Here is a 72,089-nt window from a genome sequence, read left to right as displayed (position 1 = left end):
TAATGTAAGATATGGTGGAAATAATATTCTTGATTCCATCAGGAAACATGGAAGATGAATATGGAGGGTTGGGTTTTGGTAATTAAGCATCTTCAGGCAAAAAAAAATTCAAAGATCTTAGCTCTCTGGGGAAAAGTTAAATTCTTGTAGAGCTCTGTGAGAGAGTCTACTGACAGTGGCTTCGCTGACTTTGGGATTGTTACTAGGAGCATTTGGGCAATGGCTTCAACTATGATAGTTATCAAAACTTGACCATTTCAACTTACAACAACTCTCTGAGAGGGGACATAACTCAATTAACACTAAGAAACTAACTCAGGGAAAAAAATGAGATTGTGGGAACATGAAATGAGGTAGGGTAGACTCCCACAGATTAATTTCATCACTTTGGTCAAGGAATTTCTATTTTAACCAACTATAAAGTTCGAAAAAGTCGAATTCACAGTTGGTTTCATCAATTTTATGTTGTAGGTCCAATAAGGGTACATGATCTAAGTCTACAAGTGGGGGCAACATGGGGTTCTCTTCTGGTTTCTTTCCCTTTTCTTTGGGGAATTTCATTTTAGGTGGCATGATGAATTTGTTGAGACGAGAAAAAGGTCACGGATTACTTGGAGTAGGAAAATGATAGAGGAATGTCAAACTGGGTCCTTGATGACAGTTTGAAACAATAATGGCAGGGCAACTGAATCGGTCACTATTGTGGCTTAAGAATATATAACCTACTACTGATCATACGACATGGTGAAAGAAAGAAGTTTCACGGTTTCAAAGCGTTTATATAGAGAAATTTCCCAATTAACCATTAATCTGTTACCGTTAACAGGGAGCAGGTCTGTTGCGCAGGGAGCGGAAGGGAGTTAATAAAGTAACAACTTGCTGACATGGTGAGAGGGGCACCAGATGGAAGCATAATATTGGGAGGAAATGAGTGATCGAGATAAGTTTAATGGTCAGGAGTAGTCGTGGGAGTGGGGTCTGTGAGGGTGAGGTGGAAAAGTACATGCCGTGGGAAGGTAGGCTGAGGTGGTAAGTATGGTGGGGTTGGAGATATGTTGTGGCATGTAAGTGGTGATGCAAGGTGGAGACAAGACGTCCATGTGGTGGGCGGTGAGTGGAAGTGGAAGCGGCGGAAGTCAACAACAGAAGACTTTTCGAGGGAGGGGGGGCGCAATAAGAGGAAAGTGAGGAGGGGGGTGTGAAATGTCAAGAGGGTGCCACGTAGCAGGAGCTTTGGACCCTGCCCATGGAAAAAATAGAGTGGAGCTTAGGGGGGGCCCAAAAAAATTCCTCGCTGTTGATCCAAGCAGGGGATGATCTTAGCCGTCCATTTTATTCGAAAGTGCAAACTTAGGCTAAAATAAATATTGTAAAAATTATTACAATAGCATTAAAGTGTGATTAACCCTTACCTAAGGTAAAGTTAATAAAAAACTAATTTTTCCTAAAAACTATTTAGAAACAATTCAATGCTGCAATCAAACTAGCAAATCACATTTTTTACTGATTTTTTTGTATCGATTAATCAAGATTAAACCAAGTGATTAATTTATTCTCTAATCTAACCTATTGTATTGCTAGCCTAATCACAATTAAACAATGAGATTAGCCCAAATTACTTCTAATTTCCTATTTACCAACTGGCATTTAAACAAGCTGCACACTTTATTCAAAATTTCTAAATGTAAACTGATGCAATACTGATTTTTTTTGGTGGCAATTAGATTTTCTCACCTAGGGGGACATTTTCACACATATTTTTTTATTTTTTCTTTTTCTTTTCATTTCTTTCTTTATTCTATTTTTTCTATCCTCGACAATTTATTTTCTCTCTCTCTCTCTCTCTCTCTCTCTCTCGATATATATATATATATATATATATATATATTGAAACATTATTTACATTTTTCAAATATAAAATCATCACATAAAAGCAACTCCTCCTATGAAATATTGGACCCTAACATATATAACAATGAGGAAGTGATGCTTCACCTTCCTTATGACTCTTCATCTACCCTCATGACTGTTTGACTTCCTATGAATTTTCAACTTTACATGACTCTTCATATTCCATACATGCCCTTCGGACTTCCACTTTACAATACATTTTTTAAACATAATTTACATCATTAACCATAATGGTGTGGTATCTGACAACTCATGACATGACATGGCATGACACTGCTGACATGGACTTGCTTGATGATGTGGAAATGTCAAGCCACTACTGCCATTGTGTGTTGCAAGTCTTCTTCTTTTCACCTTTGCATGGCTTAGTGATAAGGGATCTTCAATGATCTCAAGTCTTGAATGACAATCACAAACTGGTGTCCCTTTCCTTTCTCTTGGTTGATCAGCTTGTGTATTCAGCTACAAGATGGTTTTTCATCATGTTGCACTCTTTCATCTCCTTCTTCTTCTTCTTACCATGGCATAATAAGGTACCTATTTTTGCAATTCACTCATGACAAGACGAATAAGGTACCTATTTTTGCAATTCACTCATGACAAGACGACATCAATCTGAAAACCCCCTAATCTAAGATTGAGCATGATGATCCATTCACTGAGCTGGAACTAGATGGAAGGATGGAAAAAGGGCTCAGTGAATATGAAATTGCATAGTTCAAGAAGGAAAGGGGAGTCTTGAGACTGTGTAGTGTGTATTTCAGGATGGGCTGTGGGGACAAACTATGCAATTCCTAGGGTTAGTGTGACAGGCTGAGGGGATGATCACTGGGTGAGAACATTGCGCAGTTCTGGGAGAAAAGGGAGGCTGGGCCATTACACAGCTGCGTAGTTTAGGAGCTCAAGGATGAGATTAAGGCTAGAGGCTGTGTAGTACGTAGCTAAGGCTAGGATGGGAGAAAATATTGCACAATTCTAATAGTTAAGGCCAGGGCTTAAGCACATAAAATTCATAGTGCAATAGTCCTGGGAGGCAGGAACTGAACATTGCGTAGTTTCAAGAGGCAAGTTCACATCAGAAGACTTATACTGCACAATGCGTAGTTTACGGAGGATGGGTGAAGCTAGGTTGCTTGGTCAGAAAGCTTTCCAGAAAATGACTTAAGTGTGGGAGCAGTGAGGCTGATGTGAACAGTGATAAAAATTCAACTGTGATAGCACACTTAGAATACTTTACAACAAAAAAACATAGATCATCCAAGACACATGACAATGCATTTCCATCCGTGTGACAACTTTGTGGCAACTTTACAAAAAGTGCGACACTTAAGATACACTTTGCGACGACCGTGATGACACTCGTGCGACAATGCTTAAAACTTTTGAAATGAGTGCGATGGGTGTTTACATGGTTAGAAAAACTCATTTACAGAAAGGTGACCTCTTGAAACCACAGAAAAATATTATATTCATGATGCAACAGTTGACATGCGAAAATATGACATTTTTCCTGTCTTGCAAAGGGGACAAAATCTCCTTAAGAAAACACATGGAATGAGTTTCAAAGTTTTTGACGATAATGTACAAGACCAAATAAGGCTTTGAAATTGAGTGTAAGCCAAAATTTTGGAGGGTGTTGTAGCAGCGACAACAGAACACCTTTTAGGAAATTTAGAGGAGAGCATCCAACATGAGTTGCATATCATTGAACCTAAATCTCTAAAGCGTTCTTTTAGTCTAGAAAGCAAATTTGAAAGTAAAAATATGGATACTAGAAAATTGGTCAATAGTAACTATAGACAACGTCATGCTCCCTCTCTAAAACCAATAAGGTCGACACCTCAACAAATGGATGAAAGAAGAGAAAATGTACTATGTTTAGATATAAAAACAAGTATAGTAAGGGGTACAAATTTGGTGAGAAGAAATTATTCTATGTAGACTATGAAAATGAAGAAGATCAAGAAGAGGAACCATCACAAGATGTAGAGCTAGAAGATACTTCTCCAAAAATCTCCTAGCATGCACTAATTGGCATCAATACTACACAAACCCTCAATATAGAAGGATATAGCAAAAATAAAAAGGTAATAATGTTGATTGATTCAAGTAGTACACATAACTTCATCAATTACAGATTGGAAAAACTTCTTAACTACTTGGAATATCTATCACTAGAATTTCAAGTAATGATTCCAAATGGAGGTACCATAAATTGTTCACGGAAGTGTCGTAGTCTTAAGCTAAATATGGGGGAGTATTTATTGTATACTTCCGTGATAGAAATCCAAATGGGTAGTGTCAATGTTGTATTAGGGGTCTAATGATTCTAATCATTGAGAATGTTGGTTCTTAATTTTCAACATATTTTCATGAGATTTTTCTCATAAGAAAAAAAATTAAACTTAGAGGTATCCAAGGAAAACCCTACCAAGTGGTAAACTCTAATGGAATAACAAAATTACTAAAAAAATGATACTATGGTGTAATTGTAGAATTGTGTTCATTACATGTTCAAACATCTATATCCTCTGCTCCAGTGGATGTCCAAAAAGTTATCAACAATCATTCTAAGATGTTTGGAAATATGCATAAGGGTCTTCCACCTACTCGATATTCCAATGGTGTTATTCATTTCCAAACTAGAATTCTACCATATAACATTAGGCCTTATAATGATTGATGCTCACAAAAGAGTGATATTGAGCATATTATTCAAGAAATGTTAGAGGTTGGCATCATTCAACCTAGCTAGAGTGCTTTCTCTTCATGAGTGGTGATGGTTATAAAAAAGGATGGTCCATGGAATATGTATCCATATTATAGACAGCTCAATAAAATTACAATCGAAGATAAGTTTCCTATTCCTATCATTCATGAATTATTAGATTAATTTCATAGAGCAATTTTGTTTACTAAATTATATCTCTATTCTATATATAATAAAATTACAATGAGGCAAGAAGAAATTCCAAAAATAGCATATAGAACACATGAAGATCATTATGAGATTTTGGTTATGCCATTTGGACTTACTAATGAATCTTTAACGTTTCAAAGCTTGATAAATTCTATTTTGAAACCCTTATAAAATTTGTGTTAGTATATTTTTATGAATCTACAACAAATATTGGGAAGAGCATGTATAATATATTGATAGGGTCTTAAAAATATTGGAAGAGAAACAACTATATGAAAATCCCTCCTAGTGTGCTTTTGGGGTTTAAGAAGTGGAATATTTGGATCATATTGTATCCCATGAAGTTTTCAAAATGGATCGTAAAAAAATCAAAACTACGAGGGAATGACCAATCCATGAGACTTTAAGAAATTCAGACAATTCTTAGGATTGACAGGATACCACCACAATTTTGTCAATAATTATGGAAAATATCAGCACCTCTACAAAACTATTGAAGGAAGCATCTTCTAGGAGTAAAGAAGAAACCAAAGCCCTTAAAAAACTGAAATCGACTACGTGTACAACTCTCATATTAACCACACTTAACTTCACAAAAACAACGACATTGGTGCAGTTTTTATGCAAGAAGGAAGCCCCTTTGCCTTTGAAAGTACAAATCTTAAAGGAAATAAGTTATTTAGACCCATATATGAAAAAGGAATGATGACCACACTACATGTAGTTAAGAAAATTGAATTCATACCTAATAGGAAGGCACTTCATTGTAAAAGAAATTATGATTGTTTGAAGTACTTCTAATGAAAATTAATATCTTAAGAAGAGAAATGAAAATGGGTTAGAAAGACGCTAGGCTATGATTTTGAAATTATCTACAAAAGGAAAAACAAAACATTGTGGAAGACACGCTCTCAATATAAGAGGAAGACATGGACTATTTGTTATTCCCATTTTACAATCTAATTGGGTGGAATAAGAAAGGATAGAATGGAAGCAAGATGAGAAGGTATGAAAGATCATTTAGCAACTATAGGAGGACCCTAATGTAGTATAAAAATTCATGTGGAAGAATGATTTTTTTATGGTATCAAGATTGCTTATAATGTAAGAATTCTTAACTCAGATAAAAGGTCCTTTGGAATTACACATTACTTCTATAGGAGAACATTTAGGGTTCTTGAAAACATACTATAGGATCAATAATTTTTTTTTTTTTTTTTTTGTGGGGTGGGGGGGGGGGGGGGGGGGGGGCGGAGGTTTAAAGAAAATGCACAAAAGTTTGTCGTCAAATGTATTGTATACTAATAGAATAAGGGAGAGACAATCAAGACCCCAGGGCTCCTACAACCATTAGCTATGCTGAGCCATAATTGGGAAGAAACATAAATGGATTTTATTATAGGGTTACCCAAATCTAATAGAAGGAATATCATTGTGGTATGATACGTTAAATGAAAAAATATCCTGATTTTTTTTCTCTTTATCATCCTTTAAAATAAATTATAGTGGTAGAAGAATTCATGGAAACAATCCAAAAGCTACATATAATACCAAAGATTATTATAAGTGAAAGAGATCCAATTTTCACTAGATTTTTTTGGACTAAATGATTTTGTTGTTTGGGTACTCAATTAGCTCACAATGCATCTTACTATCCTCAATCCGATGGGAAAAATAAGATTGTGAATACATTTTTAGAACGATATCCACGTTTCTTTGCATATGATAAACAAACTCAATGGGTTAAGTGGTTTCCCTTGGCAGAATGGTGGTACAACACATCCTTTCATTCTTCATAAAAAATGTACCCATTTATGGCTCTTTATGGATATCATCCTCCATCCATCATATTACCATTGAAAGAGACTATATAGGCTAAAGGAACAGAGGACCGCATAGAGTACCCACAAAAGGTTCTCAAACTATTGAAAGAAAATTTGGTTATATCACAAAATAGGATGAAGCAACAAGTATGTCAACATTACAGTGAAAACAATTATCAAGGTTTTTCCTCTAATAGGCCATGGTCTCCAATGGAAGGTAGGGAATGACACACAAGTTCTTAGCGGTAATGTTCCATGTATTGGAAGCTAGAAAAGTCACCTCCTTTTGAACCTTGTGGTACAAAAATTAAAAGAGTATGGATTTCATAATCTAAACAAAATCTCTGTTAGAGATTTTGTGAGACGAAAATGAGATTGACTCTCCCTAGAGGATATAAATTTAGAAGGATATCATGTGGAGGAATGGGGAAAATACACTAGAGCTATAAAAGAAATTAGTTTTCATCCTATCTACACATGAAGATATCCTCACCTAAACCCCAAGCCTTCACGGAGGTTACTCCCCAAAATTTAGATATTTTATTTGGCTCAAAGAAGTTGACCAAAGATAAAAATTTTATGTGGCTCCTCATTTATGCAAATTTCCCACTTGGGACAATCTTTAAAAAATATCTTTCCATGGTCCCAATAGATGCTCCTTGTTCCTAGCTAAATCATAATCAATTGAAAATATATTCATAGGTTGTATGTTCTCATAGATGGTTTCAAAGGAAATTTGGAGCCAAGAGGTTCCCACATATGACTGGCAGGGCCCTTCTATAGAGGAATGCTTCAAAGCACGACTCTTTGCAAATCAAAAAATCCAACACAAAGCACTCACCCTGGTTGTGGCATGGGGAATTTGGCTAGACATAAATCAAGCTATTTTTGAAAATATGAAGATCACTTTGAATAGTTTGGCTATAGTTAACTTAGTAGATATTAATAAATCCCATGCTCCATCTATCCTTTCTTTTAAGACGGAAATTAGGAAGGACAACCCTTGGTATTTTTTTGATGGTGGTACTCAAATCTTCCCATCTATGTGAGGTATTGGTGGAAGTATCTACTAAGAAAATCATACTATTTCTATTTCTTTGCAAACATAGGACCTGCCTCCAACTATTTCGTAGAGTTATTTTTCTCTCACAAACTTCTTATACAACTTGTTATTCATTAATGGATCTTTTATGTACATATTTATGGGGACTCACACATGAATATAAAATGGGTGAAAGGAACAACTAGACTGAGAAAATATACTCTTCTTCCCATATATTAGCAAATCATGGAAAATATCACTTATTTTTGTCACACATCTATTTCAATCATATTTATAGATCAAGAAATGTTGAAGCATACTCTCTCTCTCTAAAAAAAATAGATCAGAAATGGAAAGAGGCTTATGGAAAATCATAGAAGTTAAAAAATACCAATAATCATAAATTTTTTAGAACACTTAGTTTTGATTAAAGACATTTTATTTAAGTACATATGCACTATTGTGTGCAACAATATGAGAGTATACAGATGTTTTTAGAATTTTGTTTTTTTTTGTAATTGTTTCACCTAGTACAAGACTATCTAAAATATTATATAAGATCTTTCACTAGCTTATAAATGACCAAAAAAAAACATTTTACATAAAGACTATTTATTCTGCAAGCAAGTGCGTTTTTGAGGCCATAAGAATGCTTCATTTTTTAAAATCTTTTACTAGAATATAAAAAGACATGTAAAACATTGTATACGAAAGCTATGAAGGGAATTTATTTTGGGATTAAATAAATTTGTAAGAGTGTCTCATTGTAATTTTCTTTTTATAAATAAAATAAATATTTATATTTTTTTATTTTAAAAATAAATATTCGTATATTAATTAATATAAAAAATTACAATTTGATAAAATTATTCACATTTTATATTGTTTAAATATTATATTTAAAAATATTATTTTTTCCATATAAGGTTTATTTTGTTTTTTCACAGTTAGATTTATACATTTTAATTTCAAAGTATTCCATATAAAATAAGAAATCTAAAGTTTGGATTTTATATTATTCAAATATTATATTTAAAAATATAATTTTTTCCCATTTTATAAGGTTTAATTAATTTTTTTCATAGTTAGATTTATACATTTTAATTTCAAAGTATTCCGAATAAAATAAGGAATCTAAAGTTTCATTTAATATTCCTTCGTATGTATTTTGGATAGGGTTGTGGAATAATTTTTAAATTATTTTTCGCTTATTTACACCAAATTCGGTGACTCCTTTACATCAACCCATTATTATCTTAAATCATATAATAATATCCTTATCACTTTATCTAAACATGTTAAAACTTAATGTTCATTGTTATTTGTCAAACATAAAATTTATGAAAATAAATACTTTTTCCCATCTTCAATTTACATTTATATAGTTTTATAAAATATATCTAATACAATTAATAATTAAATATATAAAATATTATTAAATTTTTTATTTTCTATTTTTTATATTATTTTTTTCTATTTCTTTAATATTTTTGTTACCCGTACAATTTCAATTACTAAAATGGTTGTGTTAGTTGGCAATCAATTTGTGGGGTGGATTTGTTAATCATGGTTGATAATGGTTGAAGAGGGTTGATGAGTTTGATCATGGTTGACAAGATTAACCAAGGTTGAATATGGTTGACTGGGGCTGATTGTGTTTGACCATGGTCAACCATTTATGTGACAATGTATTAATTTTACATCAATTTAACAGCATTACAATAAAGTTGACCATTATTGATTGAGGGTGAGCATGTTTGACCATTTCAACCATGGTTTGTCATGCTCAGCATGAGTTGATTATCGTTATCCAACGTTGACTATAGTCAACCAGAGATGACCATGGTTGGTCATGGTTGATCATTGTTGACCATTGCTAACAATGGCTTATGATGGTTAGCTAAAGTTGATGGTTGACCATGGCTGACTATTGTCAACCATTGTGAATACAGTCAATTATGGTTGATGATTGTTGACTATGTTGACCATAGTTAATTACAAGCTATGATAGTTAACTATGGTTGACTATAGTACATGGTGACCATAGCTAACTATGGTCACCTTATATAGTCAACCTTAATATTATTATTATTAGTCAACTTTATTAAACCTTAGTCACAGACCCTAATATTAATATTATTGATAACCCTTAATAATGTTAATACTAATCATATTTATATTAATGCCATTAATATTAATAGTAATAATAATATTATTATTGTTAAGCCATGAGGGTTAGTTCAATTGGTTGATTCCTCGTTGTTAAAGTACCTTTTCTATTGAGAGGTCATGAGTCCAATTCTCTTGACGCACCCTTAGGGTCAAGCTTTGTGGTTGAGTCAACATGGTGTAATCCCTTTGATTGGATCTAACTGGTACAAATATTATGTGAATGTAGAAGTCACTGATCACTGGGATCGTGAACCACATAAGAAAAAAAAATTGTTATTGTTAATATTATTATAATATTTTCAATCATAGTCCATGATGGTAGCTTAATTAGCGATCATCGTGTTATGAAGAAATATGTGAAACATGAGATTCAAAGTCCAGATCCCTGTGGGTCAAGCCAACAAAAACATTATATATATATATATATATATATATCCCATGGGGATTTGAATTTTGAATCTCATGCTTTATATATTTCTTCATAACAAAGTGATCGCCAATTGAGCTACACCCCATGAGAAAAATAATAATATTTTCAATCATATAATAATAATAATAATAATATAGTCAACCTTATTATTATTATTATTATTATTATTAGTCAACTTTATTAATACTAATATTATTATTATTAAACATTTTAAAATCTTGACTTTGACCGACCAAGGTTGACCTTGGTTGACTAAGGTTGACAATGTTTGACTTTAGACAATCATGGTTGATTATAATTGAATATGGTTAATATAGTCAACCTTATTATTATTATTATTCAATTTTATTAATATTATTATTATTATTTATTAAACATTTTTAAATCTTGATTATGACCGACCAAGGATTACCTTAGTTGACTAAGGTTGATAATGTTTGACTTTGGTCAACCATGGTTGACTATAATTGAATATGATCGAGTTCATTGACTAAGGACAACTATGAGTGAACAAGGTTGACTATTGTTAAATATTGTAAACATAGGGTTGACCAAGTTTGATCATGGTCAACTATTTAAATATTGACTATAAAGGTTGACTTTGTTTGACTATGTTTGACTAATGTGGTTGACTATGTTTGATTATTAATATTAATCAATAATATTAAAAGGTGATTATGTTTGATCAAAGTTGAAGAGTGTTGAATGCCAACATAGTCAAACATAGTTGAACATAGTCAACCACATTAGTAAATGTGGTTGAATAATTTTGTAATGTCGCATTGTGACATTGGATAAATTGCAATGTAATGTAACATTGCGACAATGTTTGTCACATTGTGACGTTGGATAGATTTTTGTACCATTATGATGTCACAACATGTTTTATTATTAATATTAACTAATAATATTAATAAGTGATTATGTTTGACCAAAGTTGAAGAGTGTTTACTGTCAAACATAGTTGAACATAGTCAACCACATTATTAAATGTGGTTGACTAAAGTTTGTAATGTCGCATTATGATGTTGGATAAATTATAATGTAATGTAACATTGTGATAACATTGTGATATTGGTTATGATTGTGTACCCTTATGATGTCACAATATTAATATTATATTTATTTTTATATTATTATTAGTCAACTTTATTAATACTAATATTGTTACTAATAAACATTTTAAAATCTTGATTCTGACCAACCAAGGATGACCTTAATGGACTAAGGTTGATAACATTTGACTTTGGTCAACCATGGCTGACTATAATTGAATATGATTGAGTTACATTCACTAAGGATGACTATGAATGAAGGATGACCATTGTTAAATATGGTAAACGTAGGGTTGACCAAGTTTGATCATGGTTAACTATTTAGACATTGAATATAATAGTTTACCTTGTTTAACTATGTTTGGCTATTAACATTAATTAATAATAATAACAAGTGATTATGTTTGACCGAAGTTGAAGAGTATTAACTGTTAAACACAGTCAAACATAGTCAACTACATTAGTAAACCAATGTGTTTTAAACCATATTAATATTAATATTATTAAAAAAAATTAAACATTGACTATAGGTGAGCATGGTTTAACGATGGGTGAATATGGCTTGACCAATTTCACCATTGGTAAACACGATTTGACTCATTTGACCATGGTTTACCATAGTTTTCTATGATAGATTATGGTTGCCTATATTAATAATGAATGGCTATGGTTGACCAAGTTTTATCATGGTGACCTAGGTTGATCATGTTTGACCATATTAACCATTATTATCCATGTTGAGCATGGTTTGACCATGATTTTAAAACGTTGATTATGGTGACTATGGTTGACCAAAAATGACCATGATTAACCATGGTTGACTAAGGTCGCCACGATTGAACATGATTGATCATGGTTGATGATGGTAAACCATGCTAACTAAAGTCAACTATGGTTGACAATGGTTGACCACAATGACCATAGTTAACTATGGTCGATCATAGTTAACCACAGTAAACCATGATGACGATAGTTGATGACGGTTGACTGTAGTTAGACTATGGTTGATCATGTGTGACTATTGTTAAACATTGTTTACTATGTTTTGACTATTGTTAATGATTCTTTGACTATGATTGACCATGGTTGACTATGGTTTTCCAAGTTAACCTTATTTAATCATCACTAATTATGTTTTTGACTATGAATGGTTGTGTTTAATGATTGTTTGATTATGGTTAACTATAGTTGACTATAATTGACCATGTTCACCATGCTCAAACATCATTGACTATGTTTTGACTATGAATGACTATGGTTGACCATGGTTTTCCTATGGTTGATCATAATTGACTATGGTTGAACATGGTTTGACTATGAATGACCATCATTTGACCATAGTTAACTATGTTCAACCATAGTTGGATATGATTGACTACAACTGACCATGGTTTGAATATAATTTGACTATGGTTGACAATATTTTGACTATGATTTGTCTATAGTTGACCGTGATTTGATTACAGTTACCATTGCAATGGTGGTTGTTGATGGTTAACCATGGTTTGAGTATGGTTAACCCTAACCATCCACTATAGGCCTCCATGGCCAACCATGGCCATCCACTATGGTTCAATATAACTCACAATGGTGCACTACATGTCACCTTCATATACACCATGATGCCAGTGGTAAGTATGGTTCATCATTGTAGTCATGTTGAAAATTGTTGACTATCATTCCCATGTTGACTATAGTTGACTATGTCAACAATAGTCAACCATAGTTAACATGTGTTAATGTATAGATTAAGTTAAGACATTAGAAATGTGTAGATTAATATATTATTAATGTGTCATAGTGTTATATTAAACTCTTATTAATGTTATTTAAATATTATAGTAATGTTATTAATGTTATATTAATATGTATATATATATATATATATATATATATATATATATATAGATATATATATATATATATGCATTAATATTATGTTAATGTTATCATTAAATATTAATATATGAATTATGTATTAAGTGTTAATTTTTCCACTCTTCTATGCAGTTACAATCACTTATCCCAATATTTTCTTCAATTGGTAATCAAATTTAATCTTCCTATGATAAATAGAAAATATAGATAGAACAAAAAATGTAATGATAGAAGAAGACAATCAAGAGAAATAACAAGGGACACCAAATTTAGTCAAAGACTAGGGAAAAACCCCACAAGGAAAAAAACCATTTCAAATTCTTTGTCTTATTAGATTGTCATAAAATGATCAGCAGAGAGAGATTACAATGATCCAATTCATCAACAAAGAGTCAAAGTTCAACATCTTTAACTTTCCAACAAATCAATTTCCAACATCTAATAGATAAGCCCAAGAGTCAAATCTGCAATTCTGGTCAAAGTCAACAGCAGTCAAAGATGCCATAACCAATCCAAAAGTAATCTGTCAAACTATTCTGAAAGAGCTCAGTGAACTGCACAAGAATGAGACCTTAAATGTTTGTCAAAATGAAGTCAAAACAAGCCCAAACAACTTAGTCAAACCTAGTCAATGGAGAGAGAAACTCCATGGTCATGCCTACAGTCAAAGTTTGCACTCAACTATAGTCAAAGTGCCCAGAAAACCTTGATCTTTGTGCTAAAGAATACAACCTCCAAAAATATTCCAAAATGCTAAGTCAAACCAAGTCAAAGTGTGCTCACACTCCAAAAAGTCAACGTTAGTCAAAGACTAGTCAAAGGCATATTTATACCCTCCTGAAATTCTCTCTCTCCTACTTGAACGTGTGAAAATAATACATGAAATTTTAGATTGTACGAACCTCCAAAGAGAAGAGGAAGATGTGTGAGATGTGTCCAAACAAGGTGTCATTGAGCTGTATTTATAGGCGTTGGAGGAGACCTAATTTTGTATTCAAAGTCAACCTATACTTTTATGCAGATGTGGGTTTTCACATTAAAAATATATTTTTCCTTGACCAAATTAAATTCTTCTAAGGGAAATGAGGGTCTTCTCTAGATGAGGAAGGTTGTCCAAAGAAGGGAATTTTTCCGTGAGGTGCCAAATTAACATTAAGTAAATATTGTATTAATAAACATATTATTAATAAATTAATTCTTTAATTAATATATGAATCTATTGTTTAGTATTGCAATTGATTAAAAATTATATATAACTTTACCTAATAATTAAATTAAAATTCTAAAACCCTATTCACAACTAAACTCACAATGAAACCCTAATGTCCAAAATTTCTGCATTGTAACTAAGCTTATGATAGGATTATTATTTGGCACAATTATGACATGATTATTGTCTGGAATGATTCATTTTTAAAACCATATAATTGTTTGACACGTAAAATTAATAAATTTACAATATAATACAATAAAGAAAAATCATCATACTGCCTCTTAGAGATTTGATTTTCAATAACTAAAGCTTTATTTAGGCATCAAATTATGCAATTGAATGTTGATTTTCCAATTTGAAACGTTTAATATACCATATGAAATATTCATGATATTTACTCATGCAAGATAGTTTCATTCTTTTCTTGTGAATTTACTATCTGTATTTCATTATACTGTTAAACATATTCAAAAAATTGTAGCTTATTTTATTGCTTTGAAAGCACTAAAAAATCCATGACATATCTAAAATTGTTGTTATGTGAAATTGTGGATAACTCACTCATGAATTCTCTCCACCGTCTCTGTCTAGCATTTAAATCCCTCTGAGTGAAGAGGTGCTTTAGGCTCCAGTGGTCAGTTCTTAACTCAAATCTTATCCCAGTGAGGTAGTGCCTCCACAGTTTTAAAGCTAACATCATTGCTGCTAATTCAAATTCATGGGTAGCATACAACTATTCATGTTGCTTCAACTTTCTGGATGCATAAATTATTACTCCACCTTCTTGTACCAACATTGCTCCCAATCCTTGCTTTGAAGCATTTGTGTCGACAGTGAAGTCCTTTTCCATGTCAGATGCTCTAAGGATTGGTGCACTAGTTAGTAACCTCTTTAGTTTGGTGAATGTAGTGTCACATTCATGTGCCCATTCATAACTAGCCCCTTTTCACTATAATGTGGTGATGGGTTTTGAAATATTTGAAAACCCTTCAACAAATTTGCGATAATAACATGCTAGCCCCATGAAGCTACGCACCTCATGAGAATTTAATAACACTTGCTAATCCATTATGGCCTTTACCTTTTCTAGGTCAGCTGAAATCCCTTCTCTTGAAATGATGTGCCCAAGATAATGAAGTTTCTTCTAAAAGAAGGAACATTTTGACAATTTTCCATACAATTGTTTTTCCCTTAAGCAAGTCAATACAACCCTTAGGTGCTCCTCATGCCCCTTTCCATTCTTGGAATACACGATAATATCTTTTTTTTTTTTTTTTGATATCTCGCTGAATCAGCAATGGTGGTGGTATTGTACTCGCATTACATGGGGTCTAATCCCACTGGCTGCCACTATAACAGCTAGGAGGAACTACCCAGACTGCAAGGAACGACCGCTCAGGGTAAGACGAGACTTGAACTCGTGACCTACACAGCGGCACGAATGACTTAGCAGACCGTTCGCTGACCACGAGACCAAACCCCTGTGGGGAATACACGAGAATATCATCCAGAAAGACTTGCACAAATTGGTCTGAATAATTCTTGAACACACCATTCATGAGACTCATGAATATTGTTGGTGCATTGGTCAAACCAAATGGTACAACTACAAACTCGTAGTTCCCAAACCGAGTTAAAAATGTAGTTTTTGAGATGTCACTTTCTTTAATCCTTAATCGATGGTATCTAGATCATAGATCGAACTTTGAGAGAATCGTTGCTCCCTTCATTTGATCAAATAGGTCATCTATTCTAGGTATTGGGTACCTATTCTTTATTGTGGCTCGATCCAAGCCCTATCCTTAAGGAACCATCCTTCTTCTTGACGAAAATTACTAACGCACCCCAAGGTGAAATACTAGGTCTAATAAATCCCAAGTCTAAAATCTCTTTTAACTGCATTTGCAACTCACAAAGTTCTGGAGTTGTCATCATGTATGGTTTCTTGGTGATTAGTTATGCACTAGGTTTTATGTCAATTATGAAATCGATCTCCCTTAGAGGTGGTAGTCCAGGAAATTCCTTACGGAAAAGATCCTTGAATTCTGACAAAACTGGGTGTTTATCTAGGGAGGGTCCTTTCTAGTCACTTACATCCTCAACCACATATAGTTTACAACCTTGTCTGAGACATTGTTTTACCTTCATCATGGAGATGAATCATAGCGACACTCTTCTCTTGGTACCCCAAATCTCAATTGACCGACCTTCATCATCTAAACAAATCACCTTCTTTTTGAAACAGTCTACTAAACCTCGATGAGTTTCTAGATAATCCATTATGATGATTACACCTTATGTCCCCAATGTTGTGATGTATGCCTTCAACTTAGTTGTACACACCCCGAGTTTCACTTGACATTGGTCAACACTAAGTCCTACTACTTGTTTTATCCCATAAGCCATTTCGACTTGTTTAATGTCATCGTGCTCATAGGCTGCCAACCCACATTTTTCTAATGCAATTGGGGAAATGAAACTATATGTAGCACCAGAATCAAACAAAATTTTAACTTTTAGATTGTTTATCATACCTGAGGTTTCTACCATGACCGATTGGTGTTCAACTTGTTGGTTATAAATTGTTGCATAGATTCGACGGTGGATGCTTTCTCCTCCCATTGGTGATTTTCCTTCTCTTCGGTTATTACTAGTTCGTAACTCAAGGTAATCACGCTAGTCATGACGTCCCCCACATCCCCAACAAGTGATGTGAGGTAGAATTTGAAAAAAATGTTGTGGAGTTATTTAGAAAGAGATCCTTCCCCTCAGACCCCTGCCCCTACTTGTGGCTCCTCGTGCTTGACTGTGATTTGCATGAGTCCTCGAAGCTGTCGGTGAAGCTGCACTCACAACCATTGAAATCCACACTATCGGTGTTTTGTGTACAACGCTGTTTCCATAAGGTGGTTGCCTCAAAATTCCTCCCCTAGAGAAGGTATAAGGGACCTTCCCCATCAACCTTGGTTGTTGTGGAAAAATGGTTTTGTTTCCAACTATTAAGTCTAAGTGCTCTTCAATATAGCGAGCATGCTCAACAACTTCTACAAATGAGGATGGTTTCCACATTCGCACCATTTCCCTAATCTTAGGATTCAATCCATAAATGAAATGATCTGCTTGGCACTAATCAATATCGATGTAGGAGACATACTTAACCAATTCCATGAATCTAATTTCATATTCCTCTACTATGTGATTTACTTGTACTAAAGCATGGAAGGCTCCTACCTGTTGTTCTTCATAATATACTGATAGGTACGTTTTCCTGAATCTCTCCTCAAATAAATCCCAGGTAACCGTGTCAGGAGTGAAGTTTAGTTGATGATCTAAGTTACCCCACCAGTTTAGGGTATTATCTCTGAGTTGGAATATCGCTATTTTAGATTTTTAATTGGAAGTATAATCTCTTAGTGCAAAGCACCTTCTCCTTCCCTCTAACTAGGCTTTTGTTCGTTCACTAGCATGACCTACAGCAAACTCTGGGAGCTTAATCTTTTGGAGCTCCCTCATAATGTCCTTAATTGGAGGTCCTCTATTAGAAACTCTTGAACCCTCGAGATTTCCCAACCCTGATGGAGGGTAATCCACTTCCACCTCAGTTGTTTGGCACCCTCTTAAAGTCTCATTAATTGCTTCTAGGGAGCGCAAGATAAGAGCCAACTCCAGTGATGACAATGGGTTATTTGTACGAGGCCCTTGTGATGATCCTCCTTGACCTTGATTTCCATGCATCTTCACCATTATGAATTGTTCAATTATATGTTCCGTATGAGACTTATTAATGCAACTTAGGACTTTCCACTCTTAGTCGACTCACACACACATATAAAATGATAGACATAGTTTTTTTTGTTTTTACTATTCTCATAAATGAGTATTACTAATACTTAACATATCCCCAAGGATCTACTAAATCCTCTCATGTGTGAGCTCTACATAACCTACAAATTTTCTTTTGATACTCGCTAGGTTACTAGTATAATGTAACTATCAATCATGCTATGATGTTTTCTTAATACCAAATTATTCTCTTCAGTAACCTTAATTATTATTATTAAATGTATTTATATAATTAATATTAAAGTTAAACAATGAAATGGCTTAATATCTATATCTATATATATATATATATATATATATATATATATATATATATATATATATATATATATATATATATATATATATATCAATTAATTAAATTAAATACTAATGTGAATAATACACTTTTAATCAAGCCTTTCATGTATGGGAATTAGTTGCTCCTTCCCAACCTATATAATATGTTTTTAACATCATTTATGTCCATTATATGAATCTTAGGATCTCCTAGAGGACATATAAACAATTTGTCTCCCCTCTTGAAGAGGCAATGTCCTTGAAGCAAGGTTTAGAAAATAACCATGAATGCATGTTGTATTTTTATCCATCCATTGACATTATAGATCAACACCAAGTGGCCATTTCAAATTACACTATTATAACTCAGTCGCCCTTTCAAATCCCAATCATTCCTAAATGATGATAATATAAAAGAATATATATATATATATATATATCACATTCTAACTAAATTACTCTAGATGATATATGACTAGAAACAATTTTATGTTGGTTGCAATATTGTTTTCACAAATGATCTTCTCATATCAATATAAATTTATGTCAAAATTGAATATGTATCACAAAATAATATGTCTATTATAACATTTATATTCTTATGTTAAAAGCCTTGAATCATGGCTTCTATTCAACTAAGGTTAAAATATTATGTGTAATTCAAACCTAAATGAATATGCTTTGCCCTTAATATTTTACTCTCTCTTTCTATTTCTCTCTAGAGATGTAACTTAAATCTATAAATATATATGTATTTTTCAATTAAATTTATCTAGTTTATTGTATATATATATATATATATATATATATATATATATATATATATATATATATATATATATATATATATATATATATAATTTATATATGTGAATCCTATTTTTAAGTACAAGTGTGTGTATATATATATATATATATATATAATTCAAACTTAAAAGCATGAAATATTAAAGGATAAGCTAATAACTTATGATTAATAAATATACAAATTATCCTCTCAAAGAGTTAATATTATTAATTTTAAAATTATTTTACTTCTCTATAGAGATGTTATATTGAAAAAAGGTATTATTATTATTATTCTTATTATTATTATTATTATTATTATTATTATTATTATTATTATTTCTGAAACTTGGTATATAAGTTGTCAAATTTACTTTAAAATTCTAAATAAGTTATATTGTAAAAAGATTAAAATCCTTGTAAATAATTTATCAAATTTATTTTAGAATCAAACAACCTATATGTTATATTGTAAGAAGGTTAAAATCCTCGTAAATAATTTATCAAATTTATTTTAGAATCTAAAAATCTATATATGTTAATTCCAAGCATATTGTTCAACTGATATGACCCATGGGTTCTCATAAACATGGAGCTCAAAAACCACCAACAACTTCACCAAGTCAAGTTTACTTTATTTATTTTAATTCAAATTTATTTTTTTGTTTTAACGTAAAGAGATATATATAGAAAGGATTTGCCATATATGTGAGAATAGGAACATCGAGGATGAAAACCGCTTCCTCTTAGAGTGCCCTGCGTACAACCACAGATCTCAATTCCACAATCTTTGTTACAATACTGGTCTTCCTATCCTTTTACAATGTCAAAATTATAGTGAGCTCAGGAGCCTTCTCTCCAAGCTTTTTGAGTATATGAATAAAATCTTAAATCAAAATAAATAATTTGTTTCTTTAGGTCTGATAGACCAATGTTTGGTCTCAACGGACTTTAACCATCATCATCATCATTATATATAAACGTAAATGTATATATATATATATATATATATTATTAATTATTTTAATTATATGATTTCATAAAAAAAATTGATTAAATTATATAATTATTAATTTCAAGATGTGGATTTCAAATTTATGTAAGAGAGAACGAGACAAACTCATATGCAGTCAGTCCAATTCAAAATTATTAATATCATTGTAACAACATGTTTTTCATGTCACAACTCAATGTATTTTTCTATACACAAAAGTGGTTGGACTTCCTTTTTAGGTGTCTAATATCAATAATATTATCGAATCATTAGATTTAAAAAACTTGTCAAAGTTCTTCAAATTATCCATGGTTACGAATATAAATGAGTATATAATATAACCTGATATTATCGAACCATTAGATTTAGAAAACTTGTCAAAGTTCTTCAAATTATCCATGGTTAATGAGTATATAATATAGCCTAAAAGTTATTGAGGTCCCGAGATCTTGAGTGAAGGTAGGTGATACCTCAGTGAGGATTATCCTAAATAATTGAGGGAAATTACATAGATGATTTATGTAATTATAAAAGATAAAAACAATTATAATGCAAATTGTTTATTAATCTATACATAAACTCCCACCAAACATATATTTACTTCAAATAGTTGTGAAATTATTGAAACAATAATTTTGAAATCCTGAACTAATAAAATAGCATTTAATTGTAATGATAATTATAATAATTTATTATAATTGTAATTCTCCTTAGAATTGACACAGAAGAAGAATTGACCACGAGAGAGAGTGTAGTTATAGGTATGGTAATTTTTATATTAATTAAGTGAGTTATCTGGAAAGGGCAAAACACTTATAAGGAAAAAATATATTTCCAGTCGCGGGAGAAAGCTACGCATTCATTTTACAAACACAATATTCAAACTGATTTCATGAATAATAATCGCTTTGTCTTCGTAGGGTCCCCATTCGATAAAATATTCTAAAAATCCTGAAATGCATTCAAATTATGTTTTTAATGTCCTAGAAAACCCGAGTATCACTAACACCCTGATTAAAGTTACCAAAAGACACATTTGAAGATGGATTTGGTGTTTGCGTTGAATTGTTGTCAACCATTGTGATCCAATCCTTGAGCTGCCTTGTCCTCTTGGAATTCTCGAAACTGATGGGGTATATTTACGCCTTTGAATGCTAGGAGACTAAGTATACTATGCGTATGAATTCTATGATGGGCATCGACTGGTACATTCAGGAGTTTTATATGCCGGGTACATAACTTACTCTTTCCTCGCCACCAATCTGGTATGTATCTGGTCCCCATTTCCTATGATCTCGTTTTTTGGTTGGTGTTACATCTATTTTTGGTCTTGGTTATCAAGTGGATACTTCATATATATAGCTTACATATGGTTTTGAATTTTTCTGATGTGGTTTTTGTGGATGGGGGCTATGATAATGCCACCCATTATTAATATTTGCTATGTCAAAGATCTGAATATATATGTGAATATCAAAATATTGCTATTTTCTCATAATGAATTAATTGATATACAACTTTTTTCGTGCTGCAAAAAAAGAGTCAATGCTGAAATAACTGTGTTTAATGTGTTTTTATTTATTTAAAACCTATAGTTCCCAAAATTAATGTGCATTCAAAACAAAATTAATTTTAATTTTATTGGTTATTTTTTAAAATTAATGGACATTCAAAGCAAAATTAATTTTAAATTTATTTGGATTGTGGGGGTGAATTTCTTATAATCATTGAAGTCTAAATTCAGAAGAAGATTATTTTTAATTCTATTTGGATAGGAGGTGAATTGCTTATAATCACATAAACCTAACAAGGTGTTAGTATGGGTAGGTGGGTTTTAGTGTCCAGATTTTGAATTTGGGTCCTGATACCATATGTGAGGACCTAACCTAGGTCTTTTAACTAAAGCAAATTCATCATATAATTGAATTACAATAAGCAAAAATTATAGCATGTTTATAACTCTACATTTACTTGATAAAAACATACAAGTAAAATTTAATTAACAACACATTAAACATGTGAGAAATTTTAGTTGCAACCATTTACATAAATAAAACAACCAATGGAAGAATACATGTACTAATGGCTTAGTTGGAATACTCCTGACTCTATTGGGATGCTCCTCTTGGTTACCCGACTGAATTTACCTCCTAGCCAACTATGAATGATTTCCTAGCTCAGGGAACCTCCATAGGTTCCCTAGCCCTCTGAGCCCAAGTCCAAACAACTATAGTGTGTCTAAATTAGAACCAACACTCTCCAATAGATCCTAGTTTGAGTTGTCTCATTTTTCTCTCCATTCTCTCTGTTCTCTTTCCCCACATTCCACCATAAAATAAAAATTTTCAATGTCAAAACAAAAATCAAAGATCTCCCCCTCTGCTCTCATCCTCCTTCCCTTTTATGTCTCTTCGTCCAAAGCACATCAACCACCTATAATTAATGTCATGACTACCCTCTCATCCTTTTATTTTAATATCCTTAAATATCCTTACCATATCTTATCCAAAGTAGATTTGAGAAATCACCATGGGAATAGACTATGGATATTTAATTTAGAAATAAATTGGAAAATATCATATGTTATTCAAAAGTAGATTTGAGAAGACACTTTGGGAATAGAATAATAACAAATAATAAAAGTCATATTAGTAAAATAAAATTACAAATTCACAAGTGTATGGTTATATAAATATTACTTAATAATTGTATGTCAACATCTGCGGGTTAATTAAACACTAATTAAAATTAGCCTGATAGGATCAAGTAGAGCATTACAGAAACCATCAGATAGATTTTATTAGTGGGTTGTTTTCCATCCCAAAGCACATATTTCTTTAGACGTTTGCAAAGAAAATCCTTGTATTATCGTGCTTATCCTCTGGAATCTACAACCCACAAAACATGACAGTGTTAAATGGCCCCATGCACTCTACAAAAGAATTATTTCAAATCGTTTCAATGAGTTAAATGATGTAAAATCCATGGTAACAAAATTTATAGGTTCTGTAATTACCTTTGGGAGCCTCCAAAGTTGCCCAATCTCTGTAATTCATTGTGGTCTTCGTATCACTCAGGTGAGGGTAAGGGCCCTTCTTTGCCTAAACACATTTATTGTTTGCCTCTTTAAACTTAATTGCGTCACTCTATCCACAATATGAAACATTTATGGGAGTATAACAACAAACATACATTATTTAGTAAGAAGTGTTGCGCTATTACTTCTTTGATGTTGTTCCTTCTCATTTAGTTGTGGTCGTCCCTTTCTTCCTAGTTCGTTATAGCCATGTCTATTTTGCTAGCCATTAACAAATGGTCATAGAATATAAAAAACACCCATAATCTCATCGATCCTATTATTCTTTCTCATTTTTCCTCTTAGACAAAAAAATAAAACATCATGATAAGCTTTGTTGCATGGAATTTCTATTCCCTTCATCTCCTAGGTATCTGTGAATTGTTTTTTACATCTGTAATCACCAAATAATTTAGTGTAACCAAAAAAGAATAAGTTCTTGCAAGATGATTACTATAGTGAGTATTTATATAAAATTTATGTACCTCAAGGAGTGGTGCATTAAACCCTAAAGTCCATAAAATCTATATAGAGTTTTCATTTTAATGGGATACACAAGAAATGAATAACTATAGTTGGGTTGGATCAAAACTAAGCATTAAAAAATTTAGTAGAAGGAAGGATACACGAGTTATCTCTGTGTTTCTTTAAAGGACTGCATATGTCATTGCATAATGACAACTAGAAAATGGAAAATGTAAGTCTTTGTTCAAAAAGCATAATGTTAAACTTCATTAAATTCATTTTTAAAGTTATTACCCTCTTTCATTAAAGAATTTTTGAGGTTTAAAATGGGCTTCCTAAGGGATATTATAAAATAATAATGGAAATAATAAAATACTATTATATTACATCTTTAAAATTTAGAGGGAAAAAAGAAAAAAATATTTTTTCAACTCATATTTTCAACTTATCTTCCTATGGATTTACTTAAATTTTGAGTGGAAGCACTCGTTGAATGCAAAATTTAATTCTTCATTCAAGGAGTTCCCATGTTACATACTTTTGATGGATCATGCTACACGAAAAATGAGAAATACAAGAAAAAATGTGATTGCAATCATGTTTTTCATGTATTTCTCATTTTTCCTTTAGTAGGTCCATGCAAAGTATGCATCATGGTACTCCTTAGACAATGAATTAAATTTTGTATCCGACAAATGCTCTCACTCATAATTTGAGTAAAATTATATGAAGATAAGTGAAAAATACAAATTGGAAAAATAACTTTTTTTATTTTAATTTTTTAATCTTTTTACTTTTTTACTTTAAAAATAGAGAATCGTCCCTATATTTGAAATTATCATCTTAAATCTTATTAATTCTTATAAAGTAATTTTCGTTTGGAGACCTTTCAAATTTTCCTTACTAAAAACCATTGTTTAATTCCATAATACCAAAAACACTTACTCCTCTGTAATCATTTCTCTTTCGTTAAACGCTCATCATTCGTTCTCTACAGAGACCACCTAAGCATTTAAAATGAACATCACACGAGCTTACAAGGTCACCATTAACGTTTGGAAATCAAAGAAAAATACGTACGAGTAAACGTACTGCTCCATTACACTTCCATACGAATTCCTCTGTTAAAGTTGTAGTTTGATCCACATATTTGTATGGGAGTACAACGTTTCTTTAATCCTTCAACTTATTCCACATAGGGAATTAGCAAATGGTACGGTAATTTTTTAATCATGTTTTTATAAATTTCATAATTTAAACATGGTTTAAATACAAGGAATTTAGATAGGGAAGGAAGTTATCCTTGAGAACAATAGATTTAAAGATGTAAATTATTTGTGGGAATTTCATATATTGATATAAATGAGATGGTTGCCCACGGGGCTTTGGATTGACGGTGAATGGGTGCGTTGTTAAGGCACTCCTTGCGATAGGTCACTGGTTCAAATCCCCCGTGAGTACTTAGGTTAGTCTTAACTAGAAAAAAAAAGATATAAATGAGATGGTGAGAATACGTTGATATTTTTAATTCTGGTGTATCTTATCAAAATTTGTAATCAAGGAAAAAAATAATTTACTGAATTTGAATAAAAAATGTTTATCAATTTTATAAATTAAAATTTAATAATAAATATAAAAATATATATAATAAATTTTAAAATTATTTATATATTGTGCTAAGCCCTAGAGTCCAGTATGGTAGAGATGTTATAACATCTGTATTACTGCATAAAAAAAAATAAAAAACTATATGTTAAACATTTTTACACACTAAAAATAAAATATAAATAAAAATAACCTTATTTCAACTAAAATAATAACGTAAACATGACTTGGTCAAGTTCTTAATGGTTTTTGAGCTCAAGTTTATGAGAACTAATATGTTAAACATTTTTACACACTAAAAATAAAATAAAAATAAAAATAACCTTATTTCAACTAAAATAATAAAGTAAACTTGAGTTGGTCAAGTTCTTAATGGTTTTTGAGCTCTAAGTTTATGAGGACTAACAATATTAAAAGATGGTATTCATGTTGAATATAGTCTATCTAAAAGAGGAAATTAAACCAGCCTAGATCCATTTTAATTCCAGATCTACCAAACCCTGAGAAAGATTAAATCTCTTGACATATAAATCTTTTCTAGAGTGAAAAAAAAATTGATCCCTCTAAACCTTTCTCAAAAAATTTAGTCCCTCTCTACTTTTCATAATTCTAAAATTAAAATAAATTTTAACTACCTAAAAAACATTTATAATATTATAAAAACATCTCACACAAATATTTTCTTTCACATAAACGTTCACAATAATACCGTGCTGAACCAATCATTATAGAGAGACATAGTAGAGAAAGGGGCTAATTATAATTATAATTATAATCAATATTATAACAGAAAATTGTAACAGCTTTTTTTCGTTTACCATAACCGCATAAATCAATCATTTTAGAGAGGGGTAGGTGAGAAGGGGACAAATTGTAGTATATTATAACAAAAAGTTGTAATGGTATTTTTCCAAATTTAATTGGGGTAAAGATATATGTTGAAATTTGGTTTGCTATGCTAAAGTTTAAAAAGAATTATATCTTTGATTTGATTTATTTGAGTGATAATTTTTTATTATATATTAACTTATAAATTATCATAGAAATTTTATTAATTTAAAAATTATACAATACCAAATCAACTTTAAACCTGAGCATTTTAAAATTATTAGTCTAGAAGTTATACCGATAGCAAAGCAGCTCAAAACTTCGCATTATCCAAATCATTTCAGTTAATTGCCCATTCCCCATATCTCAACAGTCCTGTGAATCTAAAGAGACCCACTTTCAAACCAGCAAGGCATCTGGACGAAATGGCGTCCAGGTCCATTGCATCTCTAACCCGCCGCTCACATTTCTCGCAGCTCCATCGTCAGGAGAATCCTTTCGCTAGAAGATGAGGACGCATAAATCTTTGGAATAACCACTGTAGCCCCTCCGACCATTGCTATAAATGTTTTCATGCATAATCACGTCTCCCATCTACATTTCCAGGGTTTACACTCTCAATTCAATTCGGGGCCGAAGGATTAAAGGTAGTTTCGAAATCTCTGTTTGTCGTATCTAAGCTCAAGACTGTAAAAGAATTTTTAAAGCGTTAAAGTTTATATTCTTTTTTGTTTCAGTGTTCGGACAGTTGCCTTGAATGTCTTTGAATTTATGTTCTCTGGCCTGGAAATGAGAGCATAAGGTCATTGATTTCTTATGGTCACTGATACAAGATTGGTAAGGAGAACAGCGTCTACTGCGCGTACGTGCTTTGGCACCGGAAAAGTTTTGGACGTTGTTATTCAGCGGTTAAAATGACTGCAAAAGCAAAGGAAGTGACAGTTGGAGCCAAGGTCCCCTCTGCGGACACCCCCTACGGCAGAGCCAAACACCTTCAGGTTAACGGTTTCCTGTTTTTTTTTTCTATTTTGCTAATTTGCTTCGAGCAAATATTTTCTTCATGATTCTTTAGTGAAACTTTAATGTATTTGAAGAACGAGATATTTTCTTCATGATTCTTTAGTGAAACTTTAATGTATTTGAATTTTGCCGATACAGCTTGTTGAGAAGAACCCAGCCGGCGCCATCGCATTGTTCTGGGAAGCTATAAATGCTGGAGACCGAGTTGACAGTGCACTGAAGGACATAGCCCGCGTGATGAAGCAGCAGGACAGGCCACTGGAAGCCATAGAAGCCATTAAGTCCTTCAGGCACCTCTGCTCGCAGCAAGCGCAGGAGTCTCTTGATAATTTGCTCATTGATCTCTTTAAGGCATAATCTCAAACAAATTTTATATTCATAAGCACTCTATAGTTTGTACTCTCCTCCCTAAAATTTTATGTCTCGATTGCAGAAATGTGGAAAATTGGATGAGCAGATTAGTCTATTGAAACATAGGCTCCACTTACTTGAGCAAGGCACTGCATTCAATGGCAAGGCCACCAAAACTGCACGGTCACATGGAAGGAAGTTTCAGGTTTCCATAAAGCAAGAGACTGCTCGGCTTCTGGTACATAGCATCCACACCCTGCCCTGCTCTTTTTGTATTTTTGTGTGACTGGTTCAATGAGAATCCAATGGATGTTGACAGGGTAATTTGGGATGGGCGCATATGCAACAGCATGACTACTGTTCTGCAGAAGTCGTTTACAGGTGGGTTTCGATTGAAGATCAATGACCGAATTTCTATAATTCAATTACATTGCTAGGATTAGGAATGAGATATGTACTAAATGAATAATTGCATGCAGGAAAGCATGGGTATTTGAGCCAGATGACAACAAAGCCTGCAATCTAAGCGCGTGTCTGATAAAGCAAGGGAATGTGGAGGAAGCCATGCGTCTTCTACAAGGGATTCTGAACAACAATAATAATTCTACGAACTATAATCCAAATAATAGTAGAGGAAAACTGAAGTCGCCGGATCGTGTCGAAGCGTTGTGGAAGGAAATCCAAGATTCTAAAACAGAGGGAAGGACTGGAAAGGAATGCCAACCAGCAACATCCCATGTTGAAGATTTAGAATGGGATGGGTACTGTGAAGACGGAGGAGGAGGATCAGAAGGAGGAGAAGAATGAGGTGTGATGGGGTTGAAGGGGATCGGAAACGAAATTGACTGAGAAATTTTCAAGAGACGATTTCTTCTCACAAGAAGTGGTCTTTAGTGGAAGCAAGATGCAGCATAAGGACAGTATTGTTATGTATAAATAAAAGTATTTAACAGAGTATATCCGCATATACATTACCATTAATAGTGCGTATGGTGTTTGCCCATTTTAATGGTGGTAAGACTCGTAGGGTGCAGTGTCTCAGTTAAGGCCCAGTAAGTCAGTGGAGTTGGAGTTATCCTTGGGGTAGATAAATCAAAGCCATGTCTTTAAAGAGAAGGCAAAAGTCAGTCTTCAATATGGCTTTAATCATTAAGTTCCATGTAAGGGTATCTGATATTTCTGGAGTTAGGGTAGCTGATATTTCTGGAGTTATAATTCCAGTTCCATGTAAGGGTAACTGATATTTCTGGGTCAGTTGCTGACGGGGTTGGCATACTTCAAGTTATCGGCCAGTTTGAGTGCATCAACTCAAAGTGGCTGGAGCAGCGGTAAACACCAAATTAAATTTGATGTGAATGTGATGGATCAAAGCTTAATTAAGGGTGGATATCTTAACGACTATATATTTCCTTGCAATTTCGTGGATTTCTCGTTAGCCAAAAACAGCACATCTTTTGTTTTAAAAAACCATAATCCACTATAAGATACATGGAATGGAAACAAATACATATCTTGAAAGATACATGTAATGGAAACAAGATATAGGAGATTTAATGGAAAATATGGTAATTCACTTTAAAACAAGATATAGGAGATTTAATGGAAAATATGGTAACTTACTTAAAGATACATGTAATGGAAAATAAAAGGAAAAAGAAAATATGGTAATTATTTAAAGGAAAAGGAAAATATGGTAAAGAAGACTTAATGGAAAATATGGTAATCCACTGTAAGATACAAGTAATGGAAACAAGATACATATCTTGAAAGATACATGTAATGGAAACAAGATATAGGAGATTTAATGGAAAATATGGTAATTCACTTTAAAATACATGTAAGGGAAAACATGGTAGCTATTCAATAATATAAAAAAAGAAAAGGAAAAAAAAAAATCTTGAAAGATATACGTAATGGAAACAAGATACAGGGAGATTTAATGGAAAATATTGTAACTTACTTAAAGATACATGTAATGGAAAATAAAAGGAAAAAGAAAATATGGTAATTATTTAAAGGAAAAGGAAAATATGGTAAAGAAGACTTAATGGAAAATATGGTAATCCACTGTAAGATACAAGTAATGGAAACAAGATACATATCTTGAAAGATACATGTAATGGAAACAAGATATAGGAGATTTAATGGAAAATATGGTAATCCACTTTAAGATACATGTAAGGGAAAACATGGTAGCTATTCAACAATATAAAAAAGGAAAAGGAAAAAGAAAATATCTTGAAAGATATATGTAATGGAAACAAGATACAGGGAGATTTAATGGAAAATATGGTAATTTACTTTAAGATACACGTAATGGAAAATATGGTAGCTATTCAACAACATAAAAAAGAAAAGGAAAAAGAAAATATGGTAGTTATTTAAAGGAAAAGAAAAATATGGTAGTTATTTAATTCAATATATTATTATTATTATTATTAGTGTTTTTATATTTAAAAAGTAATTAAATGGTTTTTTCACCAGAATTTGGTGATACAATCTCAATTAAGTTTGTGATTTTTTGTTATTTAAAATACATTTTTAAATGCAAAAATGGATTCAAGACTCTGAAAAACCCTAGAGCACTCAATTTAAACTCAAGTTTATGAAATTAACGAGATGAATGTTATGAAAAAGGATATGCTCTCCGTAATTACGTAATATTATATTTAAAAATAATGAATTAATATATATATTAAAAATTAAAATAATAGTTATATTAATAAATTAAAATAATAATAAAAATAAAAAATAAAATCACTCATAAATAAAATATTTCTATTCAATTTTAATTTTATATAAATTTTATATATAAAAAAATAAAATAATTGAAAGTTTTAGTAGAAAAGAATGCAATTTCTATAATTTAATATGAAGTTGACAAATGACGTGTAAAAATAATATCATTGATATTGTATAATGTGTAATTCATTCTATGTCTAATTGACATGTAATATCTAAAACAAAAAAAATATTATAGCATCAATTATAAATAAAATATTATCAATGAGCATATTGAATAACATAATTTTATATCAACTTTAAATCATTTTTTGTTTTTTTTTTTTTTTTTTTTTTTTTTTGTATTTTCACCATCCATTCCAATATTTCATTTTTAATATGGAATTGATATATAACATTTAAATAATATTAATAAAATAAAAAGTTTAAAGTGGATTATAAATTAAATATTTCAATATGCATGTTAATTATAACATCAAATATATATATAGAATGAAATAGAGAGGAAATGTGTTATTATTCCATTAATAGGTACTTTCTAATTCAAGATAGAAAGGAGATTTGTAATTCCTTCAATTGTTTAATATGAAGTTGATATGTAACATTTGAAAGCAATTAATAATAAAAATAATTATATAAAATAAGTGAAAAGACAATATTACACCGAGAAACATATTCTGCAACTCAATATGAGGGATATGTTTATGACTTTTTAAAATAAAAATAAAATATTTTATAAATAAGAAAACAAGAATGAATATGTACTTTTTATTAGTTTTCTTAAAAGAATTATAAATTATCAATAATCTTGGTCACTTCTGGCTCAATTACAACCATGTGTAAAGGAGATGTGTTAAATATATTTCACTCTCAACCATAAATAAAATATTCAGATGTTCATGGAAATTAAAATAATTAAAAATAAAAATATTTTCACATGAATATGATGAAGATATATAATTATTATAATTTTTTAAAATATTTTAGTTCAATGTTTAAACAAATTATTTGAATATATATGTTAATTTATTTATTTTAATATCAACCTCTTGTATATATAGAAAGGGAAAATAAAAATATTGTAATGTTCGCCCAAACAAAATATTTCAATATTTAAAAAGAAACACTAATTGAAGCTTAAATATTGAATTACTTGTTTACAAAAATAATAAAGGGAAAATGTGTAATTCATTTAGTATTTAATATAAAATCAATATGTAGCATTTAGAAAAATAATAATAATAAATATCAATGTTGGTCATAAATAAAAAATTACAATGAATACATTGAGCTAAAGATTTAGATGCCAACTATATATATCAGAAAAAACAGTAATTTCATTGAAGTTTTAAAAATGAACAAAATTACATTTTGCAGATGCTTCAAGCATTCAATATAAGTAGCTTCTAGACTCAAAATTCTAAAAAACTAAATATAAAAGTACAAAAGAGAAAATTAAGTGTTATAATAGTCACTTAATTTCTCTTTCTTTCCTTTAATTTATCTTTCTTTCCTTTCTTCCTCTTGAGCTTTTGCCAAACCCCTGAAAGATGCCAAACCCCTAAAGGAGGTTTAACAGAAACCATACCCAGTCATTTACAGTCACCACAATTTGGGGTTCTTTGTCGGATTCTAAACTTTTTGAAACATGAACTCTCTTTGAATCGACCATTCCCTCCTCTTTTTGGCCATATCTTCATGTTGTTTTAATTTAAGGATTGGTGTGGCTTCTAAATTACTATGTATGTATGGCAGTTGTCCACTAGGTTCATAAGTACTCAAATAGTGCAAATTTTGTCTTTTGTACCTCAAAAAAACATCATTTGATGCCTCAAAATGCTTTGGGAAGGTTTGAGACCCCCATTTGCCAAACTAGGTCTTGCCAGTAAAATGGTCTTGTGAGTTGATTCCTCCATTTTTTCCACTCTAAAAGAATTGAGGTGGATGACCAATAATAAAATGATCCAATCTGAATCACACTTCCCCATTTTAGGAGGCTTTTGGTCCCCAAAAGATTCTATTGAATGAGATGAGGAAATTTTCCTCGACCTTCTCTCAGGTGTACCATTTAACTTTTCACTGAATTTGTCCTTTCAACCAAATATACCAAAGATCATGCTACCCCTATCTCGTAGTTCTAGACCTCTTTTGCAAAACTGTATCTTTTGTCAACTTTGGTTGAACATTTGGTGCCAAATCCTCCACAAAATGTAGGACATGTTCCTCTTCTAGATCTAGCATGGAAGGCTCATAGAGTTTCAGGTTCTCCACATTCACAACTAGGTAAATGCACATTGTATATGGGTAGACTAAGTCTATAGTAATGATCTTCCTCCCTTTCTAGTATCTCAAAGGGACCATATCACAAAGCCTTGATTTTCTTAACAAGACCCTATAGCCTCTCCTCATTCAATTGTAACAATAATCTATCTCCCACCTTAAATGACTTCTCTATTCTATGTTGATCATGCTTGGCCTTGTATTTTTTCTTTGACTTATGCAGTGTAACATGTACACTTATATGGATTTTCTTGATCTCCTTAATGAATTTTTCAGCACTCAATGCATCCCTTGTAAGATCCTCCCTCACTCCTCCTTGTTTCCCATATGTAATATCTAGAGGTGAAGGAAATAAATATCCAAAACACGTTTCAAATGGAGACTTACTGATACATGCGTGGACTTCTCTATTATGAGATTGCTATATACATACTAGATTTTCATCCCAGGTCTTTGGATGCTTCTGACTATAACACCTCAAAATTTGCACCAAATTCTTGTTGAATACTATTGTCTACCGATTTGTATGTGGATGGAATGTTCTAGACCTCTTCAACTTGGTGTCCATATTCTCCCATAATGCAGTCCAAAATGCACTAATAAATATTGTTTTCTTGTCTAAAACGATGCTCTTTGGTATCCAAAAGTGCACACAAACCTACCCAAAGAATAAGTTTGTTGTTTCTTTCCCATTGATGGTATTTTTACATGTGTTATATACCTAGGGGGGATAATATGGGGTACCAAGGGAGGTACCCAAGGTAATAATGTAATAATGGGATGGGCCATAGTAATAAATAAGGTGGTTAACCCATGTCATGTAAGGGACCACAAGTAGTTAATAATAATGTAATGGGCCCATGGTATTAGTTGATGGTATGAGGAAACCATGGTAATGATGCATGGTATTGTATGTATGAGGCCTATATAGAGGCTAGAGACTCCACATGGAGGGATATGAAGAGAAGTATTCTTGTATGAACAGGAATATGGCTTGTGGAGTGTTCTCCTTCCTTAAGGAGTGAATGTATGGTGTTGCCCTACTTTAAGGGTTTGATCAATAAAGAAGCTTTTCTATCTATTTCTCTCTTATTGTTTCTGGGTTTATTTCCATTATCATATATTTTTGGATCAGAGCTACAACAATTGGTATCAGAGCTCAAAAAATTTCTCCACGGTTTGCCCAAGAAAGTGCTCTGATACCAATTGGTGTAGCTCTGATACCAATTGTTGTAGATCTAACCCGGAAATACTATAGATCTGATATAAAAACATAAGATAATGCCAATAAACCCAGAAATAATATGAAATGATACTTTATTGATCAAACCCTTAAGGTAGGGCAACACCATACATTCACTCCTTAAGGAAGGAGAACACTCCACAAGCCATATGCTTGTTCATACAAGAATACTTCTCTTCATATCCTCCATGTGGAGTCTCTAGCCTCTATATAGGCCTCATACATACAATACCATGGGTCATTACCATGGTTCCCTCATACCATCAACTAATACCATGGGCCCATTACATTATTATTAACTACTTGTGGTCCCTTACATGACATGGGTTAACCACCTTATTTATTACTATGGCCCATCCCATTATTACATTATTACCTTGGGTACCACCCTTGGTACCCCATATTATCCCCCCTAGGTATATAACAACATGGCACCAAAACATACATATTTTTGAACCTGTCAACTACCACAAATAGGCAGTCATGTCCCATCCTGGTTGTTGGTAAACCTCCCACAAATCCCATGGAATTGCTTTCCCAAGGATAAGTGGGTATAGGTAAGGGTTGTTATAAATAAAGTTTCATCTTACTATGCTTGCTAGTACATCAAAACATGTACACCCTTATGAACCTAGATACCTATTCTTGCATCTTTGGCCAATACACATACCTTTGAAAGTTGGTCACTATCTTCCCTAGACTAAAGTGCCCTATAATATTGAAGGTGTGAGTTTCTATCATTAGCTAAAATCACTAACTTTTAGGAACACATAACTTATCTAGCCTATAGAGTAACCCATCCTAGAGATGATAATCAATGGTGTTGTTGCCAACATGCACATAATTTTGACTCTACAACTATTAAAACACCTCCTTGAAGTCCTCATCCTTTGAATATTGTAGATAATCCTTGAAACCTTGCAACTGCTAATGAGATCAAATTGATAACAAAAGACAATATTTTTCTACCAAAAATTTGTGGAAAGAAAACATTGAATAGAAGCACAATCACACATAGAACACAAGATTTATCTCGGGAACCCAACTGGGAAAAAACCATCTTGCTTATGTTAAATCAACTGTGCAATCTGATCTATTACATAGAATCTGCTTCAAGCCTTAAGCCTCTATAGTATTGATGAACTCTCCAGAAGATTTGCCCAACACTTAGGAAAATAAGGCCTGCTAGGAGCTCATATTTCCTAGTGCAATTATGCCCTAAAAAATAGGAATTTCTCCTATTTCCTTGCACAATTCCCATTATAATTTCTATACTTTCTTCTTAAGCACTACACACAAAAAAGTGTGTCCCATAACAAATACAGTTTGTTCCTTGATTCAATTTCAAAGGGCTAAATTAGTAGTTGTTGCAGTTAACTGAGAGTAAGTTTCAGATTTAACACAGAGTCAAATACTCAGTTAAAATAAATAATATCTCTATTCTAGAACTAGTAATCAGTGAACTGGCATACACTAGAGTTAACTCCACTAGATAGATAATTTCGTAGAAAATGCAACAAGAAAATCCTAATTTAATTTTTTCATTGAATTAAATTATGAATAAAATTGTGATTCCACATCACAAGACAACTTGTACGAGTTAACTAAGTAAATATGACTAAGTTGGCCCAGTTGATTCGATTTGAGGGTCTAAATAGAGTCTTGTAGAGTGTCTCCTACTTTATAGGATCCTTGGTTAAGTTTATTTTGAGTTGTAATTAATTAATTTAGTTTCACTGAGTTAATGTCAATTAAAATAGTTCCAACTAATAGAGGAACTAGTAGGAGGTCAGATTCTGGGGTGTTGCTTCATGTGTTTAACTACTTAATTGATGATTCACTCTTAAATAACTCGTGCATGTCAGATCTGAGAGTCACCTAGTTGAGATTAGAGTTCAAGGGCAGTGTACTATCAATTGTATAATCATCCAAATTCTATAGGTGGTGCATGGAGTCAGAGGAAAGCCTATGAGGATTGCACAATTCCAATTGGATAATTTCCCGAATTAATAGGGGGCTAATTCCCAAGGAAAGAACGTACAAATAAATAGGGACTTGGGCAAGCATGAAATTGGTTAAGTATTGGCCTAGGCTTGTCTAGGAAAATGTGAGACAGATAGAGATAGTGCATAGGTTTCTCAGGCTTGAGAAAATCATTGTAATCTTCTCATATTTTCTAACTAATGTAATGTAAATATAGTAGGGGTTTCTAGTTGTGGCTTTCCCCAAGAAATTATTGTGTAATGTGTCAATTGAATTCTTTCTCTTATATGCTTTGTGATTTCATGGTTGATTAATTTTTTCTGTTGATGAATAGAGTAGATTCAAGTCTATTGTTTTAGTAAATTAAAATTAGCAATTTGAATCTACAAGGAGTTTCTACATGTTATGAGAGGATAAATTACACAAGAAGAGAAGAATCTGATTTTGTCTTTGTAGGTCAAATCGAATTTGGAGGATCATTCTTCAGAGCCAGCAGGATGTCATTCTATGGATTGAGACTCGAATATTCCCTTAAGGGTAGTTCGAATTATATTTCTTGGAAGGACAGGATGGAGACAGTTTTGGAAGACAACGAGTTGAAGGAATTCATAGAAAATGATATTCCTAAGCCTCCAACAACAGATGCTCAAGATCTGGCAGAGTGGAAGAAATGTGTTGAAAAGGTGAGGAGGATCATACTAGAAGGAGTTCAAGATCATATTATATCAAACCTCCATGGGAAGAATACACCATAGGCAATGTGGCAAGCCATTACCGACTTGTTTTAGAACAACAATGACCACATGAAGCTGGAACTGAAGGAAAATCTTCAGAAGATCAAGATGGAGAAGGGTGACACAATATCACGGTACTTGAGCAAGTTCACTCAATGTCAATATGAGCTTGGGAGCATTGTTATTATAGTTGTTGAAGATGATTTGTTCAGCCTAGCACTTCTAGGCCTTCCTAAGAGCTGACACAACTATCAGGATTCGGTAAAAGGGAGGGAACATCTATCAAAGTGGGAGTGTTTGTGGTACAACTTGGTGCAAGAAGAGATAAGACAGAGCACCAGAGTTGGAACCTCATCCAAGCATGAAGATGAGGAGAACTATGCCATAGCTGCAAAGGAGAAGAAAGGGAAAGGAAAGAAATTCCAATCCAAGGGAGATTCCAGTTAAGGTGATAAGAATAAGGACTTGTTAAAGATTAAATGTTTTCACTTTCATGAGCTGGGACATTATGCCATGAAGTGTCTACATAAGAAGGTCAACAAGATGCCCTCAGAAGGAGTGACATGTGAAGCTCTTGCCTCAAAATTGGAGTTGGATTTGACTCTCATTGCATGCATGGTGACATCTATGATGGATAGTGTGTAGTATCTGGATAGTGGAGCCTCATTCCATATCTCCGTCAAAAAATAAATTTTCAGTGACTTGGAGGAGAAGGACCTCCATATGCACATCGAGATGGGAGATGATGGAAGGTATAACACAACCGACATTGGTACTGATACTTTTCAAAGGGATTATGGTTCTCATCTCACATTAAACGATGTCATGTATGTTCTGGGTCTAAAGAAGAATTTAGTTTTAGCTACTCCTTAGAGGACCGTGGCTATGATGTGATATTTAGCAAAAGAAAGTATTTTCTTCATCACATAGCCACAGGACAAGTGAAGCAGATCAGGGTTTGGGTGAAGAACCTCTAAAAATTGGATGTAGAAGATTGTGTTTCTTTGAGCACAGAAGTAGAGAAGGTGCAGAGCCGAGACATTGGTGAATTATGGTATAGAAGCTTGGGCCACTTGAACCATGGAGCTTTGAAGATCATGTAACAGATTTCTACAGGACTTCCCAAGGGTGCACCAAAGAAGAGAGATAAATGCAAACGGTGTACATTAGGGAGGTACTCCAAAGCCACCTTTCATGATAAGGACAATCGAGTGCAAGTGATCCTTGAAATATTTCACTCACATGTGTGGGGACCATTCTCGATAGCCTCCATGGCCAAGCACAGGTATTATGGAATATTTGTAGATGATTTCTCACATAAGTGTTGGAATTTATTCATGCAGAAGAAATATCAGACATTCTCTAAATTTTTTGAATTTAAAGCACTTGTTGAGAAAGACACTGGCAGGAAAGTGAAGGCTCTGAGGAGTGATAATGTTGGATAATATGTTTCGAATGAATCCAAGAACTTATGTGCATCAGAAGGAATTCAACGAGAGTTAATAACACCTGATAACCAATAATAGAATGGGGTGGCTGCAAGGAAGAACAAAAGTATTGTGGGAGCTGCACGGGTAATGTTACATGATCAGGGCCTATCATTGCACTTGTAGGCTGAAGAATGCAACACAACTGTATATGCGCAGAATAGGAGTCCTCGTCAGATTTTATGGATGAGTACATCAGAAGAATCTTTTTCAGGTAAGAAACTAGATATGGCACACTTCAGAATATTTGGTTCATCAGTTTACTATCATGTTACCAAGGATGCAAGGAAAATCTAGAGCCAACAACTGAGTTGGGCATATTTGTGGGGTAGACTAATACAACTCACAACTATCGAGTGTACCTGCCATCTCACAAGATGACAATGGTTCGTAGAGATGTGAAATTTGATGAAGCGGAGGCCATGAGATGTTCCCTCAAGAGGGAGATTCAGTTATATGCAGATGAGGATCTTTTAGCTCCTAAGGAAGAATCTCAAGATGATGTGTAGTAGCCACATGCAAAGTAGAAAAACGTGTCTTGTGGCTCATTTTACTTTTATATGTATGTGGAAATATATTAAAAAAACAAAAAACAAATATATAAAATATATAAAAAATAAGGGAAAATATTTCATGTTATAATTGATTAAACATTTTAATTAATTGGCCATGCAAGTGTTAAAATAGGTGGGGCCCTAAGGTCAACATAACCATGTCGGAGATTAAAGGTCCATTAAATTTAGAGGTGCGACAGTATAATAGAGTGGGGCCCTAAGCATGGAGCAAACCCAAAGACACTTCATGCCCAATGGTTAGCTCTCCTCACCCCCCATAAGAATTTTCAACGTGGATATTGATTGGAAAATATCCGATGGAGGATGGTTGGGGGGACTAGAGTCTCCCTCCATATGGCATCAGCAGGGGGAACGCGTTTCATCGAAAAATGAGCAAGATGTGTCCGTTATGCCTTTTCGTTCCAATTTTCACTATTCCACCTCTTCCACCTCATCCTCCATGTCATCCACCCTATCACCCATCACTTCGCGAGCTCATTTCCCTCGATTTTCACAAAATTACAATTAATTCCATTCACCTACCCATTACTCCTTTTCCCATAAAATCTTGTTTTTCCTACATTTCTCGCACTGTTATTTCCATTCTTGATGTGAAACAAATTTAATTGTATGGGTTAAAAGTCAATTGTCATCACTAGCTACCGTCTATCACCTTCACAAAGCCTCAACGTTCATAATTTGGATAAAATGTCAAAGAAAGCCACCATTATAGGTTCCACTTTTCATATTCCATTGATGGATAAAGAAATGGATGTTTTTGACGCAGTTTGTTCACTTAATTATATAGAAATCTACCATCAGGTTTTTCTCAAACAAGTTGAATTCCCTATGTATGTTGTTGTTCTTCGGCCCGGTGTCCTAGCTGTGATAATTCCACAAACTTACAATTTCCCTAAATTTATATATTGACTTGTCTCTGACCTTTACCCACAAAAATGTTTTTTCATGAACAAATTGGGGGAGAATGTTTTTCAAGTGTCATATTGTTAATTCAGTGAGCCTTATGCTTCCCAGTTGCAAATTATTACACTGCATTCTCAGAAGAATCTTAGCTTCTCATATTTCAAGATTTATTTGCTTCTAACTATGCTCAACTTAGTTTCTTTTTAATGCTTGTTGGGAAAAAATTTCCTATGGAGCCTCCCCAATTCCCTCTCAATACTTTTGTTGAAGATGTCAGATCTTTGCTACAAATTCTGGCCCAAACCTTGGGAAATGAAGATCCAAACACTGTAGATAAGGCCATCCTAGGAATGTTGAGTTTAATGATGAACCCAGAGATAGTTTTTGATATACCTTCCTTTTGGGAAAAAAATGATAAATTCTCAATTAACAAATCTTCCTCTCAGTGGTTCTTTTAGATTTCCATCTCTTGTCACATATATTTTTTTATATACTCATGTGGAAATGTTCATGCATTTAGGGTTGAATATCATGGACCTAAATAATAAGCAATTAGTAGTATTTTGGACTGATATGATAAGAGACACTGGTAATGGCCAAGGATTGATTTATTTATCCTCTTCTTTCATATCAATTGTTTATTCAATTTCGAACAATTCTCCTTCACCTTGTTTCTTTCCAAAAGCTCAGTCTTTACTTCAACTCAGCAAAGATGTCAAAGTGGGTAATTGGTTTCAAATTTTAGATTATTCAGAAAACATATTATATGGAGTAGACGTTGCCCCTTTTAGACTTCTTGTTTTTGTACCTATGAGGTTGTTTGCACAAGAATTCATCAGGCAGAGATTGAATGTAGATCAGATACACTTTGTGCTAGCAAAGAATGGGTATTTGTTTAAATTACCAAAGACAATGGGACCTTTCATTTTAGACAATAGACAAGCTACAAAAGAAGTACATAAATTACTTTAGGAGATGGATTTACAACTGGGTGAAAAATGGGCATATGACCCACACCAAATTATTTCAAAAAGAAGGGTAGGAAATGCTTATGCTCCTTGTAATCATGAAGGTAAACCAAAGATAGAGAAATTGGCTAATGGAGGCAAATATACCTTATATGGAGACTCCTCATCAAAGTGAGAAAAGTTTGAAAAGAGGTAGTGAGCATGTCATAGACTTAGAATAAGGAACTCAAAGAAGTTCAAAAATGGTTAAGTTGTTTGAAGGTGGTATCTCATCATCATTTCAACTACAATTAGGAGAAGTTGTATGCATACCTTCTTCTCCTGCTGTAGAAGAAGCTGATCAAATTTCAGTTTCCATGATTAAACATATGTACTCCCGGATTGAAGAAAGAAACAAAAAAGTCAGAGAAAATATGGAGTCATAGGTGGAAGCACAATTTTTTTGACTATCAAACCATATTTCTTTCAGCCATGGATTTGGAAAGAAACTAGCTTAAGTTAGCTTTCTCTCACCCTTATGCTTTAAGTGTATCTTCTTATTCTTGTTTTAAGACTATCAATTTGAAAATGGATGCTAGGGAAATTCCTCTTCTTGATAAAATTAATCTACATAGGAAAATTGGGAAATTAATTTATAGTGATTTGAAGAAAACCTCCTTGGTTGCCAGCAGAGTAGAAACTTTATTGGAAAAGGTGGTGAGCCAGTTAAAGTTGGAAAAGGCTAATTCAAGAGCCTTAGTCACTCAAAATGAAGAATTGAAGAAGATGATCATTAAAATTGGGGTGAATCCAGAAGATAGAAGTGTTGTCCAAAAGTTGTTGCAGGGAGAAAAAATAGAAATTCAGGTATTGAGGAAGAAATTAAAGATGCCTACAATAGAACATGTAATGGCACCAAAAGTAACATAGGTAGAAAAGGAGAAATAAGATTTGACTGAGGAGCTGATTAAAAGAAATGATGCAATTGCTAAGTTGAAAGAAGAAAATATTGTTCTGTAACAGAGGATTGAATCACATGTTTGTACTATTGTAATACCAGCTGATTCAGAAGACCCAACTAATAAATTGACCAGGGTCATGACTGAAATGAAGATTTCTGAAAATGAAATGAAAAAATCACAGAGAGACTATGAAACTGCATTGAAAATCATAAAAGATAATGAAAGGGAAATAGCCATGGCTAAGGAGACTGCAGACAAATACAGGGATGATTTTCAAGATGCTTCTAAGGAAATCAAAGATTTGAAAGAGAAGGTGAAGGGAAACATTTCCCTTATACAGGCTAGGGAAATTCTATGGAATGACATTATTCATATTGTTAGAGATATCTGGGAATCATTGTCCATAGTGGAAGAAGAAAAGATCATCATCAGATACCTAGAAAAGATGGTTATTTCAGATAAACAAAAGCTATAGCAAAGAGCTCAATTCACAAAGAAAATGATAGATTTCCTTAATTCACGATATTCTCAGTACTTAAAGGAATTAGGGGTTGAAGATAGATCTAAATATGTATTGGAGATTAAAAAATGATTATGAAGAACCTCTAAATAAAAACAACAAAGACAGAGTTAACAGAGGTCAAGGCACCTGTAATGAAATTCAACATTGATTTTGATAAGAGAACAAGAGCAGATTTTCCGTCATGCTAGGACCAACAAGGTAATTTATTACCGTGGAAACCTTCCTTCATGCTAGGACCAACAATGTAATTTATTACCCTGGGAAACCTATGAGACTCTACTTGTGGAAGAAGAACGTAAAATTAGATCTATTCTTTAGTGAAACTTTAATGTATTTGAATTTTTTCGATACAACTTATTGAGAAAAACCCAGCTGACGCCATCACCTTGTTCTAGGAAGCTATAAATTTTGGATACCAGGTTGACAGTGCACTAAAGGATATGGCCTGGGTGATCAAGCAATAAAACAGGCCACTGGAATCCATAGAAGCCATTAATTCCTTCAGGCACTTATGCTCGCAACAAGCACAAGAGTATCTTGATAATTTTCTCATTGATCTCTTTAAGGCATAATCTTAAACAAATTTTATATTCATAAGCACTATATAGTATGTACTCTCCTCCCTAAAGTTTTATGTCTTGATTGCAGAAATGTGGAAAATTGGATGAGTAGATTAGTCTATTGAAACATAAGCTCCACTTAATTCAGCAAGGCACTGCATTCAATGGAAAGGCTACCAAAATTGCACGGTCGCATGGAAGGAATTTTCATGTTTCCATAAAGCAAGAGACTGCTCGAATTTTGGTACATAGCATCCACACCTTACCCTACTCTTTTTGTATTTTTATGTGACTGGTTGAACAAGAATCCAATGGATGTTTGGCAGGGTAATTTGGGATGGGCGTATATGCAACAACATGACTACTGTTTTCTAGAAATCATTTATAGGTGGATTTCGATTGAAGATCAACGACCAAATTTCTATAATTCAATTACATTGCTAGCATTAGGAATGATATATGTACTAAATTAATAATTGCATGCAGGAAAGCATGGTATTTGAGCCAGATGACAACAAGGCCTGCAATCTAAGTGTTTGTCTGATAAAGAAAGGGAAGGTGGAGGAAGCCATGCGTCTTCTACAAGGGATTCTAAACAAAAATCATAATTCTACGAACTATAATACAAATAATAGTGGAGGAAAATCAAATTCAATGGATCGTGTCGAAGCGTTATTGAAGGAAATCCAAGATTCTAAAACAGAGGGAAGGACTGGAGAGGACTACCAACCAGCAACATCCCATACCTAATAAATTGACTAGGGTCATGGCTAAAATGAATATTTCTAAAAATGAAATGAAAAAATCACAGAGAGATTATGAAACTGCATTGAAAATCATCAAATAAAATGAAAGGGAAATAGCCATGGCTAAGGAGACTGAAGACAAATAAAGGGATGATTTTCAAGATGCTTCTAAGGAAATCAAAGATTTGAAAGAGAAGGTGAAGGGAAACATTTCTCTTATACAGGCTAGGGAAATTCTATGGAATTCCATTATTCATATTGTTAGAGATATATAGGAATCATTGTCCATAGTGGAAGAAGAAAAGATCATCATCAGAGGCCTAGAAAATATGATTGTTGCAGATAAGAAAAAGTTATAGCAAAGAGCTCAGTTCGCAAAGGAAATGATAGATTTCCTTAATTCATGATATTCTCAGTAGTTAAGGGACTTAGGGGTTGAAGACAGATCTAGATATGTATTAGAGATAACAAAATGATCATGAAGAACCTCTACAGAAAAACAACAGAGACAAAGTTAACAGATGTCAAGGCACCTGTAATGAAATTCAACACTGATTTTGATAAGGGAACAAGAGTAGATTTTCCATCATGCTGGGACCAACAAGGTAATTTATTACTGTAGGAAACCTTCTTTCATGCTAGGACCAACAAGGTAATTTATTACCCTAGGAAACCTATGAGACTCTACTTGTGGAAGAAGAAAGTAAAATTGGATCTAGTCTTTAGTGAAACTTTAATGTATTTGAATTTTGCTGATACAGCTTGTTGAGAAAAACCCAGCCGGTGCCATCACATTGTTCTGGGAAGCCATAAATTCTGGAGACTGGGTTGACAGTGCACTGAAGGACATGGCCTGGGTGATGAAGCGGCAAAGCAGGCCATTGGAATCCATATAGCCATTAAGTCCTTCAGGCACCTCTCCTCGCAACAAGCGCAAGAGTATCTTGATAATTTGCTCATTGATTTCTTTAAGGCATAATATTAAACAAATTTTATATTCATAAGCACTCTATAGTATGTACTCTCCATAAAATTTTATGTCTCAATTGCAGAAATGTGGAAAATTGGATAAGTAGATTAGTCTATTGAAACATAAGCTCCACTTAATTCAGCAAGGCACTGCATTCAATGGAAAGGCTACCAAAATTGCACGGTCACATGGAAGGAAGTTTTAGGTTTCCATAAAGCAAGAGACTGCTCAGATTCTGGTACATAGCATCCACACCCTGGCCAACTCTTTTTGTATTTCTGTGTGACTAGTTGAATGAGAATCCAATGGATGTTTGGTAGGGTAATTTAGGATGGGTGTATATGCAATAACATGACTACTGTTCTGTAGAAATCATTTACAGGTGGATTTCGATGGAAGATCAATGACCGAATTTCTATAATTCAATTACATTGCTAGGATTAGGAATGATATATGTACTAAATGAATAATTACATGCAGGAAAGCATGGTATTTGAGCTAGATGACAACAAGGCTTGCAATCTAAGCATTTGTCTGATAAAGCAAGGGAAGGTGAAGGAAGCCATGCATCTTCTACAAGGGATTCTAAACAAAAATCATAATTCTACGAACTATAATACAAATAATAGTGGAGAAAAATCAAAGTCGATGGATCGTGTCGAAGCATTGTTGAAGGAAATCCAAGATTCTAAAATAGAGGGAAGGACTAGAGAGGAATGCCAACCAGCAACATCCCATGTTGAAGATTTAGAATGGGATGGGTGTTGTGAAGATGGAGGAGGAGGATCACAAGGAGGATAAGAATGAGGTGTGATGGGGGTTGAAGGGGATCAAAAAAGAAATTGCTTGACAAATTTTCAAGACATGATTTCTACTCATAAGAAGTGGTATTTTAGTGGAAGCAAGATTAAGAACAATATTGCTATGTATATAAATACAAGTATTTAACAGTGTATATTCACATATACATTACCATTAATAGTACATATGGGATTTGCCCATTTCAATGGTGGTAAGACTCATAGGGTGTAATGTCTTAGTTAAGGCCCAATAAGTTAGTGGAGTTATCCTTGGGGTGGATAAATCAAATCCATGTCAAAAGTCAGTCTTCAACTTCAACATGGCTTGCATCATTAAGTTCCATGTAAAGGTTAACTGATATTTTTGGAGTTATGATTTTATTAATGTAATGGTAATTTATACGGGGTAATCTAGGCTATTTATTGAATCTTGTATAAAAGATGTAAATGGGTGACATATATTGTTCATTAAATTAATAAAACTATAACTCTAGAAATATTAACTTGAATTGGGTCAGTTGTCGTTGTCATACTTAAAGTTATGTTGTCGTACTTAAATTTATTGGCCAAAGTGGCCCGAGCAGTGGTAAACACCAAATTAAATTTGATGTGGCTTGCATCATTAAATTCCATATAAAGGTTAACTGTTATTTCTGGAATTATAATTCCATTAATGTATTGGGCAATATAGACTATTTATTGAATCTTGCATAAAAAAATGTAAATAATATTTCTAGATTTATAATTCCATTAATGTACAAAACAATATAGGCTATTTATTAAATCTGGTATAAAAAATATAAATGGGTAATATATACTACTCATTAAATTAATAAAACCATTACTCTATAAATATTAACTTGAACTGGGTTAGTCGCTGGAATTTCTTCATGCAGAAGAAAGATCATACATTCTCTAAATTTTGTGAATTTAAAGCACTTGTTGAGAAGGGCACTAGCAAGAAAGTGAAGGCTCTCAGCAGTGATAATGGTGGATAATATATGTCGAATGAATTCAAGAACTTATGTGCATCAGAAGGTATTCGATGAGATTTAATAACACCCTATAACCAATAGAAGAATGGGGTGGCTGAAAGGAAGAACAAAAGTATTTTTGGAGATGCACGGCTGATGTTACATGATCAGGGCCTACCATTGCACTTACAGGCTAAAGCATGCAACACAACTATATCTGTGCAGAATAAGAGTCCTCATCAGATTTTATGGACGAGTACACTAGAAGAAGCCTTTTCAGTTAAGAAACTAGATGTGGCACACTTTAGGATATTTGGTTCATCATTTTACTATCATGTTACCAGGACACAAGGAAAAATATAGAGCCAACAATTGAGTTTGGCATATTTGCGGGGTACACTAATACACCTCACAACTATCGGGTGTACCTGCCATCTCACAAGATGACGATGATTCGTAGAGATGTGAAGTTCGATGAAGCCAAGGCCATGATATGTTCCCTTGAGAGGGAGATTCAGTTACATGTAGATGAGGATATTTTAGCTCCAAAGGAAGAATCTCATGATGATGTGGAGTAGCCACGTGCAAAGTAGTAGAGAGTGTGTTGTGGAACGTTTTACTTTTATATGTATGTGGAAATATATATATATATAAGGGGAAAATATTTCATGTTACAATTGATTAAACTTTTTAATTAATTGGTTGCGCAAGTGTTAAAATAGGTGGGGCCCTAAGGTCAACTTAGGCGTGTTGGAGATTAAAGTTTGATTAAATTCAGAGGCACAAAGGAATAATAGAGTAACGCCCTGAGCATGGAGCAAACCCAATGGAACTTCATGCCTGATGGTTAGCTCATCTCATCCCCCCCTAAGACTTTTCAATTCAGATCTTGATCGACAAATCTAGGATGAAGGATGGTTGCGGGTGGACTCCGTCAGATTTATCTCGTATTGGAGTCTCCCTATGTATGACAACAGCAGGGGGGACATGTTCCGTTGACAAACGAGCAAGATGTGTATGTTATGCCTTTTTTGTTCCAATTGTCACTATTCCACCTTTGCCACCTCATTCTCCACGTCATCCACCTTGTCACCCATGACTTTGCCAACTCATTTCCCTTGATTTTCACAAAATTACAATTAATTCCTCAACATTCATAATTTGGAGAAAATGTCAAAGAAATCCACTGTTATCGATTCCAATTTTCATATTCCATTGATGGACAAAGAAAGGGATGTTTTTGACCCAATTTGTTCACTTAATTATATAGAAATCTACCATCATATTTTTCTCAAACAAGATGAATCCACTTTGTATGTTGTTGTTCTTAGGTCCGATGTCCTATCTGCGATAATTCCATGGACTTACAATTTCCCTAAATTTATATATTGGCTTGTCTCTGACCTTTACCCACATAAATGTTTTGTCATGAACAAATTGGGGGAGAATGCTTTCTAGGTGTCATATTTGTTAATTCAGTAAGCCTTATGCTTCCCAGTTGCAAATTATCACAGAAGAATCTTTGCTTTCCACATTTCAATATTGTTTGCTTCTAACTATGCTCAACTCAGTTTCATTTCAATGCTTGCTGGCAAAAAAATTCCTATGGAGCCTCCCCAATTCCCTCTCGATACTTTTGTTGAAGATGTCAGAAATGTGCTACAAATTCTGGCGAAATTATTGGGAAATGAAGATACAAACGTTGTAGATAAGGACACCTTAGGAATGTTTAGTTTAATGATGGACCCAGAGATAGTTTTTGATATACCTTCCTTCTAGGAAAAAATGATAAATTCTCAATTATCGGATCTTCCTCTCACTAGTTGCTTTAGATTTCCATCTCTTGTCACATATCTTTTTTTATATACTCATGTGGAAATGTTCATGCATTTAGGGTTGAATATCATGGACCCAAATAAGAACAAGAAATCAGTAGTATTTTGGACTGATATGATAAGATACACTGGTAATGACCAAGGATTGATGTATTTTGCCTCTTCTTTCATATCAATTGTTTATTCAAATTTGAAAAATTATCCTTAACCTTATTTCTTACCAAAAGATCAGTCTTTACTTCAACTCAGTAAAGATGTAAAAGTGGGTGATTGGTTTCAATTTGAAGATTATTCAGAAATTAGATTATATGGAGTAGAAGCTGCCCCTTTGAGACTTCCAGTTTTTTTACCTATGAGGTTGCTTGCACTAGAATTCATCAGGCAAAGCTTGAATGTAGATCATATACACTTTGTGCTAGAAAAGAAGGGGCATTTGTTTAAATTTCCGAAGACAGAGGGACCTTTCGTTGTAAACAATAGAAAAACTGCAAAAGAAGTACATAAATTACTTTAGGAGATGGATTTACAACTGGGTGAAAGATGGGAATATGACCCACACCACATTATTTCAAAAGAAGGGTAGAAAATGCTTATGCTCCTTTTAATCATGAAGCTAAACCAAAGATAGAGAAATTGCTAACAGAGGCAAATCTACCTTATTTGGAGACATGGAGATTGAAACTCGTCATCAAAGTGAGAAACTTTTGAAAAGAGGTTGTAAGGATGTCATATACTTAGAAGAAAGAACTAAGAGAAGTTAAAAAAAGGCTATGTTTTTTGAAGGTGGTAGCTCATCATCATTTCAGCTACAATTAGGAGAATTTGTATGCATACCTTCTTCTCCTACTCCAGAAGAAGCTGATCAAATTCAGTTTCCATGATTAAACAAATGTACTCCTAGATTGAAGAAAGAAACAAAAAAGTGGGAGAAAATATGGAGTCACGGGTGGAAGCACAATTTGTTTCTGACTATCAAACCAGATTTCTCTTAGCCATGGATTTGGAAAGAAACTAGCTTAAGTTAGCTTTCTCTCACCCTTATGCTTTAAGTGTATCTTATTATTCTTGTTTTAGGACTGTCAATTTGACAATGGATGCTATCGAAATTCCTCTGCTTGATAAAATTAATCTACATAGGAAAATTAGGGAATTAATTTATAGTGATTTGAAGAATACCTCCTTGGATGCCATTAGAGCATAAACTTTATTGGAAAAGGTGGTGAGCTAGTTAAAGCTGGAAAAGGCTAATTCAAGAGCCTTAGTAACTCAAAATGAAGAACTGAAGAAGATGATCATTAAAATTGGGGTGCATCCAAAAGTTGTCCAGGGAGAAAAAATAGAGGGTCAGGTATTAAGGAAGAAATTGAAGATGCTTGCAATAGAACATGTAATGGCACCAAAAGTAGCACAGGTAGAAAAGGAGATAGAATATTTAAATGAGGTGTTGATTAAAATAAATGATAGAATTTCCAAGTTGAAAGAAGAAAATATTGTTCTGCAACAAAAGATTGACTCACATGTTTGCACTATTGTAATACCAGCTGATTTAGAAGACCTAGCTGATAAATTGACCAGGGTCATGACTGAAATGAAGATTTCTGAAAATGAAATGAAAAAATCACAGAGAGACTATGAAACTGCATTGAAAATCATAAAAGCGAATAAAAGGGAAATGACCATTGCTAAGGGGACTGCAGACAAATACAAGGATGATTTTCAACTTTATTTTAAGTTAATCAAAGATTTTAAAGAGAAGGTGAAGGGAAACATTTCTCTTATACAGGCTAGGGAAATTCTATGGAATGGAATTATTCATACTGTTAGAGATATCTAGGAATCATTATCCATAGTGGAAGAAAATATCATCATCATAGACCTAGAAAATTTGATTGTTGCAGATAAACAAACGTTATAGCAAAGAGCTCCTTTCACAAATAAAATGATAGATTTCCTTAATTCATGATCTTCTCAATAGTTATGGGAATTAGGGGTGAAGCCAAATCTAAATATGTACTGGAGATAACAAAAGAATTATGAAGAACCACTACAAAAAAAAATAGAGACAAAGTTAACAGTGGTCAAGGCACCTGTAATGAAATTCGACACTGATTTTGATAAGAGAATAAGAGGAGGTTTTTCTTAATGCTGGGACTAGCAAGGTACTTTATTACCCTGGGAAACCTATGAGACTCTACTGGTGGAGGAAAAAAGTAAAATTGGATCTACTCATGAGAGAACAACAATGTTGAATTGAACAACTATGGTCAACTAATTGCAGAGATATTTTAAGTTATTATGCTTGATGAGAACACTTTTTGTGGACAAGCCAACATAAAATAGAATTACAAATTTCAAGATGGCACATTCAAAGTTTGATAGAAGTCCCAGTCCTAATACAACTATATTGAGAAAATGCAGGGAATGGATGTCACCATCAACAGCCACTACAGAAGAAGGACCTTCTTTTTTCTGCTAATCCAAGAGTCGGAACTTTCAAATCATTAATAATAAAATAAAGTACATAGATTACATCAAAATTCTCATGGTCGTTGACTATAGAGATGCCCCAACAAAACTAAACCTTACCCCCTACCTCTAAACTTTACATGTCTCAGAAGACAACTAGAAGAGTTTGGACTTGGATTCAAAAATAACAGGACACATGGTTGTCTGCAAATAAAGGTAGCACGACCACCCGGTTTCTCAAACTTAAGTACAGTCTCCTAGAAAGAAATTTTCCCGCCAAACCTAGCCTTCCTCTTTAAACGCGACCCTGGAGCCTTACCATTTGATCCAACAGCTGTAGACCAAATCGGACTGAAGAGCTGCTCGCCAATTACCTTAAGGGTCCAGAAAGTTGCACGAGCAATCTAATCTATTGAATCGCCATGTTCCATTCGATGGTGGAGATTGATATCGTGCCTGCCCACATGCATGGGTGATAGCATGCAATGAGTGCGGTAATCCCTCCGGACCCACCGCCACATGGAGTTCAAAGAGTGGGATCTCTCCCGAAAGAAAAAAACCGCTTCCCGCTTGTGAGGGCCGCGATCACCAAAAAACCACTCATGCCTCGGTAAAAGGAGTAAAGTTAAAAGATCTCTGGTTTCGCATTTCCTGGTTATCCTCTGCTCCCTGCCAATCGAATCTCCAACCCTTCGAACCCCAATGCATAAAGGATTCGCCACCATCCTAACTACAGCCCTTGAATTGTTGGCATTATGGCACTGTTTTGGCATGGTTTGGCATAGGTGTTGTCCTTGATGGCAACTCACTCAAATGGCAGATCATAGTTTAGGCTCTCAAAATGAAAGGAAATGAGGTATATGCAGGTTCCTCATAACAAGATCGCGTATACACGCAGGTATACTATTCAGAAGGCGCATATACGTATGCATGCACTTTCATGCAAAGAAAAGCGCGTATATGTGGGAAAACGTATGGTTGGTCCATGGTATTTAGTTCGACATATGTGAACCTATGGTTTTTATCCTTGGTATTGCATTTAATGTATTAAACCCAGGTATTGGGTCCCTAGTATTGGATCTCTATGGTTTTGGACCATGGTTTGAGTAAGGCCTAAGTCTATATAAAGGAAAGGAGATCATTTGGCAAGGATCATCTAATGTATTGAATATCTGAAGAGGTGCAAGATTTGGTATACTCGTGATTATTTTGTGTGGCTGGATCTGAATCAAGGAGGAACCTGAGCATTACAAGATAGATAAGTTATATTGATGGGTCAAGATCTCAAGGCTTGAATAGTAGTATCTTTGGTGAATTGTCTTTTATAGATCTATACGCAGGTTCAGCTCGGCAAAGGCATGTATGCACGCAGGTTCAACAAGAGAAGAAAGTGTATACGCTGGTTGACTTTGATACAATTGCGTATGTACACAGGTTTATACATAGTGAAGTAGCGTACGTCTCTTGAAATATGTTTTAGCTGCTTCTGTGTATTACTGCAGTGTTCTGGGTTCAGCATTGGTGTCTCATTACTGGTATTGTTTTCTGGTTTCATCATTCTGAGAAGTTATTGGTTGATTTAGTGGTTACTTGAGGAAAGGAGATTGGTTGATGAACATATACTTTATGTTTGTTTGATGTTCATGGATCTAGTCTGAAAATTTATGAAACGTGGTCCCTAGAAGAAAGAGAAGGTTGAAGCCTTCTACAGGTAGCACCCTGCGTACTAGTACATCAGCTAGTACAAGAACTAAGGGGGTTGTAGCTCCCTTCCAGGTGAAGCTGGAGAACGAGAGAAGGTTGTAGCCTTCTGCAGGTATCAGCGTGCGTACTAGTATAAGACTGCACCAATATAGAATCATTGTAAAAAGAAGTTCCTAATTGAAGGAAGATAGAGACATATTGCAGCAGGTGGTTTTCACCCACATTGGGTTTCCACCTTATATCTTGTGTTCTTATGTGTGACTGTCTGCACTATTTTTTTGTTCCTGGTTGATGTCTATATGGTTCTGACACACAGATTTAAGATTAACATCTAAAGAATAATTAAATTACAAGTTTGTGAGTTATACGTTGTTTTCCTTAACTGAAGTTGCGTATATACGCTGGTTTCTCTAACTAAAGTAGCGTATACAAATCCGTGGTTGAATTGAAAAATAATTGACTTGATAATACTGATTCACCCCCCCTCTCAGTATTATTTCCAACAATTGGAATCAGAGCAGGTCCTTCAGAAGAAGCTTGACCACTTGAAGGAATATCTATCATCATGAGAAACTATGAGAGAGAGGCATCCATCAGGCCACCAATTTTTGATGGGAGCAACTTCGTTTATTGGAAGGTAAGAATCACAACCTATCTTCAATCTCTTGGTACAGAAGTTTGGGATATTGTGGAAATAGGATATACATTTCCATCAGCAACTCCTATAGATCCAGCTGGTAAGAAGCAATATGAAACAAATGCAAAGGCTGTCAATACTCTATTAGGGAGTCTATCTCAATCGGAATTCGTCAAGGTTATGCAGCTTAAAACTGCAAAAGAAATATGGGACAAGATCGTTCTGAGCTATGAAGGAGATGAACAGGTAAAACGAGCAAAACTACAAACTCTTAGAATTCAATATGAAAGTCTCAGAATGCACAATGATGAAAGCGTGGCTAACTATTTCCTACGTATAGATGAGATCATAAACTGTATGAAAAACTTGGGTGAAGAAATAAAAGAAGTTGTTTTGGTTGAAAAGGTACTAAGATCTTTGTCTCCTAAGTTTGATTCAAAATTTTCTGCCATAGAAGAAAAACAGAATCTACAAATTCTTACCATGTCACAGCTGCACGGAATTCTAACTGCTTACCAGATGAGGAAAGGGGGACCATCAGATAGGAGAGAAGTTGCATTCAAGCCCTTAGGAAAAGGAGATTACTATGAGACAGGACATATGTCAGAAGAAGAGGAAGAATCAAATTTTGTCAAGAACCTTCAACGGGGAACTGGAAGATTCAGAGGTAAGTTTCCTTTCAAATGCTTTGCTTGTGGAAGAGTCGGTCACTATGTTGCAAAGTGTCCTCATAAAGATAGACTAGACAAAGGAAATGAACTTTTCAGATGGAACAGAAAACAAAATGTAAGTAAGAAGAGTTGTTATACACATGAAGACAGTGATGGATTTTCAAATAGTGATGAAGATGAGCAAGGTAATGATAATAGACTTTTGATGGCTTTTGAAGATGATGACTTCTTGGATGCTATTAATGAAGAATATCTTTATGAAGAAATTTCTAAACTCAAAATTTGTTTAGAAGAAAAGAACATGATTATAGACACTTTTACATTTCAACTTGCTGAAAGAGATAAACACAATGAAGAGTTAGAATGTGAAATTGTGGGACTTAGAAAAGAAATTGAGAAAACAAAAGCTCTTAATCTTAGATTTTCTAAAGGATCTAAAACTTTAGATGAGATTATCAAAGTATAGCGTTCTCCTCTAATCAAGACAGGTCTCGGATATTCTGAAGAAACGGCTCATGCATAGAAGCAAGCACAGAAGCCATCCACCTCCAAAAGTTATCTTGATGCAGCAAGGAGAAGTGAATAGGTTGAAAATCGACAACAAAAGCATAATGCAGACTACCAGGTAAATCAGGGACCATTGGCTTCACGAATGAACAAATATTACCAAGTAAGTCGGGGGCAATCTACTTCAAGGATGAACAAAAGCTTCAATCAACCACAGGTAAATAATTCTCAGTTTGGCTCAAGAATGGATTTCAATAGAAACTACAATCAATTGGTTGGTAGGTTTGATAATCACAGGAATTTCTTCAATGGCGAATGTTTTGCTTGTCATAACATTGGTCATAAATCCGCTCAATGTGTTTCCTACAAGACCATCATGACTAGGGAAGCTCAAAAACAAAGGAGTATGACTGGGAACATGAAAAGGACCTACAATAACTTTAGTGCTCTTGAAAATGAAATAAGATGTTGTATTTGCAATAACTTCGGTCATGTAGCGTCTGAATGCAGGAGTAGGTTCCGGAAAACAACTCAAAACGAGCAAGCTTCATTGAACCCAAAACATGGAGAAAGAAAGAACCACAATCAGAAAGTTGTGGGATAGCCTTATATGCAGAAGGACAGGAAAATCAATGGTACATCAACAGTGGATGTTCGAAACATATGACAGGTGATAAGGAAAAACTTCAATCATATAGTGCCTTAGAAAAGGAAAAGAAGGTCTCATTTGGAAATGACACCCTTACGTTCATAAAAGGTAAAGGTTCTGTTCAGTTGAGAGAAAAGGTCAAAGTTGGAAATGTTATGTATGTTGATGGCTTAAAGCATAATCTATTGAGTGTAAGTCAGATGTGCGATCAAGGAACTCAGTTAATATTTCGATCAAATGGGTGTAGTGTTCGTGATCTTGATACAGGAAAAACAGTGATCAAAGGCATAAGAACTCCAAATAATTTATACATATTCAAATAAGGACAACATCAATGCTATCTAAGCAAGAATGATGAACACTGGCTATGGCACAGAAGATTGGGGCATCTTAGCTTCTCTTAGAATTCCAGACAATACAATATGCAAGTCATGTTAGTTTGGTAAACAAAACAGAACTAATTTCCCTGAAAAGGAAGGTTCAGCTAGTAGGCCACTTGAACTTGTCCATACTGATATATGTGGTCCAACTAGGAAGAGGTCACCTAGAGGTGAAGAGTACTTCATATTTTTCATTGACGACTTTTCAAGGATGTGTTGGATAGGACTCATGAAGTATAAATATGAAGCTTTCGAAAAGTTCAAATCATTCAAATCCTTGTTTGAAAACGAATCAGATCGCAGAATCAAAAGCCTCAGGTCTGATCAGGGAGGAGAATTTACCTCAGATGAATTTTTCGATTTTTGTGAAGAACATAGAATAAGAAGGGAATTTTCTGCTGTAAGGACTCCTCAACAAAATGGAGTAGTGGAAAGGATGAACATAATGGTTCAACAAATGGCTCGTGCTATGCTTGATGAATCTGGAACTCCCACAACCTTCTGAGGTGAAGCCGAATTTGCTGCAGTTACTATTCTTAACAAGACAAATGTCCGGGTAAATAGCACTCAGAATCCTCATGAACTTTGGTATGGTAAGACTCCCACCATAAAATACTTCAAAATTTTTGGAAGCAAATGCTACATTAAAAGGACTGATGAAAATCTTGGCAAGTTTGAACCTAGAGTAGATGAAGGCATTCTCCTTGGATAATCTCCCCACAGTAAAGCATATAAGTGTTACAATGAAAGACTTGGAAAAATTATTGAAAGTATTGATGTAGTGATTGATGAAGAAGGAAATAACCCTAGGCAGGAAAGATCTGAAGTTTTCAAAGATGATGAGGACTATCCTTCAACGTCAAATAAGATTCATGATGAAGAAGAAACCCATGAGGCACCAGAAGAACAAATAAGAATCGAAGAAAAGACTCCATCCAGATACGTTCAGAAGAATAATCCAGAATCTCAAATTTTGGGGCAGAAAGAGGCAGGTATACAAACAAGGAGAACAATCTTAGAAGCTTCAAGCTATCTAGCATTGCTATCCTCCACCAAACCTCAAAATGTAAAAGAGGCATGCAAAGATGAATGTTGGGTCAAGGCCATGGAGGAAGAACTTGAACAGATTGAAAGGAATAACACTTGGGAATTGGTTCCTAGACCAAAAGATAAGAATGCCATATGGACAAAATGGATTTTCAAAAATAAGCTGAACGAAAATGGAGATGTGGTTAGAAACAAGGCAAGACTTGTTTGTAAATGATATGCACAATAAGAAGGCATAGACTTTGAAGAAAGCTTTGCACCAGTTGCTAGACTTGAGGCTATAAGAATGTTCCTTGCTCTCTCTAGCTTTCAGAAGTTCAAAGTATTTCAGATGGACGTAAAATTTGCCTTTCTGAATGGAGACTTGAATGAAGAAGTGTACATTGAGCAACCAGATGGGTTTATCCTTGGAAATGATCCAAATCTTGTATGCAGACTCAAAAGACTCTCTATGGCCTTAAACAGGCTCCAAGGGCTTGGTATTTTCGGTTGGATGAGTACCTTCATCAACAAGGTTTTGCAAAAGGATCAACAGACAACAATCTATATATAAAAATGGACAATGATAAATTGCTAATACTTGTTGTATATGTTGATGATATCATCTTTGGCAGCAATGAAGAAGCCATGAGTCAAAACTTTGCTTTGGTGATGCAGAAAGAATTTGAAATGTCCCTGCTTGGTGAGCTCACATATTTTCTTGGTTTACAAGTTCAACAAAACAAAGATGGTATCTTTCTATCACAAACCAAGTATCTCAAATAGATCTTGAAGAAATATGGGATGGAGGATTCGAAACCAGTATGTACTCCTATGGTAACAGGATGCAGCCTCAGCGCAAATGATGAATCAACAACTGTACATCAACCAACCTATAGATCCATGGTTGGTAGTCTACTCTATCTAATAGGTACCCGACCAGACATTATGCATGTAGTAGGGATAGTTGGAAGGTTTCAGGCAAATCCAAAGGAAACTCATCTTCACGCAGTCAAGAGAATTTTCAAGTATCTTCAAGGGACTCAAAACTACGGTTTATGGTATCCTAGAGATACAGATCTCACACTTCATGCATATACAAATACAAATTGGGCAGGTAGCGTGGATGACAGTAAAAGCACTAGTGGTGGTGCATTCTTCATCGGTCCTAGATTAGTATCATGGTTCAACAAGAAACAAAGTTCCATTGCATTATCTACAGCTGAAGTAGAGTATGTAGCTGTTGCATGCAACTCCTTTGGATGATGAAAACATTGCAAGATCTTCAAATCACTTGTACTCCACCTATCTCCATTTTTTGTGATAATACAAGTGCAATCAGTATCTCAAAGAATCCTGTCATGCATTCAAAGACTAAGCACATACCGATCAAGTATCATTTTCTCCGGGAACAAGTGCTGGAAAAAAAGGTCAAATTGGAGTATGTTCCCTCTGAGGAACAAGTTGCTGATATTCTCACCAAACCACTGCCCAAGGAGATATTTGAATACCTCAAATAGAAGTTGGGGGTAGTTGATGCATCATCTTGCTATTGAATCCTGTCTGTTTAAGAGAAAAATGGTTGTACGCGAGTTGAATGAGGAGGATACATGTACATACACAGGTTTATTAAGATACAGTCACATACATGTTGGTTTGAAGAAAAAGTAGTGGGCCCAGGTTCAGGATGAAAAGAGGCTGATCTGGGTCTGACAGAGACCATCTAGCATAGGTTCAGGGGGAGCATGTATTCTTCTAATAATGCATTGTTGGCATTATCTTGGTTCAATTGGTTTGATTTCAGGTGGAACAGGTGCAGAAGAAGAACATGGGTGCTGGTCTGAATAATGTTGGACAAATGTTGTTGATATCTATTAGAGTCTTGCTGTATATATTTTGTCTCTATTTCTTTTATCAAGGTCATGTAACGGCCTATGTTGTTTTCCCCACTATGCCTGGGATGAATGATGTAATGTACTTATTTGTTATGTGTAATCTTCAAGTGTATCCCCACTTGGTTGGGTGGATGAGTCAATTCTGGTATATCCCCATTTGGTTGGGAAATGGACATATGTATGAGTCTTTGGTGATAGGAAGGTCAGTTATAATGTATAAAGTCATGTTTTTGTAGATCATCTTCTTACAGACCTTGCCTACAATCAAGGGGAGCTTGGATAGCACAACAGAGCAAAGGATTCAACATGTATTTAGGGGGAGCATAACTGTTTGCCCTTGATGTCAAAGGGGGAGAATGATTTTGAGTGACTTGGGGTTGCCATCAAGTCCAAAGAGGGAGATTGTTGGCATTATGGCATTGTTTTGGCATGGTTTGGCATAGGTATTGTCCTTGATGGCAACTCACTCAAATGGCAGATCACAGTTCAGGCTCTCAAAATGAAAGGAAATGAGGTATACACAGGTTCCTCGTAACAAGATCGCATATACACGTGGGTATACCATTCAGAAGGCGCGTATACATATGCACACACTTTCATGCAAAGAAAAGTGTGTATATGTGGGAAAATGTATGGTTGGTCCATGGTATTTAGTTCGACATATGTGAACCTATGGTTTTGATCCTTGGTATTGCATTTACTGTATTAAACCTAGGTATTGGGTCCCTAGTATTGGATCTCTATGGTTTTGGGCCATGGTTTGAGTAAGGCCTAAGTCTATATAAAGGAAAGGAGATCATTTGGCAAAGATCATCTGATGTATTAAATATTTGAAGACGTGCAAGATTTGGTATACTCGTGATTGGTTTGTGTGGATGGATCTGAATCAAGGAGGAACCTGAGCATTACAAGATAGATAAGTTCTATTGATGGGTCAAGATCTCAAGGCTTGAATAGTAGTATCTTTGGTGAATTGTCTTTTGTAGATCTATACGCAGGCTCAGCTCGGCAAAGGCGTGTATGCACACAGGTTCAACAAGAGGAGAAAGCGTATACGCTGATTGACTTTGATACAACTACGTATGTACACAGGTTTATACATAGTGAAGTAGCGTACATCTCTTGAAATATGTTTTAGCTACTTCTGTGTATTATTGCAATGTTCTAGGTTCAACATTGGTGTCTGGTTACTGGTATTGCTTTCTGGTTTCAGCATTCTGAGAAGTTATTGGTTGATTCAATAGTTGTTTGAGGAAAGGAGATTGGTTGATGCACATATACTTGATGTTTGTTTGATGTTCATGGATCTAGTTTGAAAATTTATGAAACGTGGTCCCTAGAAGAAAGAGAAGGCTGAAGCCTTCTACTAGTAGCAACCTGTGTAATAGTACATCAACTAGTACAAGAACTAAGGGGGTTGTAGCTCCCTTCCAGGTGAAGCTAGAGAACGAGAGAAGGTTGTAGCCTTCTACAGGTAGCAGCCTGTGTACTGGTATAAGACTGCACCAATACAGAATCATTATAAAAAGAAGTTTCTAATTGAAAGAAGATAGAGTCATATTGCAGTGGGTCGTTTTCACCCACATTAGGTTTCCACCTTATATCTTGTGTTCTTATGTGTGACTGTCTGCACTATTTTTTTGTTCCTGGTTGATGTCTATATGGTTCTGACACACAGATTTAAGATTAACATCTGAACAATAATTAAATTACAAGTCTGTGAGTTATACACTGTTTTCCCTAACTGAAGTTGCGTATATACGCTGGTTTCTCTAAGTAAAGTAGCGTATACAAATCTGTGGTTGAATTGAAAAATAATTGACTTGATAATATTGATTCACCCCCCACTCCGTATTATTTCCAACATGAAGCGCTTTTGTTCCCTTCATTACTCCTGGATTCTTCCGTGATCGAGATAAGCTGGAGATCTACGGTTGACCTCTCCAAACCTTTTTCAAAATACCCCATTGTTAATAAGCCACTGATCCAGCAGTTGTTAGTTAACTGTATCCGTCTCCACGGTTCTCTTAAGAAACGTTGTTTTGTCTTCATCTGCTTGGTTTTGACACTCCGTTTTCAATATGTTTCAAGGGAACTCTTGCCAGTTCATCGCAACCCTATTATCTGTGCATATCACTCCTTGATTGGCAAGCAAATCTGCAAGTTTATTGGAATTTTTTCGTACATGTGCAAAACTGATTGTTCTCAAGCTTTGTAGATAACTGTGAATCCATTGGTAGACTTGAATTAGCCTCCAGTTTTTAGAGGATTTTTCTAGTGTTGTTCCCCAACTTATTCTCTTGATTGAGTTAATGACCAACTCGGAGTCAGCTTCAATGATCGTATTTTGGCAATTTTCCTAAACCAGGAACTCAAAACATTGTTCCATGGCCATTATCTCCACCATGTTGTTGGTGGCCTTTCCTAAGTGGTCATGGAAGATGAATAGAATGTTTCCCTTGTCATCCCTTAACACCCCCCCATAACCTGTCGTGCCCGGATTACCTTTAAAAGCCCCATCAATGTTGAATTTTAGAAAGCCTTTAGGGGGAGGATGCTAGAAGTCTAGCTCAGTAACCACGGTTGAAACTTTCCTAATTAATCCCTGAGCAACAAGTCCCTGCAATTCTAGCCTGCAGAGAATCCTCTAGTATGCAGCAGTAGGGGGGATTCGAGGGGAGATTTCATATTATAGTACTAACCGTTTCCTTAATTAGTTTTAGGATCAGATCAAAGATACACTGGGAAGACTTCTTAATATTCTTGAAGATTCTATTGTTCCTTTCTTTCCAAATGTTCCATCTAATGAAGCTTGGTGTAAGTGCGCATGATGAACCAAGTACTTCATTATCGAGAAATTCCTTCTCCATTTGGTTAGGGTATTGAAAAGACTTCCAATATCTCTGTCAGAATGTTGGAAGATTGAGGCAAAACCATCCCATAATCTGGAAGTGAAAATGCAAGTATTGAGAAGGTGTTCTAAGGTTTCCTCTTGAGCCTCACAGAGTTGGTATCTAGAAGGCCTTAGAAAACCCCTCTTCTTAATATTGTCCCATGTCAGGATTTTCCTTTGCAAAAATAACCATAGAAAAAGTTTAATTTTCATCCAGCCCTGATGCTTCCATAAAGGTGCTAAGGACATATAATGGTGGAGAGTTTTGCAGTAAGGACTTTGAATAATTCTATAAGAAGTGTGGTATAGCATGACAGAAGACTATGCCATATACACCTGAGAAAAATGGAGTTGCAGAAAGAATGAACAAGACATTGATGGAAAGGGCAAGAAGCATGCTCAGTGGTGCCTGGTTAGGACAAGAATTTTGGGCAAAGGTGGTGGAGACAGCATGTTACCTGGTCAACAAATCACCTTCATCAGGGTTGGAGGATAAGACTCCACAAGAGGTATGGACTGGTAAGAAACCCTCTCTTTCACATCCAAGGGTATTTGGATGTGATGCATATGTACATGTTCTAGAGGAGAAAAGAACCAAGTTGGATAGTAAATCTGAAAAGTGCATCTTTATTGGGTATAAGAATGGTTTAAAGGGTTATAAGCTTTGGAACCCAGTAACAAGGAAGGTTTTGTATAACTGAGATGTGGTGTTCAGAGAGGTGAAATATGTTATTAAACATGAAGTCCCATCAAAGGAACCTGAGAAGATAGAGTTTGAGCTTAAGGAGGAAGAATTATATTCTACAGCAAAAGAGGAATTAAAAGATGAAGCACCACAAACTCCGGGTGTGAAAAGATCAGTTCAAGAAAGAAGGCAACCAGAAAGGTATAGTCCATTTGCTTTATGTTCGATTTCACTTTATCTATTACTGATGATGATCCTAGAACTATGAAGGAAGCAGTAGATTCAGAGGATGGAAAACTCTGGAAAGAGGCCATGGTTGATGAAATGATATCTTTGCACAAAAATGAGACTTGGGATCTGGTGGAGTTGCTGGCTAGAAGGAAACCATTGGCAGCAAATGTGAATTTAAGAATAAGACAAATGCAGAAGAAAAGGTGGAGAAATACAAATCTTGGTTGGTAGCAAAAGGTTATTCCCAGGTGTTGGGAATTGATTTTGGTGATATTTTTTCTCCTGTTGCCAAGGTAGCTTCTATTAGATTAATTTTATCATTTCTATTGCTTCTGATTTTGATGTAGAACAGATGGATGTGAAGACAATATTTCTTCATGGGGATCTGGAAGAGGAGATCTACATGAAGCAACCTGAACAGTGAAGGGTAAGAAATAACTGGTATGCAAGTTAAAGAAGTCTTTGTATGGGTTAAAACAGTCACCAAGGATGTGGTATCATAAATTTGATACATTTATACGGGGACTTGGCTTCACGAGAAGCAAAGCAGATCACTGTGTGTATTTTAAATTAATTGGTGACCGTGTTATTTATCTAGTCTTATATGTGGTTGATATGTTGCTAGTTGGAAATGACAAAGAAATTATCCAAGATTTGAAGACCCAATTTCCTCCAAATTCGACATGAAAGATATTGGTGCTGCAAACTATATTTTGGGCATGGAAATTAAAGAGATCGGTCAAAGAGGAAGTTCTAGTTAAACGAGAGGAAGTATGTCGAGACATATTGCAGAGGTTTAATATGCAGGATAGTAAACTAATGAAGGTTCCTATTCATGTAGGTGTAAAGTTATTTGTTGAACATTGTCCCAAGAGACAAGAAGAGGAAGAGGACATGTCCCGTGTTCCATATGAAAGTGTAGTCGGTAGCCTGATGTATGCGACGGTCTATACTAGACCAGACATTGCACATGTAGAGGGAGTATTGAGCAGGTTTATGTCAAAACCAGGGAAGGAGCATTGGACAATAGTGAAGCAGGTTTTCAGGTATTTGTGTGGCACTAGTGATTATGGCTTTGCTACCAACGAAGACTAGGATTGGACCAAGTGATGGATATTCGTGGCTTTGTTGATGCATACTAGGATATAGATATGGATCAGAGAAGATATACACGTGGGTATGTGTTTAACCTATTTTGAGGTGCAGTCAGTTGGAGGAGTAAGAAACAATTTGTAGTGGCACTATCAACTATAGAGCCATAATACATGGCAACCACTCATGTAAGAAAGAAGAAGTTTGGTTGCAGATATTGTGTTCAACTATGGGGTTAGTATAGGGAGCTATAAGGACAGACTGTGACAGCCAAAGTGCAATTTTCTTGGGAAAGAACCCTTATTATCATTCAAAGACAAAGCACATTGATGTTCAATATCACTTTATGAGGGATATGATAGAAGACAAAAAGGCGTTGCTAGTAAAGGTTGACACTTTGAAGAATATTGCAGATGCATTGACAAAATATGTGAGCTCTGAGAAGTTCTCTTGGTGTAGAGAAAAAATGGCCATTGCAGAGCTGGATAAATGACTAAGCTCTCCTATGGAAAGAAAACAATAAGTGGGATAATGTTGGGTTTTGTTATATTCTGTCCATGACTAGCCCACGTAGTTAACCGGGGGGTCAGACACGGTGTGGAGCCCCCCCTTCGTTGCGCCGATTGCGCAGTTGTGGGGTCATAGGGGTTCGAGGGGGGTGGGTAGAACCCCTCTGCAAGGTCTGGGGTAGTGCCCAGGGAAATTTTTTTTGGACCCTATATTAAGTTGGGCAGACCTACCTATGGTTTTGTGCATGGTTTTCGCTCATGGTTTTGGACGTGATGGTTTTTGGTCCATGGTTTTGGATGCAATGGTTTTTGATACATGGTATTGGATGCTTAGGTATGTATAAATATGTATTGTAACATTGAAAGGAACATAATGAAAAAATCAAGCTGGTAGTCCTAGTTTTGGGATCAAGGGGAAATCTCTATGTATATGTGTTTTATGTGTTATGCTCTCGCATTGTTTATTTTTTTTGTTTTAGAATTCGTATGCAGGTAATATCTCTATGGGGTTAAAACCTACACTGCTATGTCTCGAGACATTTTATTGATTTGATAAAGACATTGACTTTGGTCTTATGCCTTACCAACCAGTACATGATGATTAAGATTCCATATGAACCTAATGATAGTAGGTTCAAATTATTTTATGTGGGAATATTGTATACTATAACTGGACATTACTTTTCCACCTACTTGACCCAGTTCTTAGTCATTGTGGCCAATTAGACCAACTGTGATTCATCATGTACTTTCTTTAGTAACTCACACTTTTTTGCATTTTGTGGACTTACATAGCTAAAATTAGAACCATGGTCAATTAAATCTAAATAGAATGGTTATTGATCATACCTTTCATCTTAATCATGGATTATTTATTACCTACCTACCTATTATCCAATTCTTCATAAACCCATGGCATACTTTGAGCCACATCCTTCATGATCTCTGCTTCTTATACATTATATAGTCTCAAACCACTTCGCAATTGCTAGGGGTAATCCCTCTACCTATGGTTCTCTCCACAAGTCTATCACTGCATCAACCCTCCTCTATACCTCTTACCTTCTCCTCTTGTAGCCATTGTAGGTTGGTCCTTGTCATCAGTAGTAGGAATTCTCTATTGAAACTTTCCCTTGGTAGTAGTGGAGAACTTCTCATTTCCTCTTCTCATCTAGTGTCCTACATACTTTTATTATTTCCCTTTAAAACTAGGTTTTACCTTCATCTTGCAATTAATCTTGAAATCCGACTTGTGCTTGGATTGTTTGTAACAATATCTCATATTCCTGGTGGCACCTTCCAAGGTTTTAGGCTCATCAAATTCTACTATGTCTCAGAATCCCTATGGTAACCCACTGAGATACCTTTGAATATTTGTCTTGTCATCCTTGATGTAAGGCACATACTTTAGAAATTCCAATAATCTAGTTGTATATTCATCAACTGATAGCTTCCTTATTTTGTGCTCATAAAACTCCTTGGCCCTATTGTCGTAATACCTCTTAGATAGGTACTTTTCCCTGAAATACCTCTCATATCTCCTCTAGGACAATTCTTTCTCTCTTATATCTTTTAAATTCCTCAAATTTTCCCACTAGATATAAACCTTTCCCTTCAAGCTGAAGATGGATACTGTTTCCTTAATATTTTTAGATCAATTATGGACACTAAAATACTTCTTCATTCTAGAATCCATGCCTTTTGATCCTCAGCCCTCTTCGCCTATCCATCAAATGTAGGAGGCTTCACCTTCTTAAATTCTTCTAGCGAAACATTTTTCCTTCCTTTCCTCTAATAATACCTTTTAGCTATAGCACTAGAAAATTGTTCATGATTTCATATCCTCCTCTCTTGAGTTCTTAGAGGAGTTCCATCCCTCATTGTATCCTTTCTTTCCTTCCTAGGCATTTTTTTAGACATGGTACCTTCCGCACCATTGATTCTCAATTCTTGACTCCAATGTCCTAATAAACTCTACCTATACTAGTAGTTGGCTCCTAATTCATGTTGTTTTTTCCTTCGCATATTTGATAGGTCTTGTAGTATGAATGCATTCACTTCTGTCTTCTTTTTTGGAGCTCTGAAAACATTTTCATTGTCGTCCTTGCAGCTTCTTAGCTCAACCCTTAAACTTCTAAGAGTGGCCATCTAGTCAAGGGAGCCTTCCTCTTTTCATTTCTCAACTAACTCTTCTTCATGTCCATGTTGGGATGTATCAATTATATACTACATGATTATACTACTCATTCATTTTTCTCTTGGTCGTCTCCTTTGGTGTCTCCTTACGTGTTCTCATACACATAAAATTGATAACCAACCAAAATATAAGTAATCATATTTACCATCACCTTGGATCAAATTCAATATGTTTGATAATAAATGGCTATCTAAAAAATTAATTTTCAAGTTAGCATGCTTCTTATAAATAATAATATTATCAAGATCAATACGTGCATAAGGTATACAGTCCACCATCAAATTCCATAGGCAACACATAAAAAAAAAATCAATATAATTACTAGACTTTGTAACAAGGTTTTAAGAACCATCCTCCTAGGCTAACTCCGCCCAAGTGTTGAACCTAGGCATTCTATTACCTCACTATAACCAAACTCAAATCTTATTTCCAAAGGTCTAGTGTAGAACCTTTGCTCTTTTATTTCCTTCATTTTTCAACTCATCCAGTCCAAGTGTTGAACCTGGATGCTCTGATATTAATCCATAATATACTCTAACAAATTAACGTACTACATCATAGTCCCAAATTTTTACCTCCAAAGGTCTAGTATTGAACCTTCAACTCTTATACTACCATGTAACTCTCCCTCCGACCCCTAGCTCCTTTTAGGCTGAATGGGACTTTTCTCTAACCCAACTCCCATGGTCTCATCATGGAAATGTGGTTACAAAATCCCCCCTCTCAAATTTACTGGAAATAAATTTGGATAACATCATCATGTTTAGCTCATTGAGAGTTTTTTAGCGATGTAAACTTTATTACGACCTGATACCCTAGTCAAAAGTTATGACCATTTAAACTCTACCACATATGCAAGGACCTGCCACGTGGCTCCAACATGACACCTACGTTGAAACCTCATGTCACTCAGGTGGTTCCATGTCACATCAATGCAAACTTGGATATGACTTAGCCCCAGTGGCATCTAACACACCACCTCACTCACAGGCCCACAAGTTTGTGCCCACTACATTGAATGAATTAATATTTCACTATATCTAGCTCTTCAAAGATCTAGTTTTTCCATGAACTCACACTTGTCAAAAGTTTTAGAATCCCATGCCTTTAGAATATCTCTAATTTGTGCGTGTCTCTGAGCTGGCCCAGATCCGATCCTTCTAGCCTCTTGCTCTTATTCTTGTCTTGGATTTCCTAAACCTTCGATCTACTTTGATCTTAGTCTATCCCTACACCACCTTTCACTACTAGGGCCCCACCCCATACCACCACAATTCGACCTCGTGAAGGTGACCAACCCCTGAGTGTTATTAACTTCTCCCAAAGAGAGCCCCACACCAAAGTGAACTTACCTAGCACATTAGGAATTCTCCTCTACCATGTCCACCTTGTCTAGGCTGCAAACCTACCACGACTCATCTCTTTCTAGACCTCCCAAATGCCCTGACTTATGGAACTGCCCAGACTAGTCTAATTCTGAACTTCAAATTCAATCATTTTTCACCTTAACAACCATAATGACCTTCTAGGTTTCCTTCAAATGTTTCAGAAGTTTGACCTAGATTCCCATGAAAACTTGTTTCTTCCCAAAAACACACATAATCACAAGAGTATATCTTTAAGTTGAGAACAAGAAATCAAATGTTGACCATTAATATAATGCACTCACAGAGGTGCAAGTCCAACTAGGAGTAAACCTGGAAAACACGTTATTTCTCCAACACAAAGATTCTTGGCAAGTAAAGTGCTTAACCATAGAATTTAACACACACATGGTAGTTCAAAAAAGTTCTTAAATAGTTATTAGCACTCATGCAAATAATGAAGAACATATCAAAAATTATTGGGATCTATGGATCCCTCGTGTCATGAGCACAATCATGCAACACATCTCATTGCAAACACATGCAGGAATACTCATTCCTTCATTAAAAGTATCGATACACTCTTTGTTAAGTAGCAACAACATTTATCATTCAAGTGCAACATACATACATAGAGGTACAAGTAAGCAACTTATCTTATTATTTAAATGACTAGCAATTGAGAGAGGGACTTCAACTCTCCTCCCAACCATAGGTCAAGCGCACTACTATTATTTCTTACAGTTAACCATCCTTGAGACAGATTCAAATTCTCAAGAATGAAGTGCTCGAAGTAAATTCACACCAATCATTCACAACACATGGGAATCCAAAGCACACAATGCCTCCACCTACAATCCAGCAAGATTCTAGAGATTAAAGTGTCTCCACCCAAAAAGTCACTTACAAGAATCCACAACACATAGTTCCTCCACCTTCAATCTAGCAGGAGCCCAAAGCATACAATGTCTTCACCCAATAGTCACATATAGTAATCCAATTCCCACAATGTCTCCACCTGATTTACACTAAAGGAATCCATAGCCCATAGTTCCTCCACCTATAATCCAACAAGAATCTAGAGCACACCATTCCTCCACCTGATAGCTTTCATGGGAATTTAGAGTCCACCTTCAAGGTCTCCACCTGTGAAAACACCAAGAGAAGTCTCAGAATTCCCATTGTCTCCACCTACTAAGAAGGTGCCCAAATTCCACTGTTGCTCTACCTTCTCAACACCACACTTTAGCTTGAGCTTCCACTGAGCTCTTCTAGTGCAACATCCACACTACTGCCAATGTAGCCTTTCTTTTTTCCATTTTACCATTGCACCTGGGTCTCTTGGTGCCTTTCTTAGCATGCTTATTAATGATTCACTCACAAATCTTCTTGTTCAAGTGCTCTTCTAGAGAGATTCTTTCTCTCATTTCTTCCTTCTCCTCTTCTCTGTCGAGCCTCCCATTTATCTTGTTAGCATGCTCTTGTATGCCATCATTTTTGTTGTGAGTTGACCAAGGCCAACACATCTCATGAGTTCGTATATGCTCATTCTATCGCCCATACACATTTTACTACTATGTACCCGTTTTTCCTTCCATTCACTAGGGAAATAGGTGACCAATTAAAAACCACTTCTAAGTTTGCTTGTTTCCCCAAGTAATTCCCAAACAACTTCTCCCTCCATAACTCTAAAATTGTGTCCTCTCTCTTAGTACAATCATTTTTATATTCACAATTATTTACATTTGTACATAAAAATATTTACAAGGGGGGTAGTGAAAAAGGAATATTACATTTAAAATTTCTTTCTAAACCCTCTTATCCACCAAAACTACAAATTTTTCTAAAGTGTCTTCAAGCTAGACAAGGAAAATGGGGGTTTTGTAGGTATATGCCTTACAAAACTAACCCGCCAAAAAACAAAATTTACATGTCATATTATTAGTTATCGATAATGCAATCTTTAATAAATGTGCGATGCTAATCCATTTAGTTCTAAAGAATAGAAGAGAGCCTAATTTGACCATTAATTTACAAATATCACAATCTTAACATTCACCCTTCCTTAGGACATAAATCTACATCTTTATTGAGATCACGTAGAACATAGAAATATGGTATTGCAATCCCTCTATTTTTTTTTTTTTATTCATAAGACTTTCTAGTGTTTTGTGTCTCAGAGAGGATCCCTTCCCTTCAACAAATGTTGAATAAGGAGGGAATCTCCCAAAATAGTGAAAGAAGCTACCTGATTTCCTCTAGCTAGCCAAATCCTCTGGTAGAAGGCATACAATTTAGCTTGATTATTTGTGATGCATCGTAAGCCCCATACATCATACTCTTGTAATGCATCCTAAGCCCCATGCATACTCATGCAACTCTAAGCCCCATGCATACTCATGCAACTTTGACTTCCTTTGGGTCATAAAACACCCCTTCCCCTCCTACCACCCCCATAATAATGATAATTTAAAATAAAATTATAATTTAGTTAGCTTTTAGGATTTTTTATTTTTATTTTTTAATTTTTATTTTAGCAACGTAAAATGTATGATGGAGCAAGTGTTTTGATACTTATTATGGATTCATTTCTATCCATTTCTATCAACCATTTAATTTATATAGTTATGTTAATTTATAATTAAATTAAGATTTTAGAAGCACCATTCCAAAATAAACACCCTTTTATTTTTAAAATATTTGACAAAATGACTTTTTACATATACCAATAATTATTTTGACTAAATTTGACTTTTAATTGTATTAAAATCAATTTTATTTAAAATATAAACCTGATAACTTAATTGTATTAAAATATTGAAACCTATAATATAAATATAAACCTATAATATTTATATATATATATAAAAGAACAGAAGTGAAAATTCCAAGTGCAATAAAAGTAAATATTATTTTTTACAACGTATGACTTTTAACATCTTTCTTTTTCAAGACGAAGCATGCAAAGAATTGTGGAGATGAGAACCAAGGAAATAAGAGAGAACATTCCAAGGGGTGGCTATATTGTCTATTTATAAAAATAAATAATACTTTTTACGAGGTCATAATACACTTAACTATTTTTTCAAACTAAAGTTAATATTTAGGTTAATAGTTTTTTTGTTTTTTTTTTTTTTTTTGGAAGTGAAACATTAAAAAATAGGATATTTTTTTGTAAAGAGAGATTTATTTGTGTGTTTAAAATTCAAGATAATTGAAATATTTTAGTTTATTTTTTTAAATAAAAGTGTAGGTTTTAAACCCGTACGGAAATTATCTGCATACGAATTCTAAAACGCAGAAAATAAACAATAGTGAGAGCATAACACATAAAACAAATATACACAGAGATTTTCCTATGGATTCCAAATCCGAGACTACCAGATTGATTTTCATTATGTTCCTTTCAATGTTGCAATATATATATATATATATATATATATATATATATATATAATATATATATAGATACATGCCAAAGCATCTAATACCATGGACCGAAAACCATCGCGCCCAAAACCATGTGCAAAAACCATGCAAAAAACCATAGGTAGGTCCGCCCACCTAAGATAGGGTCCAAAAAAAAAAAATCCTCGGGGCGGTGCCTTGAACCCCATAGAGGGGGGCTAACTGCCCCCCTTAAACCTCCTATGATGCCCCCGCTACGCAATCGGTGCAACGAAGGTGGGCTTTGCCTGCCCTCTAATCTCCTGGTTAACTAGGGTAGCTTGTCGTGGAAAGAATATAACACAACCCAACATTCTACCACTTGTTGTTTTCTTTCCATAGGAGAGCTTAGCCATTTATCTAGCCCTGCAATGGCCATTGTTTCTCTACACCAAAAGAACTTCTCAGAGCTCATAGATTTTGTCAATGCATCTGTAGTATTCTTCAAAGTGTCCACCTTTACCAGCAACACCTTTTTCTCTTCTATCATATCCCTCACAAAGTGATCCTGAACATCAATGTGCTTTTTCTTTGAATGGTAAGAAGGGTTCTTTGCCAAGAAATTTGCACTTTGGCTATCACAGTCTATCCTTATAGCTTCCTGTACTAACCCCATACTTGAACACAATCTCTGCAACCAAACTATTGCCTTGCTTGCATGAGTGGCTGCCATGTCTTCTGCCTCTGTAGTTGATAATGCCACTACAAATTGTTTCTTACTCATTCAACTGACTGCAACTCCAAATAGGTTATACACATACCCACTTGTAGTTCTTCTTTGATCCAGATCTCCAGCCCAGTCTGCATCAACAAAGCCAAGAATATCCAAAACTTTGTCCATCCTGGTCTTCCTTGGTAGCACAAACCATAGTCAGTAGTGCCACGTAAATACCTGAAAACCCGCTTCACTGCGATCTAATGGTCCTTCCTTGGTTTTGACATAAACCTGCTCAATACTCCCACTACATGTGCAATGCCTGGTCTAGTACAGACCATCGCATACATAAGGCTACCGAATGCACTTGCATATGGAACATGGGACATGTCCTCTTCCTCTTCTTGTGTCTTGGCACACTTTTCAACAGATAAATTCACACCTACAGGAGTAAGAACCTTCACTGGTTTACTATCCTGCATATTAAACCTCTGCAGTATTGTCTCAATATGCTTCCTCTGGTTTAACCAGAGCGTCCTCTTTGCCTTATCTCTTTTAATTTCCATGCCCAAAATATAGTTTGTAGCACCAAGATATTTCATGTCTATTTGGAGGACAATTGGGTCTTCAAATCTTGGATAATTTCTGTCATTTCCAACCAGCAACATATCATCCACATATAAGACAATATAAATAACATGGTCACTAATTAATTTAAAATACACACAGTGATTTGCTATGCTTTTGGTGAAGCCAAGTCCCCGTATAAATGTATCAAATTTCTGATACCACATACTTGGTGACTATTTTACCCATACAAAGACTTCTTTAACTTGCATACCAGTTCTTTCTTTCCCTTCACCGCAAAGCCTTCATGTTGCTTCATGTAGATCTCTTCTTCCAGATCCCCGTGAAGAAATGTTGTCTTCACATCCATCTTTTCTACCTCAAAATCAAAAGCAGAAGGAACAGATAAAAGTAATATAATAGAAGCTACCTTGGCAACAGGAGAAAAAATATCACCAAAATCATTTCCCAGCACCTGGGAATAACCTTTTGTTACCAACCGAGCTTTGTATTTCTCCACCTTTGCTTCTACATTTGTCTTCTTCTTCAACACCGATCT

At 34.6% G+C, this 72,089-nt stretch overlaps 3 pseudogenes; all 3 read left to right on the top strand.

Moving 5' to 3' along the window:
• Positions 1-27,562: 27,562 nt before the first annotated feature.
• On the top strand, positions 27,563-29,023 carry LOC149248681 (protein SULFUR DEFICIENCY-INDUCED 1-like; annotated as a pseudogene).
• A 13,394-nt stretch (positions 29,024-42,417) lies between these two features.
• Positions 42,418-43,380, top strand: LOC149248680 (protein SULFUR DEFICIENCY-INDUCED 2-like; annotated as a pseudogene).
• A 474-nt stretch (positions 43,381-43,854) lies between these two features.
• LOC149248679 (protein SULFUR DEFICIENCY-INDUCED 2-like) lies at positions 43,855-45,147 on the top strand (annotated as a pseudogene).
• Positions 45,148-72,089: the final 26,942 nt, after the last annotated feature.

Source organism: Pinus tabuliformis, chromosome 7, assembly GCF_031772625.1.
Source record: "Pinus tabuliformis cultivar Carrire ecotype Pingquan chromosome 7, CPIR1, whole genome shotgun sequence".
Lineage (NCBI taxonomy): Eukaryota > Viridiplantae > Streptophyta > Pinopsida > Pinales > Pinaceae > Pinus > Pinus tabuliformis.
Note: the sequence above shows the minus strand (reverse complement) of the source record. Positions and strands in the feature narration are given on the sequence as shown.